We start from the raw sequence: 72,089 nt of genomic DNA, 5'->3' as shown, positions 1-72,089 counted from the left end.
AACAGCAAAAAATTCAACAAAAGTGACAGCCACAAAAGTCAACAAACCAAAACGTCAGAAATTGTACTTAAAATGTGAAAACATCCCCAATCGTATTTCTGTACCTCTCTCTCTTCAATGTATTCAGGCTAGATCGTTCATAAAAATAACATGTGTTTTTACTTAATAACAGGCGGTAGCTGGTTTTTCATTAGTTTCATGCGTGGAAGAGAATGATCCTAGATAAAAAGTATGTGTTTTATCTCGTCATGTATTATTGACGCACGGGTAAAGACTCGTGGACTCAAGTGTAGCATTTGATAGCCATTAAAAAATTAAAATTGACTTGTTTTAAGATTTTTTTAAGGTGTCGGTTTCTGAAATAATGAATTTATTCCATACTTTTGCATCATACCATACATTCCATACTTTTATATGCAGCCAAAAAGAAGAATAAAATAACTATATTTACCAGTCAGATTTTAATTATCGATAAAACTGTGCTTATAAAACTCATCACGTATTTCTAAATACTGGCTAAAGTTCTTTTAAAAATCAGTAGTATTTTTAAAGCTTTCATTTATGGAACTGTGATCATCAGCACAATTTTCCCAAAGACAGCGTCCTCGGTGAATTAAATCAGATATGCATATTATTAAGAAAACCATTTCAGAATCATCTAAATAACCATTAAATCATACTTCTCACAATCTCGCACACGCAGTCAAGTGAAGGAGAGAGACAGAAAGCGACTTCTCGGGCGAATATGAAGCCGCGGGGGGCCGGGGGGACAGAGGGAGTCCCACCTAATGAAGCGGACTCACCTTGCCTATAAATTACGAGCGACTCCATGCTATAACGGTCTGATATGGGCAAGATAAGCACCGGCAACGCGGCGGGGGGCTCTGCTCCCCGCTGGCCCCACGGTCGTACACTCTAATCAACTTTAAAACCGAATAAAATATATGCGGCCACGATGGGAAGAATATCACACAAAAATGTGACTGTTTAGAGGGGATGAAAGGTAATAGACTAATCCGGATGATTCTTTAACAGTTTTAATTTAAATGTGGTCCTTAACAGATGGGAGCAATAATACATTCTCACTCGCAAATCGATCTTATTATGCATAATTGCCATGGCATTAGATTGAAAAATAACAATTTGTTAAATTTGAGGAATTCGATGATTTTACATTCATACATATTGTTTATCATGACATATCCTCTATTTATGATCAAAAAAAAAATGGAAATTTTTGAATACCTTGATTTATACAAGATAAATATCCGCAACAGAGGGTGTCGTTGCAGATGCGGTCGTAGCATTTGCGATCACGGCTATTATCGTTGCATATGCGGTCATACAAAAATATGTTGATTTTATCGTTGCATGTGCGGTCATTGCCTAATAAACCAATAATATTTTTACCTTTTTCTACCACTATCACATGAATAATTCTATAACCAAATTTTTGTATGATTTAAATAATATTTATCACAGACGTTGATAAGAGGAGAAAATGCTTACTAATAATTTTATTACGGCAAAAAGTATTTTGATATAAAAAAACTTGCTTCTTTTGAGAGTTTAGTGAGATTATCTGCACTAATTAAAAAAAATGAAGATAGTTGATTTACTAAACCTTAGTGTCACATAAATAAAATATTAGCGAATTGTTGATTATTTCTATATAAATTGGCTTCCTTACTGTTTGTGTCAAATGTTAAAAAGTATTAAAAATTTAAAAATGGATATCCAGCGTGAAGAGCAGAAGGTTTTCCCTTGGTGGTTTCAATCACTTCAAAATTTTCAATTATTAAAAGTTGTTACTTACTGCAATAAACAATCTCTCAAACTAACAATATACAAATAATATGCATTTGTTTTTATATTTAGATTTTGGTAATTCTCCCCCAACCTTTATAATTAGGCAAATACAAACTTTCCAAAAATCCGTAATGAGGGGATTATTGTGGTTTAGTCATTACTGTTTTCATTACCTATTGTTCGAAATATAGATAAGCGGATTAAAATATTTCAATAGGGTCGACTTGGCCTGCTAATAACTCGGGTGGTTACTAATTTACGACCTTCTTACATTTCTAGCTTTTAAGTAAAATGTCTGATCGCAAGTGCAACGTTACCTGCCAAAATATTTTGGATTGACCGCTTTTGCAACGAAAATTACCTTGACCGCATATGCAACGACCGCATCTGGACCTATTTCGCAACAGAGTATGTATTTGTATGTATTTGATACGCAGAACAGTCCGTTAAGAACTAGAACATTTTTATGAAATTTAATCATAAAATTAACTAATTAAAATTATTTAAAAAAGAAACTTAAACTTAAGTATATACAAGATTCTTAACTACTCTCTCTATCTCAGTATTTTCTTTTCCCATCTTTCCAGATTATCATCTTACATCTTATTCAATGTCCATACCTGGCAAGTTGACAAGCATATGTAACTGTGGGTATTTACTGTTTTATATATTCAGAGTTTGCCTTGTCTAGAAATGTATTTTGAATTCATTAGGGCTGTTAAACTGTTACACTAAGTTATTTAAATTTATCCACCCTTCTAACACTATTTGTCCACTTACAGCCCTCTCTTCTTCTTAAAGTTCCATCTCCTATCGGAGGTTGGATATCATAATGGCTATGGTCACTTTGTTGGCTGCGGCTCTGAACAGTTGTAATGAACTACAATTCTCTAAGGTTCCTCAGCCAGGAGATGCGTCTTCTTCCTATGCTTCTTCTTCCTTGGATCCTTCCTTGCACTTGCATAACAATTCTCGGCAACTCATATTTTTCTCCTCTGGTAATGTGACCCAAATATTCCAGTTTTCTTGTTTTTATACTGTTCATAATTTCTAACTCCTTATTTAAACGTCGTATAGCACTACAGACCCCTCACTATGATCTATTTTTTCTTTTGTCCCTTCCATGATCATATATTATTTGGTTTTATCTTCATTAACCCTCAAACCGAATTTATGTGCTTCTTCATTAATTTTCTTCACCACTTTTCTTAATTATTTTGTAGTTCTTGATAAGATCGTTAGTTTATTAGCAAATTTCATGCAATGTCCCATTTTCATGATTGTTTCTTCCACATTTATGCTGCATTTTCTGATTAAAGTTCTTAACACTATAAGATTACAGTTTCTTTTCTACATGAAGGATCTCCCTTTCTCAAGCCTCGTGGTAGAGTTATTAATGCCCGGTTGCACCAACAGATCTTAAGCTTAAGTCGAGAATATCATAAGAATTAATATAATCCAATTATAATATATTACAATAAGAATACCATAATATAATAATAGATATAATTGATAATAAGGTAAGAATCTCAAATTATGGTACAACGTAAGTGATACTCACAGTGGCGTAACAAACTCCGTCGGGGCCCTCCCGCAGAATTTTAAATGGGGCCCCCTTTAAAAAATTACTACATGCGACTAGTGAAACACAAACTTATATAGCCCAGAATATGTACGTGAAATACGGCAATACCGTGTAATTTTCAGTGTCACCACGGAAGTGGTACAGTCAATACTTTTCGAGTTATTTAGGAGTGAAAATGTTTATTGTTAAAAAAACACGTTTTCAGGCGGTTTTTCACAAATAACTCAAAAAAAAGTATGTATTTGATCGCAAAAATTATTCTCGGCAAAATATTATTCTCAGTAAAAGCAAAGTTGTAGCTCATGAAAAATAATTACTTTTATTGGTCAAATTCCAAATCGAATATTTAACATGAAATAACCAAAAAATGAAGCATTTCTTGGGGAAAACTCATTAAAACTTTTTTAAAGTGTTTAAAAATACTCTGTTTTTTATAAAAGTTTCTAACATCAAAACTTAGCGAGCCATGCTCAAAATACCGTTAAAACCTTTTTGGTTGAAAAAAATTGTGAAAGTCTGTCTCTATTTAGCACCCGAAATGAAACTAATCAGTACCGCTTTACAAATTACCTCACTTTTTTAATATGACTAGTAAGTTTCACCAGTTCAAAGTGCTTATTTTTGAAAGGGCTTGAACGAGTCAGTAATCACGAGTGTATGCAAATTTTAAACAGCCACATCCTAACCAATTTTTGGCTTACAAAAAAACAAAATAAAACACAAAATATTTACAAAAGCAAAACCTACATTTCTTTACTGTTTGATTTTTTTCGTATCACTAATACTTTATAAGATATTTTGAAAAAATGGCATTTTCCAAAATAAAGAAATTTTTTTACTATAAAATCAAATTTTTTCAAAAATAAGAACTTCGAACAAAGTTATTGATCATATAAACAATACATATATAAAGTAAAGGGTGAAGCGGTAACGATTAATTTTATTTGGGGTGCTAAATAGGAGGAGATTTTGAACTTTAGGGCCAACTTTAGGGAACTTTAGGGAGAGGGCCAACTTTATTTTGAACGTAACTCGCCTAGTTTTGATGCTAAAAACTTTTATAAAAAATCAAAATAAAGCTCTTTATTAAACATTTAAAAAAATTTTAATGAATTTTCCCCAAAAGGTGCTTCAGTTTTTGGTTATTTCACGTTGAAACATTCGATTTGGAATTGGACGAATAAGAACAATTTTTCATGAGCTACAACTTTGCTTTTATTGTGTCTATATACTTCATTAATACACCATTTTTGTTTTGTTTTTTTTATAAGCTACAATTTTGCTAAACACTGCTTGAAAACGTGTTTTATTTGTTGAAAAATAAACATTTTCACTCTCAAATAACTTGAAAAGTATTGACTTATATAAACTCTATAGAACAAAAATTTATTAGAACTTGTCAATTTATCCATTTCCGGACATATTTTAAACGTATGTTTTTCACCCCCAAGAGTCGTTCCTTTCGCCCCTCAAGTAAAAACAACCAACGACACAAGTCCAAATTTGAAGTTGAAGTTAAAGTAGAACCTAAATCCAAATTGTCAAGCAAATCCGTCGTGACGCTGATAATTACACTCCAAAACGGCCATTTACTGGGCTACTGGTGTATATGACAACTTAGATTTTTCATATAAGCGTAAAATAATATAATAATAACACATTTTACATATATTAGACGACGAGATGGGGCCCCTGACATATTGGGTGGGGCCCCCCGCAAGATTCATGCTGCGGGGGCCTCTGTTACGCCCCTGGATACTCAAGGAGGCCCTATCTATAAGTAGAGCTTAGCTAAGCTGGAGCTTAAGATCTGTTGGTGCAACCAGGCATTAGTGTCATTAGTACTAGTCTGATTAAACTTTTTGGTGTACCCAAATGTTACATTGCTCGATACACTTTGACCCTATAGACTCAATGTTTGCTATATATGCATCTATGATCAAGACATGCAGAGCAACTTCACCTTCGTAAGTAGTTGTCTCTATCTGAGAAGATTTGGTCTATTTGATCTTGTAGGATTCTTTTCGTATAGAAATTTAGTCTATTTCTTTTCTTAATAATTGTCTTGCCAAAATTTTGTATACACTGTCTAGTAAGGCTATACCTCTAAATTTTTCCCACTTCAATTTGTCTTGTCACCTTTTTTATGCAACGGGCATATGCAGATCTCATACCCATGACCCATACCGATCAGTTGGAATTATTTCAGCTTCCCATACTTATAAATAGTTAGCCAATATTTTTATTGTGTTTTTTGGTGGATGCACCATATTTTAATTCTTGAACATACTTTTTCATATAAATTTATTATCTTTTATCTATATTAATATTTTACTTCCTTCTCTACATCCTTCAAAACAATGTTTCACGCATCTGGTGGAGCATAATAATTGAGCGTATATGTATATTGCAATATATGCTCAATTATTATGATTACTACGCGCAAATAATCAGATATAGTCTAAGAGCTCGTGAACCCTCCGACTAGCGGTCGTCCTGTAAGGCTAGAAATTTTTCTAGTGATAATTCATAGCACATCAAGGCTAAAAACCATGACCTGGCAGGCTTCAGCGGTGCACGTGTATCTACCAAGTGAATCGAAAAGTGCAAATTTAGGGGGTAAAATAAACTTTCTCCTGTAAGGTTTAAATTTAAGTATGTGTTTGAGTAAGTCATTTAGAAGAAATGTGTACAATGACAGGCGATTCTGAAGAGAATAAGACCTTGCCAGGCGAGGGGAAAGATTAGGGGTTTTTCCTAAAATTATTCTTTTTGCATCGAACAAATTTTTTTTAGGTTTTTTGAATAATTCCAAACAGAAAAGGTCTTTAGTGATTTTTCTCTTAAGTTAATAGTTTTTGTTATATAAGCGATTGAAAATTTTGAAAATTGCGAAATCGGCCATTTTTAACCCTAAATCGGATATTTATCTAAAAATTTCAAAGTTGCCAAGGTAGGTAGATATTCTTTAAACATTGATTGATGAAATCCCAAAGAGTTTTTTTTTAATACAATATCGGAAACGCCTTTGTTTTTTAATTGCTAATCAAGCGGGCGCGACACTGTGGTATAAGTGAGGACGTTTGAGTTGGCATAAATTCATTATCTCGAGAATGGGCAAATTTCAAGAGAAATCCTCAGACAGGTCGAATTTTATTTTTAAATTAGGACTTTTTGGCATATATGTAATACTAGTGACGTCATCCATCTGAGCGTGATGACGTAATCGATGATTTTTTTAAATGAGAGTAGTGGTTGTGTGATAGCTCATTTGAAAGGTTATGTAATTCTCTATTCACTAATATAAACATTAACATAATTATTTATACAGGGTGTACAATTTTTTTTTTATTAAATTACCTTTGATTAAATTTGACAAATAGAAGAAAAAATGTTTTTGTACACCCTGTATAAATAATTATGTTAATGTTTATATTACTGAATAGAGAATTAAATAACCTTTCAAATGAGCTATCACACAACCCCTACTCTTATTTAAAAAAATCATCGATTACGTCATCACGCCCAGATGGATGACGTCACTAGTATTATATATATGCCAAACCTAATTCAAAAATAAAAATCGACCTATCTGAGGATTTCTCTTGAAATTTGGCCATTCTCGAGATAATGAATTTATGCAAACTCAAACGTTCTCACTTATACTACAGTGACGCTCCCGCTTGATTAGCAATTAAAAAAAAACAAAAGGGTTTTCGATATTTGATTGCAAATAACTCTTCGGGATTTCATCAATCAATGTTTAAAGAATATCTACGTACCTTGGCAACATTGAAATTTTTAGACAAATGTCCGATTTAGGGTTAAAAATGGCCGATTTCGCAATTTTCAAAATTTTCAATCGCTTATATAACAAAAACTATTAACTTAAGAGAAAAATCAACAAAGACGTTTTCTGTTTGGAATGTATCAAAAAACCTAAAAAAAATTGTTCAATGCAAAAAGAATAATTTTAGGAAACACCCCTAATCTTTCCCCTCGCCTGGCAAGGTCTTATGCTCTTCAGAATCGCCTGTCATTGTACACATTTCTTCTAAATGACTTACTCAAACACATACTTAAATTTAAACCTTACAGGAGGAAGTTTATTTTACCCCCTAAATTTGCACTTTTCGATTCACCTGGTAGATACACGTGCACCGCTGAGGCCTGCCAGGTCATGGTTTTTAGCCTTGGTGTGCTATGAATTATCACTAGAAAAATTTCTAGCCTTTCTTCAAATAAACTTTTTTAACCGATGCCTAGATTTTGTGTCATTTTGGAACTACTAATGAAATAAAAAATTTTAGTAGTTCCAAAATGACACAAAATCTAGGCATCGGATAAAAAAGTGTATTTGAAGAAAGTGTATTTTTTTGTTCTTCTTAATGGCGATACAGGCTCGTTTTTTTAATATTGTATTTAATTACAGAGTAATTTCCACATATTAATATATTTTTCAAATTGGGCTCTGTACCGCCATTCTTTATTATATTACGAATAAGTGTGCCAAATATCTCGAAAAAATATTCAAAATTACTGTTGATCGCTACTGTTTCACCTTAAAATAAATAATTTTAATTTATTCGTACAAGAATTGCATCTCGAGAGTTCTAATTTCGCGTCTTTGCCAATAGGTCGTTGTTCGCGAACCCCTATATTTCTAAATAATTTCTTTATATGGTTCCCTCAGTCAAACCACATCCTTGTTTAGAAGTGATTTAGAAAGGAAACATACTGTTTCTACACGCCGTGGTATAGAGTAACAAACAACTGGTCACGCGAGGAATTCTAATACAGGATCATTTTTCTGTTTGAAATTAATATTACACGATTACTGATAGAGGTGAGGTACTTTGTTAATATGTCACTGTTACATCTCTGTTATCAATATGGATTAAAACTCAATGTACTTTTTCTTCTTCTTTTATGTAGGCAGTCGGGGAGGAGGGGGCTAGTTGTAACAATTTTCATAAAATCAAATATATCTTGACAACTATTTTTCCAATTATCACTAATTAAACACTAAACGCTAGTTTAACTCTTTCTGAATAAAATTGAACTGAAAAAAAAATTAAAAGGACTGGTATTCATTAATCAATTAACATTTTACCAAAAAAAGTGCAATGTTACAACTTACCCCGCGCTTGGGGCTAGTTGTAACATCTATTGGGGCAGGTTGTAACAGTAAGAAAATTAAGAATTTCCAAAACATTAAAATTTTATTTTCCAGTTTTTTAACAAAAATAAGTACACTATTCATGAAATATTTATTTTTATTAAAATGTCATGTCATATTTATGTAATACAAAATAAAAAAATAATTCACTTGCAAGAGCTATGAAGAACTCAACATCGGGGTTACAATTAATGCAAATAAAGGAAATTATATCTCCTGTCGCACATTTGACGTGTGCCCACAGCTTGAATACAGCACATTCAACCCATTCGCATTTAACTGATGCACTATATGGTTTAGTGCATACCAAACAATACCGTTCATCAGCCTCTGACTCAGATTCAGAACTAAAAACCCTTTTTTTCCACGTTTCCACGTTTTGAAATGCCTCAGTGATACTCATTCGTTGAAACAATAATATAGGGTCATCTGTACCACCCAGGAAGATTATGGTGTAATTTTCATAATAGTAAACAAACTAAATTTGCATAAAGTTTATTGTATATTGAAATGTTTATTAGTAGGTAGGTACCTACTTAGCAATAAACATTTTGCCTAGAAAGTTGGCTTTAATTATTATTTTCAAACCCTTCGGAGAAAAGAACAGGTAGGGTGATTAGTTTAGCCGACTTACCGATAGAACGTGTGTAATCTGATAAAACCCAGCTTTACAAATTAAATAAGACGCATAAATACGAAGAAGTAATTACCTATTATAAGTTAATACTTTGTCATATCAATTAACTATTTTTGTTGGAAATAAGCCGTAAAACTAAAGTAATAGTTCTTATTATTTTCGGTTTATATACACTATGTAAAGATTTTTTTGTTGGCACTCTAATATAATACAGCTTATACATTGCATCTCTCGATAGACCGCAAGCTGTATAGTAGAAATATTATTATATTGATAATATATTATATTATTATGTGTAATTAATATAAGTTAAGCTGACCGATAGAATATTACATACATATGTTTACTTGTATTACAGCTTCCTTCAGTGAGGTATATGTTACGGACAATGACGTAAATCCGGCCAATAACGTTATTGGCCGGTCAATATCGACAATGGCCGGTTGAATTGGTCATTGTCGACAATGGCCGGACATTAACGTTATTGTCCATAGAAACTGGACATTGATGATAATTTTAAATTCTTGATAACATTTCTATCATTGCCCGGCCAATGTCGACAATGCCCGTTGTTAATCGGTCAAGGTTGAAATTTTGACTAAAAGATAGGTTATGTGTAGGTTTACTATTGTTTACTTCATGTGTGTATATTGTGTATTGTTTTTGTGCTGAAATTACATACTCGTAAATTTATTTAATAAGTGTTATCATGGATATCAACGATGTGCGCATTCGTTTTAATAATTATATAAACTTAATACTCAAGTCAAAACGTGATGACAATAAATCATTTTTAAACTGTGACGAATACAATAGCCGAATAAGTGAAATTAAAGAAGCGAAAAATATTCTGAGATCACCGGGCTGTTATAAAAAAAACAACAAAGCACTATAGAATTAAATTCAGTGATCAAGCCAGCCACCTGCCTCTTGGAAGTTTAAACATTAGCGAAAAACCATTGTTTATTTGTGAAATAAATATTTTTTTCTGATTCATGATAGCAGTAAAATGTATTTTGAATTAAATAAATTACATACATTCTTCTTTTTTTTTTGTTAAATAATTTAATTAAAAAAAATTTTTTTGGACACCCTTTATAATTAATTATGTAAGTGTTTATGTTACTGAGTAGAGAATTGAATAATCTTTCAGATGAGGTAGCACACGACCCCTATTGTCATTTAAAAAATCATCGATTACGTCATCACATCCAGATGGATGATGTCACTAGTATGCCATATATGCCAAAATATCATAATTTAAAAATAAAAATAGACAGGTCTCGGGATTTTTCCTTAAAGTCGCCAGTTTACGAAATAAAGAATTTATTCCTTTCATTTGCACCATACTGTATATAAAAATATTATTATTTCCTTGTTTGTATTTATGAATATGTTACCCATATTGTGATAAATAAAGACGTTTTATTTGTTTTTAATAACTACTCTTATATTTCTGCAACTACTTTCAGAAACATCTTAGTATCTCATTTTAAACACTTATTGACATACACCGATTGGCTTCTAAGGCATCGATTTATCAACATTGGCCATTTGCTTCTGGCCACTGTCGTTATTGACCGGTTATTGATGAAAAATCAAATTTTACGTTAAGTTTTTACAACATTGGCCAATATTTAAGGTTATTGTCGTTAATGGCCGGCATTGCCGTTAATAACCAAGGAAAATGGACATTCACGACAATTCCCGGCCATTAACGTCAACGTTCAATTTACATCATTGACCGTAACATATATACGTGGTGAAATAATACATTATTATGCCGATTAGAACTTTTTCAACTCTTTGAATCGTTGTATCTCAAAAACGGTGGCTCTTAGGAAAAAAGTATTCAGATATTTTTTATGTATAATTATCTAATCTACATTTTTTGTTAGAACTAATTTTATGATAAAACTTGCCGTTTCGCTGAAAATCGCTAAAAACTATATTTGGTGACCTTTCACCCCGCGTAATTTTTTTAGCTCGGGTCGGACTTATGAGGACTTTTTAGATTTCATTTACGATGGTATTTTGAACAATCCTGCCAATTTTCAGCTTGATGGTAATTATTGTAACCTTACTCCTATTTTTGAGTCTAACTAGACCGGTCTAATAATAAATTTAGTAAGATTCGGGCCGAGGTTTTGTTACAACAAGCCCCATAGCACACTTTGGTATGTTTATCAAAATAACTGTAAAACTAACTTCCCAATCGTAAAATCGTTAAGCAACATCAAAGTACATATAATTAAATTTAGAAAAAAATGTACTGTTCTTACGATGTCAGTTGGACCAGTATAAAAACAAAATTCGACACCGATTGTCGGCACCGTTTGTAAAACATAGGCGGCGCAATAGAAATTAATGAGTAAACTTTTATTTTTAAATTATGGTTCAATATTTGTTAAACAGTAATAATGTTGTTAACTGTTCACATTTCTTTATGAAATTGACACCAAAGATAATTAAAAATACATAATACAAATGAAATTTAACGTGCTTATTAATTTAAGAACTAAAGAAATAAGACTAAAGTTTGAATATACACATAAAATACATGAAAACGAACAATTCCTCTTCCAGTCGAATTGTCTAATTCATGACTAGACTAATGAAGAGATCACTTTTACTACTGTATAGTATTTTTACTACAAAAGCGATATTACGTAGGTCAACATTTTTGACGTAAGAGAACTGTCAAAACATTAGAATGTGACTCTTCATTATATCCATGTTTATAATAAACATGGCAATAATGAAAATTCACATTCTAATGTTTTGACAGTTCTCTTACGTCAAAAATTTTGACCTACGTAATATCGCTTTTGTAGTAAAAATACTATATATATATGACATATTTTTGACAAGTTGAAATATATCACTATCCGTGTGTTAAGAACTTGATTCGACACTTGTCGTGTTTATAACTACCACACCAATATTGGAAAAGAAGTGAAAGGCGCAATTTACACAGCAGTTATCAGACCAATAATGACATAAATACGCGGCAGAAACACGACTTGATACAGAAAGGACAGAAAGAATGCTAGAAACAGCAGAGATGAAAATACTTTGAAAAATCGATGGGATATGGGAAGAGGTAGAAGTGCAGATATACGACAGATATGCAAGGTGGACAACATCAATAACTGGGTAAAAAGCAGAAGAGTATAATGGAACAACTACATGAGCCAAATGACAAAAAACAAAGTAGTAAGGACGGCGAGAGACGGTTCCCCAATAGGAAGACGATCAGTTAGGTCTGTATCCCGCGTATGAAAAAAAAGTTGATTAATAGTAAGCTGAAAATTTGTTAATAGCTTAAACGGTGTCTAGTCGGATAAACTGTGATATATGAGAACACTGTAACAGGGGCAGTTTTAATTGTGGTTAAAAATTTGGAACGGTCAGACTTAAACTCTCCGAACAGAGATTAAACTCTCATGCAAAAATCAGACTGCTATTTATCAGCTGTCATAATTCCTGTCATTTGACATATTCTACATGTTCCACTCATTAAAACGCCCATTTGGTGATAAATAGTAGGCTGATTTTTGCGTGAGAGTTTAATCTCTGTTCGGAGAGTTTAAGTCTGTTCTGTCGGACAAAATACATGTGCCGTTTTCGTGGTCTGGCCGTTCCAAATTTTTAACCTGTTCCACAATTAAAACTTCCCCTATTCCAGTGTTCCCATATATCAAAGTTTCTCCAACTACACACCCTTAAGCTATTAAAAAATTTTCAGCTTTCTATTAATCAACTTTTTTTTCATACGCGGGATCCAAAACTAAGTGGGAAGACCACGAAAACGATGGAATGACAACTTACTGGAGCCACATTGAAAAACAGACAGTCATGTCTACACAAGAAGAAGAAGAAGGAAAAGAAGAAGAAGACATTAATATTGGTGACAAAGCAAGATAATATTTTTATTTTACTTAAACTTGAGCTACACAATTTTTCCAAATGTCACTTTTGACTTGTAAGTACACCGAAAGTTTCATTTCCGTTAAAAACAATAGCGATAACCAAAATTGTATGAGTGTCAAATTTTATATTACCTCATCAAAATTAAACACCTTCACACAACCACTATTTTCAGCTATCTGCGAATGACTGACTAGACGGTGTCAATTGCAGGATGATAAGAGAATGAAATTGAGTCAGGTAAATTATTTAAAAACGGTCAAATAACCAATGAAAAAGCCCTGTTACTACTTACCCCTGTTACAACAAGCCCCTCCTTCCCCTACTGCCTGTTTTTCTTCAACGGTGCCTTTCATTCTGTCCATAAATTGTCATTCCATTTTTTCCTTGGATGTTCTATACTTCTTCTGCCTAACAGTGACTGGTCCCTGGCTATTCTTACTATCCTTGATTCAGATATCCTGCTTATGTGTTCATTCCACTCTTCTTTTCCGTTCTTTACCCAGGTATTTATATTGTCTACCCCACATATGCGTCTGATTTCCTCACTTCTTTCTATCCTGTACTATCCTAAACTTCTATCCAAGAAAAATTATTCAAGTAAAACTTCTCTAGTGCCATAACCTATGATATAGTAGGTTGATATACCCTACGCACGCCTCGAATTTGAATAGCAATAACGCCTTATCATATTTTAAGAGTGAATTTCAGGGCAAAGCAATGTCAATAACTAAAATAAATACCTACTAGTATTAGATAGCCACACACATAATCAACTCAAGTGCAGAATTTGGTTAACTTAGCTAAAGAAGTTGCAGAGAAAAATAATGAAGAGTTGGCATACCATCTTGTTTTTGCTCTCCTGAACAGTTTTCGATTTCCGTATTGACCTTCGCGTTTGAATAACATACTGCTATAAATACCATTCCAGTCTTATTGTATGGAGAAGAAGCGTGTACTATAAGTGATGCTATGCTTAAACGTTTCCAAGCCTTGGGAATGCGGGCATACAGATGACTACTAAAAATAAGCTGGGTCGATAGAGTTAGAAATAACAAACCCTAGAAGGCTGAACAAAACAACACAACTGGTCAATATAATAAAGAAACGCAAGCTGGAATACTTCTCAGTTCACATTACGAGACACACTAAAAAAATGATCTTTTACATCTGACCATCCAAAGAAAGATCCAAAGTAAACGTGATCTTGGTAGAAGAAGAACATCATGGCCGGAAAATCTAAGGCGATGGTAAGGGAAATCGACTACATCATCATTCAGAGCTACTATAAATAAAGTCGCTATAGCGAATATGATAGCCAACATGATATCCAACGATCAATAACGGTCCTGGAAATAGAAGAAGAAGACACTTCTACTTTGTCACTGTTACACCTCTGTTATAAAAGTATATTGATCAAGTTATGAGAAGTCATTGTTATCTGTCGTTTAATATAATATAATCGATTCATAAATCAGAGGAATAAAGAAATCAACATTCACGTACTCATTGATCTTGAAAAATGTAATAAATTTTGTTTAGAATATTAAGTATGTTTAACATTTTGTATATTAATAACCTCTATTTTAAATATTAAATATTGTTTGTTTATTAGTATGGTATAATTAGACCCAAACCCAGACATCCAAAGTGAAAGTTATCCTTCAACACCAAATTGTTCTATATGGTCCACATAATGTTCAGGAAAAAGTCACACCATTTCGAGCGTCGGGTTTGGGGAGGAGAGAGGGGAGAAATTGGTAAATTCGTAGATTTTTACTTTTTTCGTCAATATTTCTAAAACTATGCGGTTTAGCATGGACAACCTTCTATATGTTCTACATTAAATTTGAAATTAAAAGCATACCTATACATAATCCTTCTAAAATGAACGGTTTTAAAGTTACGGAAGTAATATAGTATAATTGATACAAAAAAAGGCCTAACCTCCGGTTTGGGGGGGATACGGGAGAGAAGTCGGTAAATTAGTAGCTTTTTTACGGTTTTCGTCAATATTTCTAAAACTATGCTTTAGCGACAACATATGTTCTATACAAAAATGTTCTGAATAAAATTTAAAATAAAAAAGGTCTTATACATAAGTGTTATAAAATCAACAGTTCTAGAGTTACGGAGGATGAAAAATGGAGGTTTTCGATACTTTTTATATTTTTTGGGCAATTTATAATATTATTACTGATGAAAGAAATTTTCAACAGGATTGTGTTTTGTAAATAAAATTTGCTATTTCAGTGGCCGATGGTATGTTAGTGATAAGCCCTTGAAGAAACGTCTCACCACCCAAAATAATCATCAATTGCCCAAAAAATATAAAAAGTATCGAAAACCTTCACTTTTACCCCCTGTAATTCTGGAACCGTTAATTTTATAACAATTATGTATAGGACCTTTTGTGTTTTTAATTTTATGTAGAACATTCTTGTATAAAACGTAGAAAAAGTACTGATTTACAGAATTTTCTCCCATCTCCCCCCCAAACCGGACGCTCAAAATGGTGTAACTTTTTACTGAAAAATATGTGGACCATATAGAACAATTTGGTGTTGGAGGAAAACTTTTACTTTGGATGTTTGGGTTAGGCCTTTTTTTTACCAACTATACTACCTCCGTAACTTTGGAATCGTTCATTTTAGAAGGATTATGCATAGGGCCTTTTTTATTTCAAATTTAATGTAGAACATTTTTGTATAGAAGGTTGTTCATGCTAAACCGCATAGTTTTAGAAATATTGACGAAAAACCTAAAAAATTACGAATTTACCGATTTCTCCCCCCTGTCCCCCCCCCCCCAAACCCGACGCACAAAATGGTGTGGATTTTTATCTGAACATTAGGTGGACCATATAGAACAATTTGGTGTTGGAGGATAACTTTCACTTTGGATGTCTGGGTTATGCCATCTTTTGGATCAATTATATCATACTAATATGTAATTGTAATTAAAACATAAACAGCAAATTAGAATAATAAACCACAATTTAACGAAGACACAATTACTTTTTAGAGACACGAAGACACTATTACGAGGGGAGGAAATGTTTGTGAAAACTTTGAAATAATCCAGGTACCTACGAAGTTTTTTAGTTGCGTATACAAATACAGTGATGAGTATACAGTGATAATATTCGGCAAATTAACGTAAAGGACGGAAACCATGTTAAATTCTGAGATAAAACTAGCAGAGTTGGGAAATTTGGCGATATAAACCTATAAATTTAGATTAAATATTAAGTATATTGATTGTTTCCCACCCTTAGACGTATCAGGCGAGTTTGGCAACTACCACTGTGACAGTGACTTCTCTGATACGTGTCTTCTACTTCAACTACTTAGAAATAACACTGACCGAAGATGGGAATGATGAAGATGACGTCTTGAAGAAAATACGTGGAAGCTGCTAACTTACAAGTAAATTATTTCATTATCCATGGAATGTAATTACATATAGCAGTATAAACAATGAAGCTATTACTACCTGAGCAGACAGAACAAATAGTTTTTTCGTCGGTTTCTTACTTATTCCTAGAAACTAAGAAACAAAGAATAAGTTTATTATCGATACTGATTGAAGATTTCAGAAACAAACCTGACACAACAATTGCATGAAATTGGCAATTTTTAAATTTAAAAAAACAATAAGTGGCTTCTGTTTAAGCGCAGCGATTGTTTCAGCGGTTTCTACGTGTTCGTTTAATTTAAAATGGAGATAAAACTGTACCTGGTTAATTACCGTTTTAACATATTTTAAGTCTAATTGCCAATGCGGTTATTAAAACTAATTAAACCTGAATATTACAAAGTTTATTTATGTAACACGTGAATTATTGTAATAAAGAACATAAAATATTAGATGTAAATATGGATTGAGAAAACACAAAAATATAAATCGTCTTTGGGTTAATCAGATAATATTTTAATATTGTCAGCTGATATCACTTTAGCACACTAAAATAGAAATAGGCGTGCCGCATGGAGTTATACTATCACCTTCATCCTCTTCTTCAAGTCCCTACTTTTCAAGTGCATCTAAGATTCATAATCATCATGGTTATGCGCAGTGGCGGTTCGTGATTTTTACCATAGGGGAGGCTATACCTAACTGTAAAATATCTAGACAAATTTGCACTAGCAAAAAAATCCGCCAAAAAAATCTAATTTAAGGCCCCATTTTTTTGACCATTTTTATTTGCATTTTATAATATCATTACAATTCATAATATCATATCATTTTAAAAATAGTTAGTCAATTTGTAAAAGTGTATTACCAAAGTTTGTGTCGTTTATTTGTTAACAATTCTATCTTTATAAGTAGATATTAAATATGCATATCAAAATAAATATAAATAATAATAAATAATAATTTATTCAACCACTTAGTTATTATACAATATACATATAGATTTGAACAATATAGATTTGAACTTTTGCAGTCCATACAGATTGAAGGCTCACATTTTTTAAGATACTCAACTGAATTTTTTTAATTCTAAAAGCGGCCTACTGCCAATCCAAAAACACTGTAAATTGCCGATATTTTGCTTTGCATTACAGATATAGGAAAAAGTTATTTAAACAAGTATTATGGCATTTTTCACTTTTTTTTTCAAATCAATGGAAAACAGGGAAACTTATGGTTTTTTTAGTACAAATATCTTCGAGATTATGGAAAAAGCTTTAAAATTACGTATTACAAAGTTTGATAGACTCATTTATTGTTAATATAATTGCGAAAAATATCGGAACTGCAAAAAAAAATATTTTCGCAATAACTGTTGTAAAAATTAGTGTACAGCTTTGAAATTTTCGTCAAATAAGGGTTCTTTGATGCTTAATATGTGATAAAAATTTCTAAGCGATTCATTCAATTGTTTAAATTTTATTCAAATTGTTTATCCCAGAGAGCATTTCTTTTGCAATAACATAAGTCAGAAGAAAATGACGTTAGAACCATTCCACAGGTGTTAAATGAAAGGGCATGAGCTATATTTTCAACTTGGTTTAAAAAAAGTGAATAAAAAATGCATTTATTAGTAATAAATAATTATGCAAAAGTATCGTAAATCTTTCCTTATAAACTTTTTATTTTGTTATATAAGAAATTATACATATTTATTACAATTTTTTATCAATTATGATATAGATAACATCACTTGATAGTTGTGCACTTAAAACAGGGTAAAAAATTTAATTCATTTGGAAAAAGTTATTCAAAAAGTTTATAAAGAAAAATTGACGATACATTTGCATAATTATTTATTACTAATAAATGCATTTTTTATTCACTTTTTTAAAACATGTTGAAAATGTAGCTCATGCTCTTTCATTTGACACCTGTGGAATGGTTCTAAGGTCATTCTTTTCTGACTTATGTTATTGCAAAAAAATGCTCTCTGGGAAAATCAATTTGAATAAAATTTAAATAATTGAATAAATCGCTGTGAAATTCTTATCACATATTAAGCACCAAAGAACCCTTATTTGACAAAAATTTCAAAGCGGTACACCAATTTTTACAACAGTTATTGAGAAAATATATTTTTTGCAATTCCGACCTTTTTTCGCAATTATATTAACAATAAATGAGTATATCAAACTTTGTAATACGTCATTTTAAAGCTTTTTCCATAGTCTCGAAGATACTTGTACTAAAAAAATCATAAGCTTCACTGTTTTCCGTTGATTTGAAGAAAAGGGAAAATGCCATTTTTTGACAGTTAATTGTTTATAAATAAGAATGGCCGCCAGATCCTACGCAGGAAATTGTTATAATTTATTCCTATAGGTATTACCTGTCGAAATAACGCTTCAGTACCCTGGCTGCTGAAGTGTCACGAACAGGGTATATTTTTGCTTATTACCCTGGCCTATATCAATGTTAGTGTTCCTGCACCAATGGCCAATACTTGTCAAGGTATTTTATGTAGGTAAATAAATAAATCACATAAAACTCACTAAATGCAAAACCCTAATTAAATATAAATAAATCACATGCGTATATATTGATATGTGTAATTTTTTCTAATAATTTACAATGTTTTAAAAATGTCGAATTTACCATGACACATTACAATTTTTTATATATATTTTTTATTATATTTAGATTAGGTAACACAAAAATTGATTTATACACGCTCTTAAAGACGTTTTAAAAAGAACTTTGTGTCTTTTCTGTCATAAAAACCTTAGAATCGCTTTTTTATGTGGAACAGTAAAAATTTTACTACATTTTTATAGACACTACCCATGTTGTAATAAAGAATGAATGCCATTCTTAAACAGATTATAATAAAACTTAGAAGTGGATTTGGAATCCACCTAAAACAATCAACTGTGACCTCACGTGTTTGTAATATTTGTTAATGTCATAATATCTTTAAGGAATACAACAAATTTGATCAAAAACTGCAATTCTTTGTAGTTGTATTACCTATATATCTACTTAATTCGACCTAGGTATTGTCAATACCTACCTAAAGATATTGGTAAGAAATTGTATATATTTACTAAAATACTGTAACAAATGGATTCTTTTTAAATATTATGTCTATATGAGATTAAGCCACAATTTATTGTAATGGTAGGAGAGCAAAGTATGCTAAATGTGCAGTCACTCGAGCGTTATGGGGACCTATTTAGTTTTGAAGAGTAGGTCATAAATCCAAAAAAAAGTTAAGTAAAGTTTTCCATTTTAGTGGGGACTTTCCATTTTTAATTTAATTTTCCAACAATGGTTTTTTTAGATTATAGCGCCATCTATCCATAGTTCGAAAACATGTCTCGAACAAAAGTTACGTAATGAATCCAAATCTGCAATAAAAATGGTTTAAGATTGTAAGGTAACCCCTAACAATACCTCCGTGGGGGCCGTGTTTGGTGCCATTCGATAGATTTTTCAAAAATATTGAATAAATGTATTTTTTAGTTTTTCGATCTGATGTTCATTTCGCGAAATATCGCGGGATTCGTATTTAAAATTTTAAATTTACCCTCCACCCCTCTCCGTGGGAAGTCGTGTTTAGTATCATTCGATAGATTTTTGAAAAATATTGAGCACGTATTTTCTAGTTTTTCGATCTGTCATTCATTTCGCGAAATATACACTGTTTTGCATGTACTTAACTTACCCTATCTTAATCCGACGATTTCGAGTTTTTCTAAGGATAGATTTTTTTCGGCCCCCCTTAACGAACTCCCCTGCATTAAGAGCCAATATATGGTAGAGGTACATTTTCAGGGTACAAGGTTTCTCCCCATGTAATAATCTGACACGCTCGAGTAACTGCAAAAATCGCCGCTTGGGCTCCCCTACCATAATAAAAATCAAAGTGCAAAACACAGAACCTAATTCTATCAAAAGGTCTAAATTATGATGTGATTCTATCATAAGTTCCTAAACGGGACATAATTAGTGTAGTTGAAAAATCTGTCAAGTACTACCAATACGGAAAAAAAAGAATAGAGAGTACTGTTCAAAAAGGAATTGGAGAATGTTAGTAAATAGGAACTCGAAGCTATCAAAGCTCTACAAGAAGATTAGTCCGTAACAATATTACTAGCTAACAAGGACAACGCAATTGTAATTATGGATAACTATCAATATCAGAGGAAAATTCCAGAATTGGTCACAAATATTCCCAAAAAAATTACCCCTCAAACCATTTCCAGCAGCATGGGTACTCCTTGCAACAGACTATCAAAGTTCCTCTTAGACATAAACAGTTCTTGTAAAAACTAGCAGAAATAGATTACAATTTCAACGATATCCTAGTCAATTTCGATATCACCAGCGATTTCATCCATGTGCCGTTGGGAAAAACTTTAAAAATAAAAGATAAAGAAGTTTGGTATATTGACAACAAAAAAGTAATTGAGTGTATCAGACATCATGGAGCTGCCAACAGTTTCCATAGGCAACACTTATTTTCTACTTTTTCTTCAGCCTGTTTGCATCCACTTCTGGCCTTTGTCTCCTATTTTCTACTAGATAATAATTTTTTTAGCAAGAAATAGCAAGGTCTGGTCTCATGAACATGCGTAACATGCTCTGTAACCCCAAGCTATGAGTCACAATAAAATTGAGAACACTATAGTATATTAAGTATGGAGAACGGTAAGGGTTTTATTTTATACCGATTTTATTCCGATAAGACAATTGTTTGGAGGAGCAGCGGAGCGACGACTCCAATTATTGTCTGAGATCGGTTACCCTTAACGTTCGACATACTTATAACGTTTTTTGCACGATTGATACCATTATAAATTATAAAATTAAACATTTTCGTCATACTGACTAGTTTCATTCATTTTATCAAGATAGATACTTTGGTTGTTAGGTAGTAACTAGGGTGCATAACAACAATGGAGAATTGAGTTTTTATTTAGTTGTCAATAATTTTAAGTACAATTTTGATTATTATAAATTAAAATATGAGCAAAAGTGAATTTGAAGAAATTGAACGGGCTTGGGAAGAAGGGTGTTCCGCAATTATTCCCGAAAAATCCAAAATCCGTTATCAAAATACCTACCAAAGTTTTAAAAAATGGGAGTTTCTGCAGGAGTTTCTGTTAAAAGTGAAACCACAGCCCAAACAAGTGAGATTTCATTAAATCATTTAACAAATTGTACCATAAGTTTCAATATTAATAAATAATTCGTTAGTTTTCTTTATTCTTTCAAAAAATAAATTAAAATTAAGAAATTTTTTAACTCGACGGTAAGTGAATTACTTACCGTCGAGTTGGAGTACTTACTGTCGAGTTGGATTACTTACCGTCGAGTTGCTAGTAAATGTCACCTACTGACGTAAAATCTGTCACGGTAAACAGTCAAAAATGATCAATCGTGCAAAAAAGTATTATGTGTGGTGTCTATTACTATATAGCTGGACATTAAAACAGTATGACGTCAACAAACTGAATTCATTCGAAATGTGGATGTACCGCAGAATGCTAAGAATAAACTGGACCAGCAGAACTACGAATGAAGAAGTACTGGAAATAAGGAACACACTTCTTTATCTGGTTAATATAATCAAAATTAGAAAGACGTCATATCTAGGACACATAATGCGCCATAGGGAATTTGAGCAGCTTCAAGTAATATTAGAAGGCAAAATCGAAGGTAAAAGGAGTATAGGAAGAAAGAAAAAATCCTGCCTCTGAAACATTACAGATTGGACCCACTCAACAGGAAATAACTTAATTCATCAAGCCCAGAATAGAAAGAAAGGACCCCGCACAAACCTTGTGGAAAATAGGTCCCAGTGGATTTCGTTCATACTTTGGGAAAATACTCTTTGAAGCATCCTGATAAAAAGTTCTCATGGGCACAACTCAATCGTATGAAGGATTTTCAAGATATAGAGGTCCAAATTCGGAAAATTATAAGATTTACGGGGTATTCCAATTCCGTGAGTTACTGGTTATTTGGCAACATGTAGAAGTTTGGATCAAGAAAAAGTACTAGTAGTCTAGGATTTTTTCCTGGCTATCCAATGGCGACCTTAACTTTGACCTTGACCTTCAACGGACGTCATCTTCTAGAGTTTCGAGGGTTTTAGGCATTAAATTGATATAAACAGATTACTCATGTGTTTTTGGGATCGCAAAACACGAATATGCCATCAGAATTGCCCTCCGGATGACGTGGTGGCCAGGGCCTCTGCAAGGGACGTCATCTTCTAGAGTTTCGATGGTTTTCGGCATTTAATTGATGCAAATGAATTACTGGTGGGTTTTTTGAGTTCGCTATACACGAATATGCCACCAGAACCAACTCCCGGAGCACCTGATTTCCAAGGGGCTCCTGGAGTTTCGAGGGTCTTTGGTACTACACTAATGCAAACGGATTAGTTATAGGTTTTTGGGGTTGCTGAACACGAATACGTGGTCAGCACAGACACAGGAGCACCTGGTGCCTAAGACTGGTTATCTTCTGGAGTTTCGGAGGAATCAAATGGATTACTCTTAGGTTTTTGGGGTTGCTGAACATGCATACACTATCAGATCCGACCCACGAATCACATTGTGCCTACGGCACAATGTGATCACGTATTCGTGTTCAGCAACCCCAAAAACCTATAATTAATCCGTTTGTATCAATGTAGTACCAAAGACCATCGAAACTCCAGGAGCCCCTTTCATTGACCTTGGAAACCAAGTGCTCCGGGAGTCGGTTCTGGTGGCATATTCGTGTTTAGCGACCTCAAAAAACCCTCCAGTAATTCGTTTGCATCAATTAAATGCCTAAAACCATCGAAACTCTAGAAGATGATGTCCCTTGCAGTGGCCCTGGCCACCACGTCATCCGGACTAATCCGGTTCTGATGGCATATTCGTGTTTTGCGATCCCAAAAACACATGAGTAATCTGTTTATATCAATTTAATGCCTAAATCCCTCGAAACTCTAGAAGATGACGTCCGTTGAAGGTCAAGGTCAAAGTTAAGGTCGCCATTGGATAGCCAGGAAAAAATCCTAGACTACTAGTACTTTTTCTTGATCCAAACTTCTACATGTTGCCAAATTGGAATACCCCGTAAATCTTATAATTTTCCGAATTTGGACCTCTATATCTTGAAAATCCTTCATACGATTGAGTTGTGCCCATGAGAACTTTTTATCAGGATGCTTCAAAGAGTATTTTCCCAAAGTATGAACAAAATCCACTGGGACCTATTTTCCATAAGGTTTGTGCGGGGTCCTTTGCCATTATGATGGCCAACCTCAATATAGAAGGAACTTAGAAGGAGGGACAAATGATTTTTTTAAACAAAATGGTGTTGAGGCTAGAATGTATGGAGACAAACCAAAGTTAGGCCTTAGTGAAAACCTAGGTAATCACTCAACTATCTTTCAGGTGGAAATGTATGCTATAGAGTTTTTCCTTCAGGAAATAATAACGAGTAACTATATGGAGACCGATCTCTAAAAATTATATCTGACAACCAGGTGGCATTAAAGGCACTGGAATCGAATCAAATTGACTCCAAGTTAGTTTCAAACTGTCTTCATAATCTGATTTGCATCACAAAAGGTACCAGAATAAGTTTATTTTGGGTCGCTGGATATACAGGTATTGAAGGCGACGAAAAAGCGGACCTACACTCCTAAGGAGAGGAAAAAGTGAAAAGGGGATTTTTATACACTAACCTTTGAAGAACAGATCCAAAAATTTACTAGAATGAAAAATCTACTATGAATATGAATGATCTACGAATTATTGTAGGTCTCCTAACAGAACGCTCTTAGCAGACTAGGGACACCTTCCCTAGTCTGCTAAGAGCGTTCCACCTCAATCCAAAAAAAGGTCTCCTAACAGAAGACTGTCTCCTTAAGTAGCACATAAACAAAATCGGACTGATGACGAGACTGAAAGGCAAGAGCTGAGCTCCTGAAAAAGATCTTGAGGGTGAAACAGCCTCATAAAGGTAAATGAAGTTCCCATTAACAATATTAGATATGCGGATGATACTGTCAGCAGAAAATATTGAGGATCTTTAGAGGCTGACGACCAGAATAGCAGAGTATGGACAAGAATACGGTATAACAATGAAAGTCAAGACGACAAAATTTATGAGAATACGAAAATTCAAACAAATAACGAGAATTTTTTCATAAAGGGAACCAATGTCGAACGAGTAGACCAAAATGCATATATTGGAACAATGTTCAACTCCACAAATGATTACTTCCAGGAAATAAAAATTAGAAGAGAAAAAAGGCTAGAGCAAATTTTAACAAAATGAGAAAAGTACTCCGCACAACAGAATTAAATTTATAAGAGTTAGGTTGGCTAGATGCTACATTTTCTCGAATATGTTTTATGGAATGGAAGCTTGGACCTTGAATGCGGCATCAATGAAAAAACTAGAATCATTTGAGTTGTGAATGTACAGAATTCAGAAAATATTCTAGACAGAACACGTCACAAGCAAAGAGGTTCTGAGAAAGATCAACAAAAGAAAATTAGAATATATCGGACATATTACACGTGGAGAGAGATAAAACGTGTTCCAATTGATTCATTGTCATCAGTGGCGTTACAGCTCTTTATGAGCCAAAGCCTTCTTCAGAACAATCCTCATTCTCCCCTGTGTCTGGCAACTCTTCTCTATGCTCTAGTTCCAATTGATTATGCAGGGAAAGATTCAAGGAAAAGTGTGTGGCTTGGTTCTAAAAGGGCCAATGTCAAATTTTTGTTTTTGAAGATATTCTTCTTTAGCGGCGATTCGATTGAGGGTAAAATTGTACATAAATCTGCGCGCCTGCGCACACATACAGCATGTAGTTCATTGCTAATATTTCAAGATAGGTATTTATGTATCTGCAACCGTGCAAGTAAGTCATTAAAAGAATATATTAGTGTTTTTAGTAAATGTATTATTTATTATAATTCTTGTGTTTTTGGATTTGTGATTCTCTGTAGTAAAATAATAAAAATATTATGTAGGCATAACATTTTTACACTATTTGTCGCCGTGTTGTGTTACCATTTGCTCCGAAACTTACAAGTCAATTACAAGGACCTCGCTGGAGTAGTTGGTAGGGCGTTAGCTCCGAGATTGGAAGGACGCGGGTTCGAATCCTGGGCGATTCATATTTTTTTATTTTTGGTTGTTTTAATAAAAATTTTTTTGAAAGTGGTAGATAAGAAAATTAGTTTAATTTTTAAATAAAATACAAATAACCTGTTAAGTATATTTACTTCGTTTACATTACCTATATAATAGAAGAATATCTTCTTACGTGCGTACAAAGTACATACACATTCTTTTTTTATACAGCTTTCTATTGAATTTAATATTGACCAAACAAAATGCAAAAAATTGAAATTGGCCATTTTAACACCAAGTCACATAATGTGGCTTAATGCTAAAAGGGCCAGTGTCAATTTTTTGCATTTTGTTTGGTTAATATTAAATTTAAAAAAAGCTGCACAAAAAAACAAAAATTTGACATTGGCCCTTTTAGAACCAAGCCACAGAATAGAGAGACGTAGAATATCGTGACTGCGCAACATGAGAGAATGGTATGGATGTATGGATATACTTTTCGGAACAGCCGTCTCTAAAGTACCAGTAGCTATGATGATTACTGACCTCCGTCGTAGAGATGGTACTTGAAGAAGGTAATCTCGTATTTTACACCATAACATATCTCCCTTGAAAGAGAAATTCACGTGGTTTTCGGAGAAAATATTTTTCATTGAAGATGTTTTAAGTGAACGGTTCTAACTGAGCCATCCTGTAAAAGTTTTTTAATATCAATATAACAGAAAAAAATTGAATTTAAATATTGTATGGCTAAAAGAAATGCCGAATCGAATATAGGCCCTTAAATACTTTTCCGCCACTCACGTATTTAAAATCTCACATACATTTAATTAAATTTTTCGTGGCTGTAGGCTTTTAAAATATAAGCCGCGAATCCGTCAATGTATAAAATCCATTACTAGTTTAGTGCCTAATTTAAAATACCTCAAGAGAAATCAAAATTCATTTAATTTAAAGTGCTTTATGTAGCTTTAATGATCTTAATGGAGTATATGCCATATTAAGCTGTTTTGATGTTTCGTGCTGTAGGTTCAGATCCGGGTTAAGCTTTCTGAGCTTTACTTTGATGTTCTACATTATGTATACACAAGAACGGCCGAATTGTTATACTGTCACACTGGAAATCATAAATTAAATTATGGGAAGTATACATCAAATTTAAGCAAATTTTAGTATGTATGATTGTTGAGTGCAACCGAAATACGTCAACAAAATAGTTTCTTGTACTTTTTTCTTTACATTTTTGAGTAAAGACTCTCTAAATAAAACAAAGATTTTGTTATTTTATCCAGATAGGGGATAAGCTAACTTACATATTGTTACTAATAAGATTTTGCTGAGAGTAAAATAAGTAACTTAATAAATAATGATAATTCAGAAATATGTTGTTTGTGCGACTGATCTGAACATCTTTAATTATTTTTATAATTATTTTCTCTTAATCTAATAATTAAATTCTCTAATTTTCTCGTAAAGGACTACTTACGTGACGTCATACTTTGGCGTCTACGGAATATACTTGTTGAATCGTTCCTTGACGTTTAATTCGTGTTCCGTGAGAGTTTGACGTTCTCCTCTTTGAAAGAGAGAGGAATGTTCGGCACTTGGCTATTGGCGGTCTCGACGAATGGCCGGTTGATAATTTCAACTAAATTACTTATATTTAACATCTCCAGTTTAATTTTAAAATGAAAAGTAGTTATTACTAATTGTTGTTTTGAAGGAGGGAGAGAAGTGTAAAACACAAGTGGGATCTGGATAAGAATCACCCGGTAAAATATTTATTTTTTCCTAATAATTTTTTTAGTTAGCCTCGTTTTTTGTTATGGAACATTTGATATATTACGTTCATTGTTAAATTTCTTAGTCAACTCATTATTTGGATTTTATGTAGATTATTACATGTTTATTGAATATTCACTCAAGGAAAATTATATATTAATGTGTTTTTTGGTTAGACATAACCAAACATATGCAATTCTCAATTAATATTGGAAATACTTATCATTTCTCTGTAGGTTTTAAATTTATTGAACATCCAATATTTTTATAAATTCAATATATTTTCACAAATATCATATTTTCTCAGATAAATCATATTCAAATTTCAAATTCAATGTCATTATTTGTACATATTATTATCTTCACACCCAAAATAGTTCAAGGTTACCTGAGATTAGTTTTTGCTCCATTTAATGGTCGTTTTTTCTGTATTATTTCTTCTAAATAGGTTTTTCTCATCTACTTATTTCTTCTTCTCTTTACTTTTTGCTCACCGGTTTATATGAGAAATAAAACGAAGGATATGTTTTTAGCCATTTGGAAGAAATATACGAATGCATACCCTTTAAACATCTCGAGAAGCCCTGAGACAGCCACAGCCAAGTCAATCAGGGAATATGTCAATTTGTCATCTTTCCACCTGCACCTATGGATAGGACAGGTTAGCACTCTCCGTGTGCTCATTTATTGGATTGCAGCATCGAACTTTATCTTAAAGTCGTTCGATGAAGGGATTTGTTTGGGAACTATATATCAGTTGGTAATATTAGTAACTATTGTGTCTTTATCTCATACGTTTTGGTTTAATGCACTGTTTATTAATTTTTTTTTTCAGATTTAGCTTACCTTTTTATATAACATATCTGTATATTATGGTATTAAGTTCCCAAACTTATATATAATTTTGTGGTACTGTGCGTTGAGCTCTGCGTATTTGCCCAAAAGGTATTACTTTTTATATTTTATTGTTTATTTAGGTCGATCTCATGTCATTATATAAATTTAGGTTGTATTAGTTGCTTGTTTCTCAAATATTTTGTGTTCATTAGCTTTTCTTTATTTGTTCGGTCAATTTGCGTCGTTTGTATATTATATTTCTTCGCTTCGAGTCGTTCAGTTATTAACTTTGCTTAATCCATTATAGTATTTTCTCGTAGTCAGGCTTATGCCTATTTATTTATATTATCTTCATATTTGTCGGTTTAAATTTAGTTGTACGTAGCAGGCGTACTATAACCATGTGGTAAAGGGACTCGTGTGAGTTGTACCCTATATATAAGTAAGAGGTATATCTTTTTGTACATACATACAACAGGGCTGTTGTTATATGATATATCATGTTTAGCATTAACTTTACTTTGTCATTTTAGAGTCACTTAATAATTCAATTGGGTTTAACTCAGAGATTGTCAAAAATCTAGTAGTTATTTTTAATAAATATTTACTTATTTTGTATATCATTTATTTTTATTATTCCTTTATATTCACATTTACTGATTAAATATACTGATTTACTGATTTAATATATTTAATACTTGACAGCAGTGTAAGATACCTGGGAGAATGATCGAAGATCATTTTCTTGGCGCGCATGATTTGTTTGATTTTTGTTTAATTTGTTCTTCTTTAGCAATTATTCACCTTTATTCCTTTTCAGTACATTTCATAAAAATGTAATTGCGATAACAATCTTTGTGATATTTGCAATGAACAGGCAGACTTATAGCCCAGTAAATGAACGGGAAATTCGGCGATACCGTGTAATTTTCAGGGGCAACTCCGAATTGCATGAAAATTTGGATTTAGGTTCTACTTACCATCCACTTCAAAGTTGAAATTGTGCCGTTGGTTGCTTTTACTTGGGGGGTGACAGTCACCCCTTCTCGGGGGTGAAAAAACATACGTTCAAGATAAGACCGGAAATGGATAAATTGACTGATTTTAAGCAACTTTTGTTCTATAGAGTTTTTTACGTAAGTCAATACTTTTCGAGTTATTTGCCATTGAAAATGTTGATTTTTCGACAAAAAAACTACGTTTTTACACGGTTTTTCGCAAATAACTCAAAAAGTAAATATTTTATCGAAAAAAATATTCTTAGCAAAAGTGTAGCTTATAAAAAACCCAAAAAAATGGTGTATCAGTAAAGTCTATCAATCAAATAAAAACAAAGTTGTAGCTCATGAAAAATACGTTCTTATTCGTCTAATTCCAAATCGATTATTTCAAGGTAAAATCACCGAAAAATTAAGCACTTTTCGGGAAAAACCCATTTAAACTTTTTTAAAGTGTTTATAAAAAGTTTTGTTTTAATTTTTTGCAAAAGTTTTAGCATTAAAAATAAGCGAGTTACGCTCAAAATAAAGTTGGCCCTCTTTTTTTTTTGTAAAAAATCATGAAAATCTTGCCGTGTTTAGCTCCCCAAATGAAATTAATCGCTACCGCTTTACAAACAATTTACTTACCTATCTATTTTTTATATGATCTGTCAGTCTCACCGGTTTAAAGTGTTTATTTTTGAAGGGGTTTTTAATTGAGAAAGCTTGAATGGGTCACTAATCACGAGTGTATGCAAATTTTGAACAGCCATATCTTAACCAATTTTTGTCTTACGGAGAAACAAAATGAAACTAGCATATTTATAATAGCAAAACCTACATTTTTTTACTCTTTAAGATTTTTCTTATCACTAATACTTTTTAAGTTACTTTGAAAAAATGAAATTTTTCAAAAATTTTTAGAAATTTTTTTTTTGCTATAAAACCAAATGTTTTCAAAAATAAGCACTTCAAACCAATAAAACTTACAGATCATATAAACAATACACATACAGTTAAAATAGATGGTAAAGCCAAACGATTAATTTCATTTAGGGTGCTAAATAGAGGAAGGTTTTCACGATTTTTTTTACCAAAAAAAAGGACCAACTTTTTTTTTCAGTGTAACTCGTTTATTTTTGATGCTGTAAACTTTTGTAAAAAACAAGTAATAAGCTTCTTTTCGATACTTTAAATTTAAAAATGTTAATAAGGTTTTCCCGAAAAACGCTTCTTTCTTCGGTGATTTCGCGTTGAATTATTCGATTTGGAATTAGACGAATAAGAACGTATTTTTCATGAGCTACAACTTTGCTTCTACTCAATTTGTAGACTTTATTGGTACACCATTTTGTTCGTTTTTTATAGGCTACACTTTTGCCTAAAAAATTTTTCGATAAAATATTTACTTTTTGAGTTATTTGGGAAAAACCGTCTGAAAACGTAGTTTTTTTGTCGAAAAATCAACATTTTAAATCGCGAATAACTCGAAAAGTATTGACTTACGTAAAAAACTTTATACAACAAAAGGTGCTTAAAATAAGTCAATTTATCCATTTCCGGCCTTATTTTAAACACGCGTTTTTCACCCCCCGAGAAGGGGTAAATGTCACCCCCCAAGTAAAAGCAACCAATGGCACAAATTCAACTTTGAAGTGGAGGGTAAGTAGAACCTAATCCAAATTTTCATGCAATTCGGAGTTGCCCCTGGAAATTACACTCCAAAACGGTCATTTATTGGGCTATTAGATCATATATTTTTTAATTCTGAGAAGTACACACATCAGTCGGACATTCTTACAAAAAAATTAAGAAGTTTAAACGTTTACGGTCCCTATAATGTTATGCATCTTTTGGCACTGAGTGATAAACGTATTTTTGATTTTATTTTGTTTTTCCTATATGACTGTAAAATTAAGTTATAGAATGACTAGATTAGGCTTGTAACCTTAAATGTCTTTCCTTTTGATTGCCTACATGCCTGCCTTACCATAATAAAAAATGCTAAATAAACCCCTTGGATGAGAAAAGTGTGACCCTTGTCCTTATCCCAAAATGTTTATTAAGATTAATTTAACAAAAATTCACTTTAAAAAAATGTGTATTATATCTATTCTTAACAAAAAGGTCGGTCAGACTTAGATAACCTTAACTTAGATTACTGATTAGATAATTTAGATAAGATATATTATGTTTATCTATGTACTACTTACATACTTTGTTTCTGGCTGCATGGTCTAATTCTAAAGCTAATAAAAAAATTACAATCAACTGTGGCTGATCCCATATAGGTATTCACAATATTTAACTTGTGGACATCTTACAAGAAAACAGATTGAGAATAAAATATTCATCTACTATATATTGTTATGATCTGCTTTCTCTTACTTTTATATTAATTAGTATTTATTTAATTAATTATTCAATTGTCGCAAATCATACATAAAAAAATTAAGAAAAATCTCAGGGTGCCTTTTTGTCATAAAAAAAATAACTAAATTATCTTAGGTTATACTTATCCTTTCTCGTGACTTCAGTATCTCTTAGTTGATCCTTATCGGGATAAATAGGAAAAGGAAATAAATAGAAATACCATAAATAAGCACATACAAATACCTTTATTTTCAAAAGCAATGCTCTGAAAATTTATCAATTAAATCCTGTGGGCATAACTGTCCAAATGAAACTTTTACCATATAAATTAATCTAATTCAAACAAATATTTATCGCTTTGTTCTTGATACCATTAATAAAACAAGCTAAACAAACAAATTTAGGTATTCGCAAAATTACTTATACATACTTCCTATTAAATTTTTGAAATGTTGGAATCTTAATTCATGTGCTTTTACGCAAAAAAAATTAACTTCTGATTATAAAGAAAATCTATCACATAAGTTATTGACTGACCTTTTTGATTCGGACACAATGATGTCTCCTCTTGACCCAAAGAGCTCTTCCTTGTTGATTATGTTAGGCTACCAATCAAAGCCCTCTCCGTTCTCAGCATCGATCCAGCAGCAGACCAGCAACTATTTCTGCACAACACGAGCCAGGCCCCTTTTGACCAGTACTCGTTCAATAAACTCCAAAACTCTCTCCCCTCTTTCTCACAATAATAATCTCCTGAGACCCAAGTATCTTTTTTACTTGGTGCCACAAATAATTTTAATAACTATAGTTCTTGTAACTTACTCTCTTGGACTTTACAGAATCAAAGAGGTATTTCTTCTCAATTTGATTTGTCTCTCGTTCCACTTTTCAGCTACTCTTCATCATAATAACATAATAATCGTCACGGTCACGGTCACGGTCACATAATAATATCCTTTTCCAAACTGTCTGAACATTCAAACTTCTCTCTCCCCATTCCAAATTGCCAAGCCAATCAGAAACATTTCTCTCTCCACATTTCTCTTTTTTCATTCGAAAAAACCCATGCATTCTTTCAACAAACACTTTTACTCATCATAATTACTTTTCGGAAATTCTACAAATATTCTTGGGCTTAAACAAAAGGACTTAAAATTCCAAATTTCTCTACCTTATTTTTCTAAAAACTAATAATTACAATTACCTGTGGATTTTGCCTTTGCCGTAACAAAACAATCTTTTTAAAATTATAATCCGAAATAAATTGTCTTTTCACTTCACTTATTTACAAATGTCTTTAATTCTTCAGGGAAAAACTCATTAAGGATAAACCCACTGCGTAAAAGCTGACTTCTAATAAATAGTTACAAATCAATATACAGGGTGTATCAAATTTATGTGCCCGCGTTATATTAAAAAAATAAAATTTTTATTCTATCTTTGATTGACAAAATGATACACAATAATATATATTCATGTATTTTCTAGTTTTTATTCTCTGGCCTTTGTCCTTTTTTACATATTACGTAATAAAACAAAAAAGTTAAAAACCCTCAAGTCGATTAGCAATACCTTATGCTACAAGTCGATTAGCTTTTACTTAAGGCACCCGTATTAGAAAAAAATCCCAAAGGATATCACCAATTTGCGGTGATGACAAGTCCAGTTGCCTTATACATAAAATTGGCCACAAAGTGCAGCGTGCAGTGACAGAAAGGCCGGTTAATGATACCTTTTTCTAAAATTATGGGCAATTTTGTTAGGGAAACGAATAATTAAATGAGTTATGGATACACATTATTTTAATTCGATAATTTCATTTTAAATTGACCACGATATAATAAAAAAAGATTGCAGGAAGAAACGAGTACAATAAGAAATATCGTGTGACAATTACAAGATTACGTTGTTGTTTTCGGCCATGCGTGAACTGTGTAAAAATTGAATTTGTGGTGCATGATTTCATAGAAAAAATTATTTTTAAATTAAATACATTTAAATTTTATAAAAGTAGCGGCATTAAAACAATTTTCGAATTATATACATGAGTATGTACCTAATAGCCCATACGTACATCTTCCACTTCTTCTTCTCCCAGTACCCTGCCCAGTGGCGTAGCTGACAGGCCGGCAGGGCCCGCAAGGCGGGGGGCCCGATGTTAGGAGGAGCCCCTTAAAGCCATCAAGTTTGACAATTAACCGCCACATTAAAATTTTTTGTTTGTGCCTTCAAGCTTCACGTTCTAAATCTCAATGTTAATGTAAATTATATTTAACTCACTGAGCGCCTGGGCCAAACAAGGCGTGAGTTAAATACAACTCATACAACTCACGTGGCGTTCAAGGTAGTTGAGATGAAAGTGAATCCCAAAAAGGTAATTTTTTGTCGGTGGTTCTTTTACTAGCTAAATATGATCTTGTTTTAGCTAAATTAATCGATAAAAACAATAACTTACAAAAAAACAGATTACTTGAGCTCCCAAATAAAAAACGAAGATATAAATTTGCTGGCTCAAGATACAGAAATCAAATTGATTAATTTAATTAAACAAAATTGTTTTTATTCAATAATTCTTGCTACCACTCAAGATATTTCGAAACACGATCAGCTTAATTTTATTTTCCAGTATGTAACTTGCGATGAAAATAATTTATCTTCTAAAGCAGAAGTTGTTGAAAGTTTTTTGGGATTTATTCGCATGTTAGACCAACACCAAAGTGCAGAAGGTCTTGTAAATGAAATTTTAAAATTTATACAATCAAAGCACCTTTCCGTACACAACTGCAGAGGAAAGGGGTATCGTGCGGCAAGGGTAATGAGTGGTGTATATTCAGGCGTACAAAGGCGTATAACTGACATTGAAAAAACAGCTTCCTATGTTCATTGCGGAATGGGATGTTTCATCGCCGCCGGTTCATCGCCGCCGTTTCGATGCCGCCGGTTCATCGCCAGTCCATTTCATCGCCGGCCGTTTCATCGCCGGCCGTTTCATCGCCAGTTAGTCAGTTGATCTTGTATTATGGGAGATGACACGACACGACGTTAAATTCAGTTCAAAACTTATGGCAAATAAATAGATAAAAAATATTATTATATTAATTTACTGTTCTATTTCTACTTCACCTAAATTTGATAGAATAGAATAGAATAGAAATATGCTTTATTGTCACTGAAAATTATACAATTTTATGGACAAAGCTTAACATAGATTCACGAAAAAGATATTACATAACAATAACAAATACAATTTTATAAAATTAGATAAATCGTCAATAAAAAAAATATAAACAATTTAAAAAGTGAAGTAAAAAAACAAAAACCAATATATTGCAAAATTACTATAAATTGCAAAATTTAACATACAACATAATATAATAAAACACAAACAAAGGAACTAATAAGTTTAAGCTGCTGTATGTGACACCCAAATATATATAAATACACTTTTGTTACTTGTACATTACTGTGATTTCTTAGTTAGTCATTAAGAAACTCTTCTACTGAATAATATGGTCTTTTAGATAAATGAGCTTTTGTCATTTTACGGAACTTGAGAAAGGATGTTGCAGATTTGAGTTGTAAAGGGAGATGGTTGTATAGTTTTTTTGCGGAATATAGTATAGATTTCTTTACTAACTCAGAAGACGGGATCGGTAAATAGACATCAAAAGTTGAATTTCTGGTGGAGTAGTCATGATGAGGCCTTGCTGGAAAGACATGCATGTGTTTACGAATTAAGCAAACAGTTTCTAAAATATACAAAGATGGAAGAGTTAAAATTTCGTGATCTTTAAAGTAACTTCTGCAATGGGTTGTTCTTCTGAGGCCAAACAGATATCTTATTGCTCTTTTTTGTAATTTGAAAATAACATCAAATTGGGCAGCTGTACTAGACCCCCAAAAAGGAAGACCATATCGAAGATGAGACTCGAATAAAGAAAAATATGTTATTTTAGAAGATGCTAAATTGAGTTCCTTCGAAACAGATCTTATGGCATAGCAGGTCGAGGCGAGTTTCTTACTTAACAAATCGATAGGAAGGGACCATTTGAGGTTGCTGTCTAAAAGAATACCAAGAAATTTTACAGAATCAACGGTAGAGATCTGGCTGCTATTCACAAGCAGGGGTTAAAGAGCACCTTTATATGATAATGCTACCGTTTTATCCACGTTAAAGGAGAGTAAATTAGAGTCAGACCAGGTTTTTATCGTAAGAAGATCAGAAGTTATAGTTGCATGAAGAGTTGCAATAGTTGAGTTGCTCCAAGTGATACTGGTATCATCAGCAAAAAGAAAAATTTTTCCATCGATTTTTAAATTAGTGATGTCATTTATAAAGATCAGGATACTAAACAGTATTAAATTTGTAGTGTTAAATTATATTTTATATTATAAAAGTTTAAAAGTCTATTAAAAGATTAAGTATGGCAACGGGAATGGTCATATCTCGCATTTCCTAGAATTCCTAATTAATACTAAAAATAAATAATAAATGTAACTGTCGAAAATTGGTCGAAAATTCGGAAATATATCAGTTAGCGATTAACTGACTGGCGATGAACCGGCGGCATCGAAACGGCCGACGATGAATCGGCCGGCGATGAACTGGCGGCATCGAAACGGCGGCGATGAACTGGCGGCGATGAAACGTCCTAGACCCGTTCATTGTGTATCCCATAATCTGAACCTAGTGTTGAATGATGCCGTTGTTGGTGTACAGGAGTTGGTTTTTTAGGATATAATTAAAAAGATTATGTTTTTTTAGTGCAAGTATTAAAAGATAGGATGTACTATGTACTATTATGACTTTGGATCCATCGCGTTTGCCAACACTTAAATAACACTAAAAGGTTATGGGAAACCCGGTGATCATCCAGACATGATGCTGTTATGGCTTTGCGTCGAGCTTTCCGACAAGTAATGAAATCTTTAACGAAAATTTCATTGCTATCTAAAAAACGATGAAAAATTATAAGTTAATGCATTATTAGAGCATATGAATAATTTTGAATTTGCCGTTAACATTACTATTCAACCTAAAATACTTAACTTTATTAATCTAACATCAACACTTTTGCAATATGAAACGGCAGAGTTAACGGTCGCCCTTCAACTTTTCGAAAAAACTCTTCTAGTGATAATCTTCTAGAAATGAGAAATTTGTTTTCCGAAACTTTAGCAAAAGCAGCAGAAATAGCAGAATAGTGGGGTATTACACCGGAATTTAAAAATAAACGGATAAAACGTATAAAAAAATTATAATATTTTAAAAAATAATTTAAAAAATAACTTTTAGCAAAAAAATTTTTGTAGTTAATGTTTTCAATGTAAATTTAGATATAATATTGCAAAAACTTACTAATAGGTTTTTCGGTGTAAGATAGATAGGTACATGTATAATGGGTTTTCATGTCTATTCATAAACTAATGAAAACTTATTAAAGAAATGCCAAATATTGCCATTTACACATATTTTAGTAATTATACTGTTATTAGTTGTCGTTATGTTTATAATACGGAGCTCACAAAAATTGTCGCGGGGGGCCCCGCAATCTTCAGCTACGCCACTGTGTTGCGGCTAGAATGTATGCAATGAAATATCCCCAAAGACGTCACCCCAGTAGTAGAGTTTTTCATATTTTGTTTTGATTTATTATATACGGTAACATCTGGAAAATATTTCTTTGTTTTTTTCCATAGCACACTACTTGCTTCTATATATTTCCACTTATATGACAGCAACAGTTAAGTTTAAAATTTACACGTTTCTTAAGATATTTCGAGACAGAAAAAAGGTATAGACATGCGGTTTTCGGTATTCTGTTTCTAATTTGGTCTAATTTTGTAATACAGGTAAAAAAAATACATACTTGTATTTAATATTTTCCAAAGAAAACTAGATTTCTAAAAAGAAAATATATAGCGCCTCCTAGCCGGCATATTACGTAATAGGCTGTTTCCAAATTATAACTATTACATTGACGAAAAAGAGCTGTTTTCAACAAGACCAAGTTTGCAAAAATCGATTAAGCAGAACCGGGCTTACAGCGATTTTTTTTATAACAAGATTCCCACTCACCCCCACCTCTTATTTGCATAGGTAGACTTAAACTTGTGAAATAAAATATGCGCAGAATTGTATGAAGAATACGATAATCGGATTTACAGTGCCCTTTCATTAGGCAAATTTTGTAAAATTTTGATTTTTTTAATTTCGGTTCCTGAGATATGGCCGAGCGCCATTCTTATTGGGACACCCGGTACATGATGCTTCATTACACTGATACTGCGATAAACGCTACATTGTTTAGCGTTTATTTTTTTCGGTTTTCGCCGAAGATAATGTTTACTTTTATTACCGAGTGGTTTGATTATTTCGCTGGGAATTTCATCTGGACCGATTGCTTCCAATTCTTTGATAGTTTTATAGCTTTTACTATTTAATCGAAGGTTATGTTTGAACCAATCGATATATTTCTGTTCCTTCTAATATCTCACTACTTTGTTCTAATTATGCCTCGGTCTTCTTCGTTTCCTTCTATGAATTGTCCCCACTTTGCACTTTGCGGTATGACTGCATTTGTGATAAGGTAGTTAGATTTGAGTGTTTTTGTCTTATTTTGTGTATTTAGTGACTTGTGTTTTGGTTATTATATGTCTGTAGTTGTTGTAGTTGGTTTGTTCTGTGTGTTTTGTCGGATCATGTATGTTTTGTGACTTAAGGCGACATGGTTTGTTCTGAGGTGTAGTAACTGTGATATTATCATTTCCGGTGTGGTATCTGAGGTGTTTCAGCAGGTATGTTGGGTTTATTTTGGACTTGGTGGTCAGTAGGGATGATTTTTAGGAGGAGTTGTCTCTGACTATCTGGGATAGGAATTTTAATCCCCGAAGATTTTGGTTTTTGAATAGGCTTCACCCAAAGTAGAATCCAGTTAAGTTTTATATTACTGGGCCTAGGTAGTTCAAATAGAAGAATTGTATCACACAACGATGAGCAATTTGTTTAGCAGCAATCACTATTGATTGCTGGCAATCAAATACTAAACAACGTGGTGTGTTCAGACGTGAAACACATGCTTTAGAAATAACGTGGTTAATACTCAAAATTAGAAAGATAAAATATACTATATCTTTGCAAAATAAAACATATTAATAAATATAAGAATTCAATGAGAAAAATAATTTGACAAAATAACACACAGTACTTTTACATATTGAAAATACATACAACAAAACAAGTCTTTATCCCACAAAGATCATTTAAAATAAACTAAGCCAAGAGCAAGTTTTATATTTAGCATTTTATTTTATTTTTCAAAGAAACGATCTGATCCTCATTTAGTTTTTCGTGGCTTTGATAGAAGCCGACTTGTGCAAACATGGCATAACGTTTCTACCTTAATGAGATTCACCAGTTTAGGTATGCACAGATTTTAGATTATTCAGCGACAAGTCTTGTTCTCTACTGCTTACAACTTTAGTATCGGATATATATCAGAGCGAGTTAAATAATTTTATATAGGTACATATTTAATTTGTTTGGTTTAGTTTTGAATCAGCCATAGGAAATTACAGTAGCACTCGGGTATTTGGAGAAAATTTAGTAGGTACCAGAGATATATTTTCTTATTTTCATAAAGAATTGGTTTACGCCAAACATATTCTTTATTTTTAACACATATTAAAAACGCGACTGGTTAAAAAAGGCGCCGCCCTTAAATCTAAACGGAAAGCACTAGACACCCTCTCTCTCTTAAGCTTTTTAAAGCAAACTTTTTTGAAATCAATATAAGTGTTTCCAACCACTTCTACATACGAATCTACTCGTTTAAAAAATTTGAGAAAAACGAGGTAGACAATTTGATCTGTGCGTGACCATGGTGGGGATACACGAAACTATACCTGCGTCCGTAGCGGCGAAATATGACAATTTTGGCGAATTTTTGTAATTTCAGTGTCATTATGTTCGTTTGCGGTCTTATTTAGTCTACGACAAGGCATGGCCACTTTAATACCATATTAAATTTATACACACGGGAAGTTATAAGCATAGGCGTAACCAGGGGGGTTTTGGGGGTTGTAACCCCCCCCATTGGGATGTACTTTGAGCTCTCTACGCTTAACACCATAGCCCTCAGAGACCTTCCAGTAGTTGTAGCCCCCCCCTTTCAGGTAGTTGTAACCCCCCCTTAGGATCATCCTGGTTACGCCTATGGTTATAAGCAGAGGAGAAAAATCAATAATCGATTATGTAATAGTGGAAAAAGACTATGGGCCAAACATTACCGACACCAAAGTACGAAGATGTGCAGAAATCCATAGTGATCACTATCTAGTGGTAACAAAAATTAAACACCAAATTATGAAGAAAGAGGAGCAGAAAATAAATGAAGAAAGAAAAGTAGAATTTGAATCAATAAGATCTTACAAGTTGACAGAAGAAAATGTGAGAACTAAATATGAAGAAATATTAAATCGAGAAATTGAAAAAAGGCAATTAATAATGAGAGATGCAGATGTGGATCAGTTATGGAATAGTATAAAAGAAATTATTATTGAGGCATCCAAGGAGGCTTGTGGCGTAAGTAGAACAACTAGCAACAGGAAACAGACATCATGGTGGAATGAACAAATTAAATCAGAAACAAAGGAAAAGAAAAGAAGATGGAAAATATACCTATCAAAAAAAAACAACTGAAACGTATGAAAAATATAAAGAACAACGAAAAATAGTCAAAAATATGATAAAAGATGCAAAAGAAGAAAGTTGCAAACAATTCGGGGAAAAACTAGAATCAGATAGTAGAAGTAACCAAAAGCTGTTTTATAAGACCATGAAAACGTTAAGAAGGGGAAAAATACAGTTCAATTGACAATTAGAGACGAAACAGGAAACATTTTGACACAAGAAGAAGAAATAATGGAAAGATGGAAAAGGTATTTTCAAGAACTATTATCAACCGAAAACGAAACACCACAGTATATCATTAACAGGACAAATACCGGAGAAACCATAGAAGAAAGGCAAGACACTGCAATAACATGGGAAGAATTTACACAAGGACTGGCAAAAATGGAAAGTCACCAGGGCATCATAAAATAACAACGGAGATGCTCAAATATATGGGAGTACAAGGACAACACATATTATTAAAATTAATAAACAAGATATGGAAAGCTGAAAGAATACCAGAAGAATGGAAGATCTTGTTGATACTAACCATATTTAAATCTGGAGATAAAAAGGAATGCAAAAACTATAGAGGCATAATGCTCTTGTGCTCGGCGATGAAACTGTACGAACCAATATTACAAGAAAAGCTGACAAAGATAATCGATACAACATTAGCAGAATCTCAAAGTGGCTTTAGAAAAGGAAGAAGTGTGCAAGATCACATCTTTACTATTAAACAGATCATTGAGAAAACGAAACTCAGAAGAGGAACAGCATATTTTACGTTTATCGACTTACAAAAAGCGTTTGATCTTGTTCCTCGGCAAAAAGTATGGTCGCCCCTGGAACAAAGAGGAATAACAACCAAACTAAGGAAGAATATTGAATGTGTATATAAAAATACGACGAATTGTGTTATAACTAGGAACCTCACGTCAGAAAATTTTATAACAAAAGATGGGCTAAGACAGGGAGGAGGACTAAGTCCAACATTGTTTACGCTGTTTATGGACGAAATAATTAAAAAATGTAGTCAGAGAACAAAACACCTATTTGTAGGATACAAAAATTTGCAACCGATCGAAATATCAGAATCTGCTTTTGCAGATGACATCGTTATAATGGCAGCAAAAGAAAAGAACCTACAAGAAAACTTACAAACGTGGAATGAAATATTAGAAGAAAATGGTATGCAACTAAACTTAACAAAAACAAAAGTAATGGTAGTAGCAGAAACTAAAGAAAACGTGAGTATTCAGATCAATGGTATACATATACAACAAGTTGAATGCTTCGAATACCTGGGTGTAAAAATTGAAAATTCAGGTCAACAAGGTTTAGAAATCGATAAACGTATAGAGAAAGCAATAAATTCATATTATGCAATGAACACAACTTTTATAGGAAAAAAGGAAATAGCGCAAAGTACAAAAATGAAAGTATTTAAGGCAATATATAGACCCATACTCACCTTCGGTTGCGAATCGTGGACATTAACAGAGAGGCAGAAGAGCAGAAAACAAGCGACGGAAATGAAGTACCTAAGAAGAGCGAGAGGAGTCACAAGACCTGACATGGTAAGAAATGAGCAGATAAGAGAGGATCTGGAGGTGGAATCAATCATAGAATTCATAGAAAAAAGACAAATCAGCTGGTGGGGACATTTGCAAAGACTAGACGATAGAAAACCGGTAAAAATGATTTGGGAAACGAGAGTAAATATCAAGAGGAAGAGAGGAAGACCAAGAGAAACATGGGACCAAGCTATTGGAAAAGTTCTACAAAAGAGAGGCAAATTTTTTATTGTTATCCCGACACCAATATGGTAAAAGGGAATTTGATTATATATATTAAATTTATAATGTATTATCGTTTATTGACAAATATACCAGTATATTAATAATTAATAATATTAATTATTAGTAAATATACCTTATATATTTATCTATCAACGGTATTATTTATATTATTTTAAAGTGCGCATGCTCCACTTGTCGTGAACTAGTCCCTGACTGTCTCCGCGAACACATTTATTGTTTGTATAACAAATTTGATCAAAAATGGTACATAAATATTACATATTAACGTCAAATATGTCATACGTGTATCATATGTTTAACGTCAAATTGTGGTCGCCAAAAATTTCAGGTGACTACGCTAGGTGTCGCGTCAGTCATGCAAGGAAGAAAATGAACTTCCATAAAAATGTTTTTAAAAATGAGAGTACTTTATGATTCTATATTGCATCTACTCGGGAATGGAGATGGAACCAGAAAGAAGAAAAGGTAATGGAAATAGCGACTCCAAAAAACTAACACAGTCACACGGAAGAAACGACGTAGGGATCATGCGAGGAACAGGGAGAGAAGATATCAGTGGCGGCTCGTCAGAGGAGGCAAGGGAGGCTTAGCCTCCCCATAAATTTTTTACACACGCTACACTGTTTTGTTTATCATGAATCGCGAAACAACAAGCATTCTCACTATTATACAACGTGTAAATTCCATATTATCACTAAATATCCATACGCACGGAGCATTAGCATTAGAACGCATGGTCGCGTCTCAGTTTTATTATTATTATAGGCAGGACCCTGGGTTATCCCGAGATGCATGAACGGAGCCGAGAAGCGAAGCAGCCTCCGTAGCTGATGCACAGCGCAGCGCATTTAAGAAGACCCGGTCTCGGAGGTCCGTGGTATATCGCGGAGATATACCAAGGAAGGCAAAGTACCTTCTCGGCTTCGTTGCGTGGTTGCGTGCATCTCTAGACAACGAATTTTAGGGTCCTGACTAAAAATAATGAAAAATCTAGAAGTGCGAATTTTGTTATGAAATTTGGTATGTGGGGTTAGAATAATATTTGGAACAACTTGTTCAAATAACTTTTTCCGATATCTGTAATGCAAAGCAAAATATCGGTAATTTATCATGTTTTTGAATTCGCAGTAGGCCGCGTTTAGAATTAAAAAAATTCAGTTGAGTATCTTAAAAAATGTGAAGCTTCATCCTGTATGTACTGCAAATCTTCAAATCTGTATTTATTTTGATATGCATAGGTATCTATTTACAGAGATGGAATTGTTAACAAATAAATGACACAAACTTTGGTATTAAACTTTTACAATTAGACTAACTATTTTTAAAATGATATGATATCATGAAATTATAAATTATGATGATATTATGAAATGTAAATAAAAAATGGTCAAAAAATGGGACCTTAAATTAAATTTTTTGGCGTATTTTTTTGCTAGTGCAAATTTGTCTACATATTTTACAGTTAGGTATAGCCTCCCCTATTGTAAAAATCACGAGCCGCCACTGGATGATATTGCAAGTGAACAGGACACTAACAAAAAATGTATAGATTTAAGTAGTGATAAGTTTATAAATAGGAAAATAAATATTAATTATTATAATTGTAATATGATTGGTGCTGGGAATAATAATGGTAGGAATAGTATTAAAAATCAAAACAAAAAGAAACAAAAAAGAAAACAGAAAATAATGAAAATATGCACCTGGGATATAAGAACAATGTTAACTGCAGGAAAAATGAAAGAGATAGCAGGAGAACTGAAAAATACGGTATAAACGTAGCTGCCATACAAGAGACCAGATGAAAAGGAAGCGGCGAATTAGAAAACAAAAACCTCAGCCTCAAATATTCAGGGAGCGAAAGACAAGGGCAATACGGAGTAGCATTTATGAGACTCGGAGATGTAAGGCAAAAAATACTACAATTTAGACCGATAAGTAACAGACTTGCATACTTGCGCATAGAAGCAAAGCCAAGTAATTTGTCACTACTAAACGTATATGCGCCTACAGAAAATGCGAACAGAGAAGAAAAAGAAAAATGGAACGATGATATAGAGGAAGAAATAGAAAAGATACGCAAAGAAGACACGATCATGGTACTGGGAGACTTCAATGCCCGAATAGGAAAAGAACAATACACAGAAATTGTAGCAGGAAGATACACAATACATGAAAGGAAAAATGACAATGGACAACGATTATGCAACCTAGCAACAAGAACAGGCATGGTCATAAGCAGTACAAAGTTCCCGCATCCTGACAAACACAAAATAACATGGATATCACCAAATCAGCAAACTAAATCTCAGATAGACCATATTTTGATAAACAGGCGGAGACAATCTTCAATTAAGGACGTAAGATCCTACAGAGGAGCCTGTGCTGACTCAGATTATTTCATGGTAACAGCAAAAATAAAACAAAAAACATGCAGGAGTAAAAATAAAAGCAAACACACGAAATGGGACACTGAAGAACTAAAAGAAGAGCAATAAAAAAGGAGATATCAGGAAGAACTGGAAAAATATCTAATAATGAATGACAATCAAGAATGTGTTGATGTGAAACGGGAGTGGAGCTGCATAAAAGACGCCATACAGGAAGCAGCAGAAAAAACAATTGGCAAAAGAAGAGGGAGAAGAAAAAAGAATGGTACAACATCGAATGTCAAAAAATTATGGAAAAAAAGTGGAAGCGAGATTAAAATGGATAAGAACGAACACGGCAGAAGACAGAGAAAACTACGAATTACTGAGAAATGAGCGCAAAAAAATTAACAGAAAAGAAAAACGACAATGGATAGATCTAAAGTTTCAGGAAATAGAGAACGAAAAATATAACAGAAATTTAAAAAAATTCTATAATAAAATAAAAGAAAACAATAGAACATTCAAAGGTAAATTAAAAGGAATAAAAAACAAACAAGGTAAAATTGTAGAGGAACAGAAAGAGTATAAAGAAATATGGACAAGTCACTTTAATTTAAGGAATTACCAAGTGAACCAGTTATAAATGATGAAATAGAAGACGAGCACGAAGAAGAAACGAACACACAGGAACCAACATTAAAAGAAGTAAAAAACATTATAATGAAAGGTAATAATGGAAAGGCACCTGGGAAGGACGGAATAACTCTAGAACTAATAAAATACGGAGGGGACATATTGCATGATAAAATACATGAATTGATTAAGAAAATATGGAAATAGGAGACAATGCCGAACGAGAGGGAAATTGGACAGATTATAACGATCCATAAAAAAGGCGACCAGCATGAGTGTAAGAGGCACAGAGGTATTACACTATTAAACGTTGCGTATAAAATATTATCGTCAATAATTCAAAAAAGGTTAACAGATAAAACAAAAAATATCATATAGGACAATACCAATGCGGTTTCGTAAAAGGCAGATCAACAACAGATGCAATACATACCATTAAACAAATCATGGAAAAAGCACACGAACATCAACATGAAATAGAAATATTATTTATAGACTTTGAACAAGCCTTGAAAAACTAATGCCTAGTTGCACCAACAGATCTTAAGTTGCAGATTAGCTAAGCTCTACTTATAAATAGGGCCTCCTTGAGTATCACTTGAGTTGCACCATAATTTTAGATTCTTACCTTATTATCAATTATATCTCTTATTATATTAGGGTATTCTTATCGTAATATATTATAACTATATTATATTAATTCTTATGATATTCTCGACTTAAGCTTAAGATCTGTTGGTGCAACCGGGCATAAGAAACCTAATAAAAATTTCTATGAACAAATCAAAAATAAGTATCCTAACACAAAAAGGGGAAACAGAAGAATTCGAAATAAATAAAGGAGTGAGACAAGGTGACTCACTGTCAGCAACACTACTTAACCTGACAGTAGATTTTGTGATAAGAAAGATCCACAAGGGAAACCTAAGAGCATCAGGGTACCAACTAATCGCCTATTCAGATGATATAGCGATAGAAACAAAAACACGAAAAATCATGAAAAAATTATTAATGGAGATAGAAGAAGAGGGAAAGAAGATGGGACTAAGAATTAATGAAAAGAAAACAAAATGAATGAGACTCGGAAGAGCAGAACAAAACAGAGAGATAAGGATAGGAAATAAAAAATTCGAGGAAGTACAGAAATTTAAATACCTGGGCGTTATGATAAACAACAAAGGGGAAAGAAAACCGGAGATCGAAGAAAGAATAACTGCGACAAACCGGGTATACCAAGCAAATAGAAAACTACTAAAGAGTAAAATATTGACCAAACAAACAAAAATGAATATATATATATATATATATATATATATATATATATATATATATATATATAACAGGCATATAATATTTGCTGAACAGTTAGGAAAAAAGGCTGAAATATTGGGGTAGCAGCAATCTCAAAGAAAACTCTTTATAATAGTTCCAAGCTTTCGAAAATGTTTATTTTCATCATCAGGGAAACTACAATCATAAATAGACAGTATTTAACAAATAGGCTAACTGAAATCAATAATAATTGCTATCTTTGTGTTACCAAAAATCCAGAACACCATAGTTTCCTCTCACTAAACCAGGTGTCGAGGATCCCCAAAAACACAAAAACAACAAAAAATTGTTTTGAGAAATGCAGTGTCAATACTTTCACTAAAAACACTGCACATCACAAAACAATCTTACTAAAGAGTTACTTATATGTTTGTACTTACATTATTTGAGGATGTTGAGCCTAGTTGTTAAACACTGACATATAAAACGAAATTTTGTCCTGGTACAAATCGTATATAAAAATTAAAATTAAAAACTATATATAAAAAATTGTTCTAAAAATCGAGTATAAATTGAAAAATGGTAAAATATTTTAAAAAATGATGTATGTCAAAAGGCATTTTTGAAAATGTCTAACAAATGTTATATCGATTTTTATTAAATTTTGTTTGAATTCATACGGAAACGTCACTACCACTGAACCAATTATAATTATTTAATAAATGTTTTTTAAATTTTGAAATAGGAAAATTCCGAAATGAGAATAAAACAGTTTTAATCAATGCAAAGTTTTTTTTAAAAGTAGATGTCTTTTTTATTATGTGATTTATATTGAAAAAATCTATAAATTATATATTAAATGAAAGAAGAATTTGAATTATTAAATTTAAATTGGTTATTTTTATCTAAGGTGAGTAAATAAGAATAAATTTCACTGAGATGTCTTACATCTGATTTTTTGTTTATTGAATTTTCTTCTTGAAAGATAAAAGCCATTTCCAAAAAGAGTCTCTTGTTATATGAGTTCTCAGAAGCTAGTACTTTAGTATATTGATAATCCATTGTATGACCCTCTTTGGAAACGTGTTCTGCTAAAGCACAACGTTCAGGATGTAGTCTAGAATCACTTTTATGTGATATTATTCGAGATGATAAAGTTCTCGAGGTGATACCTATATAGTTCATATTACAACTATGACAAGGTATACTATAAACTACATTGGAACAAGATAATGCAGGAGTTTTATCTTTCAGTCTAGTAAAAATTGAGTTTATAGATAATGTGATACTATTAGCTATTTTTATGCCACTAATTTGATTAAAGATTCTGCATAGCTTTGGTGTGATGTTTTTAATGTAAGGGAGTGAAAAATATTTAAAGTTAATGGGTTCCTGGTTTTCTGTAACATTAGGAAGATTATTTAAATTTTGGTTGTTAATACTATTATTATTTGTGTATGAGATGTCAGATGTGTTAAAAAGTAATTTCTTTATAAGGGTTTTTGGATAAGAATTGTCAGTGAATATATTAAATAATATTTTTAGATTTGTATTATGAAATGAGCTGTCTGATATTTTTAAAACCCTTGATTTCATTTGTTTTATTAAATTAACTTTTTGAGAAAATTTATGGTATGACCAATAATTCATATACCTACCTGAGCTTATTGGTTTTTGGTACCAGTCAATCATTAAGGTGTTTGTAGTAGTATTACGAATAAATTTAGTATCTAAGAAGGGTAGAGTACCATTTTCATCTTCTCTTTCTAAGGTAAATTGAATGTAAGGATCATAACTGTTGAAGATGAATAAGATTTCATCCAAGGCATTGAAAGGTAGGCTAAGTATTATGTCATCAACATATTTCTTAATAAAACAAAGGTCAAAAGGTAGTACTGGTATTACTACGTCTAACAAATCGTCCATCACATAACATGCAATAATAGGTGAAATTGTCGCTCCCATAGGAGTACCAAATTTTTGTGAATAATATTGATTATTAAAAGAAAAATATGTGTTATTAAATAAAAAGCTAATTAAATTTAAGAAGGTGTCTTTCTCAATGTTACAGAAGTTACGAATAGAAGACCATTTTTTTATTAATAGCTCTTAGAGCTGCATCTAAGTAAACATTACTAAAAAGGGACACGACATCTAAGCTTGCAATAACATAATTAGGTGGAAGTTTAAAGTTATTGAATTTGTTAGTAATTTCAAAAGAATCTTTTACGTAGTAATCATTATTAGTGTCATAAGCTTTAGTCAATATATCAGTTAAAAAAGAAGCCAAAAACTGTGTAGGAGCATTAATACAAGCTACTATAGGACGTACTGATAGTGTAGGTTTATGTATTTTAGGGAGAGCATAAAATTTTGGTGAAATACCACTATAACACATAAGTTTCTTTTTTGTATTAGGATCTATTTGGTTTGTATCTACTAGTGATTTTATTAATTTATTACATTTCTGTTGAATAGAAGAAGTTGGGTCCTTTGGTAAAATAGAATAGGCCTCTCTATTATTTAGTATATTTGAAGATAATTCTAAATATTGTTCTTTATATAAAATTACTGTTACATTACCTTTATCAGATTTTGTAACAACAATATTAGGATTATTTTTTAGAAAAGATTTAGTTTTAACTAGTAGTTTATGGTAAAAGACAGATGTGTTACTTTGGTACCTCCCATAATTGTGAATTTGATTAGTAATAATATTTGTAGATTTAGCTATCAGTACATTCCTTACAAGTGTATCAGATATAGACGAGGTTATGTTGTCGATACAAGATAACATATTTTTAATAGGAATGTGTATTCCTAGTATAGGTTCAATACTAAATTTGGGGCCAAGAGCCAAAAAACGAAAAATATCATCTGGTATCACAACCTCTGTTAGATTTTTTATCCAGTTTGGTTTAATATTTAACAAAATATCAACATTATCTTTATACAGCTTATCAAATTTCTTTAAGTTATTATTCTTAATTATGTGAAATTTACGGTTATATACTCGTTGTTGTTTTGATTGGAAATTTAAAAAAATTAATTCTGAATTTAAGTTAATAATGTCTATTTTAAATTTTGTTAAATCTGATTCTAATTTATTAATAAGTTTATGGTTAGATGTAATTTCAATATTTAGAACTTTAGATCCCATTTTATCACATAATCTTATAGATTCTTCAGTGTAGGTATTTTGTTTATGGATCAGTGATAGGATCGGTTTCGTACTATGTATAATGTGTGGTGGAAGTGTGCCCGTTTTTCGGCATTTTAAAAGGAAACATCTTCTGTTGTATTCATTTGCCAATTTCATTTTACTCTTTGACCAAGACTTCAATTTCTGGACTGCAATGTCACATTGATGAAATTGGCAAATGAATACAACAGAAGATGTTTCCTTTTAAAATGCCGAAAAACGGGCACACTTCCACCACACATTATACATAGTACGAAACCGATCCTATCACTGATCCATAAACAAAATACCTACACTGAAGAATCTATAAGATTATGTGATAAAATGGGATCTAAAGTTCTAAATATTGAAATTACATCTAACCATAAACTTATTAATAAATTAGAATCAGATTTAACAAAATTTAAAATAGACATTATTTACTTAACATCAGAATTAATTTTTTTAAATTTCCAATCAAAACAACAACGAGTATATAACCGTAAATTTCACATAATTAAGAATAATAACTTAAAGAAATTTGATAAGCTGTATAAAGATAATGTTGATATTTTGTTAAATATTAAACCAAACTGGATAAAAAATCTAACAGAGGTTGTGATACCAGATGATATTTTTCGTTTTTTGGCTCTTGGCCCCAAATTTAGTATTGAACCTATACTAGGAATACACATTCCTATTAAAAATATGTTATCTTGTATCGACAACATAACCTCGTCTATATCTGATACACTTGTAAGGAATGTACTGATAGCTAAATCTACAAATATTATTACTAATCAAATTCACAATTATGGGAGGTACCAAAGTAACACATCTGTCTTTTACCATAAACTACTAGTTAAAACTAAATCTTTTCTAAAAAATAATCCTGATATTGTTGTTACAAAATCTGATAAAGGTAATGTAACAGTAATTTTATATAAAGAACAATATTTAGAATTATCTTCAAATATACTAAATAATAGAGAGGCCTATTCTATTTTACCAAAGGACCCAACTTCTTCTATTCAACAGAAATGTAATAAATTAATAAAATCACTAGTAGATACAAACCAAATAGATCCTAATACAAAAAAGAAACTTATGTGTTATAGTGGTATTTCACCAAAATTTTATGCTCTCCCTAAAATACATAAACCTACACTATCAGTACGTCCTATAGTAGCTTGTATTAATGCTCCTACACAGTTTTTGGCTTCTTTTTTAACTGATATATTGACTAAAGCTTATGACACTAATAATGATTACTACGTAAAAGATTCTTTTGAAATTACTAACAAATTCAATAACTTTAAACTTCCACCTAATTATGTTATTGCAAGCTTAGATGTCGTGTCCCTTTTTAGTAATGTTTACTTAGATGCAGCTCTAAGAGCTATTAATAAAAAATGGTCTTCTATTCGTAACTTCTGTAACATTGAGAAAGACACCTTCTTAAATTTAATTAGCTTTTTATTTAATAACACATATTTTTCTTTTAATAATCAATATTATTCACAAAAATTTGGTACTCCTATGGGAGCGACAATTTCACCTATTATTGCATGTTATGTGATGGACGATTTGTTAGACGTAGTAATACCAGTACTACCTTTTGACCTTTGTTTTATTAAGAAATATGTTGATGACATAATACTTAGCCTACCTTCCAATGCCTTGGATGAAATCTTATTCATCTTCAACAGTTATGATCCTTACATTCAATTTACCTTAGAAAGAGAAGATGAAAATGGTACTCTACCCTTCTTAGATACTAAATTTATTCGTAATACTACTACAAACACCTTAATGATTGACTGGTACCAAAAACCAATAAGCTCAGGTAGGTATATGAATTATTGGTCATACCATAAATTTTCTCAAAAAGTTAATTTAATAAAACAAATGAAATCAAGGGTTTTAAAAATATCAGACAGCTCATTTCATAATACAAATCTAAAAATATTATTTAATATATTCACTGACAATTCCTATCCAAAAACCCTTATAAAGAAATTACTTTTTAACACATCTGACATCTCATACACAAATAATAATAGTATTAACAACCAAAATTTAAATAATCTTCCTAATGTTACAGAAAACCAGGAACCCATTAACTTTAAATATTTTTCACTCCCTTACATTAAAAACATCACACCAAAGCTATGCAGAATCTTTAATCAAATTAGTGGCATAAAAATAGCTAATAGTATCACATTATCTATAAACTCAATTTTTACTAGACTGAAAGATAAAACTCCTGCATTATCTTGTTCCAATGTAGTTTATAGTATACCTTGTCATAGTTGTAATATGAACTATATAGGTATCACCTCGAGAACTTTATCATCTCGAATAATATCACATAAAAGTGATTCTAGACTACATCCTGAACGTTGTGCTTTAGCAGAACACGTTTCCAAAGAGGGTCATACAATGGATTATCAATATACTAAAGTACTAGCTTCTGAGAACTCATATAACAAGAGACTCTTTTTGGAAATGGCTTTTATCTTTCAAGAAGAAAATTCAATAAACAAAAAATCAGATGTAAGACATCTCAGTGAAATTTATTCTTATTTACTCACCTTAGATAAAAATAACCAATTTAAATTTAATAATTCAAATTCTTCTTTCATTTAATATATAATTTATAGATTTTTTCAATATAAATCACATAATAAAAAAGACATCTACTTTTAAAAAAAACTTTGCATTGATTAAAACTGTTTTATTCTCATTTCGGAATTTTCCTATTTCAAAATTTAAAAAACATTTATTAAATAATTATAATTGGTTCAGTGGTAGTGACGTTTCCGTATGAATTCAAACAAAATTTAATAAAAATCGATATAACATTTGTTAGACATTTTCAAAAATGTCTTTTGACATACATCATTTTTTAAAATATTTTACCATTTTTCAATTTATACTCGATTTTTAGAACAATTTTTTATATATAGTTTTTAATTTTAATTTTTATATACGATTTGTACCAGGACAAAATTTCGTTTTATATGTCAGTGTTTAACAACTAGGCTCAACATCCTCAAATAATGTAAGTACAAACATATAAGTAACTCTTTAGTAAGATTGTTTTGTGATGTGCAGTGTTTTTAGTGAAAGTATTGACTCTGCATTTCTCAAAACAATTTTTTGTTGTTTTTGTGTTTTTGGGGATCCTCGACACCTGGTTTAGTGAGAGGAAACTATGGTGTTCTGGATTTTTGGTAACACAAAGATAGCAATTATTATTGATTTCAGTTAGCCTATTTGTTAAATACTGTCTATTTATGATTGTAGTTTCCCTGATGATGAAAATAAACATTTTCGAAAGCTTGGAACTATTATAAAGAGTTTTCTTTGAGATTGCTGCTACCCCAATATTTCAGCCTTTTTTTCTTTTTTTTTTTTTTTATATATATATATATATATATATATATATATATATATATATATATATATATATATATATATATATATATAACAATAATAAGACCAATATCGATGTATGCAGCAGAAACCATGACTATGACAAAAAAAGAAGAAGAGAAATTAAGGATAAATGAACGAAAGATAATAAGGACAATACTGGGTCCAGTGAGAATCGAAGAACAAGACTATAGAAGGAGAACGAATAAAGAAATTTTAGAAGAATTAAATGGTGAAGATATAGTAAAGAAAATAAAAGCACAAAGAACCAAATGGCTAGGTCACATATGGATACAAGGACCAGAATCAGTATCAAAAGCTATGATATTTTGGCAACTAGGAGGAAAAGGAGACGTGGTCGACTCAGATCGAAATGGTTAACTGAAGTAGAAGAGGACCAAAGAGGAGAAGGAATTACAAAATGGAAAGAGAGGGCAATAGACCGGAAGAAATGGAGACATATTAGTGAACAAATACAATGATCATGGGGACTGATCCACCCCGTAAAATGGATCTAGAAAGCGAAAGCGGCGAAATTCCACATGGGGTGTTAAGCCATATACTATACTATAATATTGCATCTACTCCTCAAAAAAATCTGAAATAAAATCATGTTATTATTATCATTATTAAAATAAACATTATAGAAGTTTTCAGTGGCTTTCGGCCTTCGGTAATAACGTAATCTTTCATTCTGCGTTTAAATTTTTCAAAAACACTTATATGTTTTCTCAGGATTCGAAAAAAATTAATCCCATTTAAATAGCATTGAAGCCGAAGGTTCATAACCATCCCCTTAAATTATTGATAATATCCCTAACATATAAATGATAGACTATATTATGATATCTTCTGCTATGATAAATATAATATTATAATACTCTAAAATACTCTATCAATACAAAAAACATTATGGACAGCCTTCTGATTGATGCAAAGTTAATTTAAAAACCTTCTCATACAACGCATCAGATAAGGTCCATTCGTAAAGAACGCTACATACCCTATCAAAACAGTATATCAAATATCAAAATAAAATATTCGAACCAACCGACTGGACGTAATCCAAACAATTCCGTGAAATCAAGTCTTCTTTGATTTATCTCCAAAAAGCGAGTTTCGATCTCCGAGATACCGGTAAGACACCCAAAACAAAACAAAAAGAAGAAACAAGAGAACATCAGCATGATATCCGTGATACAAAATCTCAGCAGGTGCGACCAGAGTTGAGTCGATCAATTTAACATCTACGAGAGTAGTAGTCTGTGAATCATGTCGTGAGATCATCAAAGACGGCCGTGGATGCCCAAAATGTTCGAGAATTTCATTCGTGTATATTTTTTGTTTATTATTTTTTTTTGTTTTTGATTTTTTCGATGTCTCGTCTGTCTCAGCGGATTATCTCTTAGTAAGATTTAAATTTATGTAGATTTATTTCTCAAATTTATTCCCATTTGAATCAAATATCTGAAGATAAATTATAGACGAAATTGAAGACAAATAAAAATTACTATACCGAACTAAAATCTTCACCTCATTTTTGATCTCAAATTGTAATCCATTTCGATTCTCTCAAACATTGTCTTTTACATACTTTTCCTCATATTTTTCTTAGATAGTGTAATGTGCAGTGTGTGTGTGTTGAGTAAATGTCTGATTACTTAGTAAAGTCGACTTCATTATCCTTACAAAGAGACACTAATTGTATCTAAACGTCTGTTATCCTCCGGTGAGTACCGATCGAATTAAATATCTGAAGATAAATATGATGGACAAAATTGAAGATAAATAAAAATTACCATACCGAATTAAAATCTTCACGTTTTTGATCTCAAGTGTTCATCCACTTCTACACTCATAAAGATGGTGTTTTATTTACACTTCTTTTTCTCATATCATTCTTATTTTATAATACAACTGTGTCATATATTATTACAATCTATTTCTTGGTATGTAGTGGTAAATGTTAATTAATTTTATTTAAATCTGTTTATTAAGTCTGTAGGCTTAAAACGCTTTAGTCGACGCACTTCATCGTTGACATTAAACAGTTCGCGCACTAAGTGATTAGAGTGAGCACTAATTTTGTTTTTGTATTTTTCACTGTACTTTGTGACTTCAGATTTTATGGATTGAACTTGGAGGTCTTTTTCTATTATGTTGTTTGAAACATACCACGGAGCATTGGTTATAATTCGAAGAACTCTGTTCTGGAATCTTTGTAGGATTTCTAGGTTTGAATTGCTAGCAGAACCCCATAATTGAATTCCATACGTCCATATTGGTTTCAGCACGGCTTTTTATATTAAGAGCTTATTTGTGATTTCCTGCCAATAAGCCAGTAAACTTGTCTTAGTTTGAGACCCAATTGTTTTCGTTTTGTAAATATATGTGTTCTCCATGTTAATTTTCTGTCAAGATGTAAACCTAAATATTTGACTTCATAAATACTTCTTTTCTTTTTCTATTTTCTATTTCTTTTACCTAAACTAGCTTATATTACCTTGTAAACTAGAAATTCTTCATCCGGTGCTTCCATCAGAAATTTTTCAAATTGCTCCTGTGTAAAAAATGCTCGCTTTCTTAGACCTATAGCCAACATTTTTTCTCTTCAAATACGCGATCAAAGTTGAAAACTTGGAAATATCAATGTCATCATAAAGAAAAACGGTGGATTTAATCATTGAATATTCTGCCCAGAGGCTTCCAGGAGCTTTTAACTGCATATGTCTTTGAACGAAATATGCCAATAGAGTCTTTTCTTCGATTCTTAAATTCTTGCCTTCGCACCATTTTTTAAAACTTTGGTAGGTATTTTGATAACGGATTTTGGATTTTTCGGGAATAATTGCGGAACACCCTTCTTCCCAAGCCCGTTCAATTTCTTCAAATTCACTTTCGCTCATATTTTAATTTATAATAATCAAAATTGTACTTAAAATTATTGACAACTAAATAAAAACTCAATTCTCCATTGTTGTTATGCACCCTAGTTACTACCTAACAACCAAAGTATCTATCTTGATAAAATGAATGAAAATAGTCAATATGACGAAAATGCTTATTTTTATAATTTATAATGGTATCAATCGTGCAAAAAACGTTATAAGCATGTCGAACGTTAATACTCTGGGCTAATTAGCAAAATACAAGGAAAAGTTATTTACCAGCAATTTTATTACTGGAATCGAATCTTATTATTGTATATATTAATAATATAGGTATGCAAAGTCCGCAGATAGTGTGCTACTTTTTTTATAAACAAAATGGCGCCCGAAAATCGTGTTTTTTCAATTTTTGCTCTATAACTCCAAAGATTTTAACTTGAAACAACCAAAAATGAAGCACATTTCGGGAAAAACTCATTACAACTTATTTAAAGTGTTTAAAAAAAGCTTCATTTTTGTTTTATAACAAAAATTTCTAGCATCAAAATTAAACAAGTTACGCTGAAGATAAAGTTAGTCACTTTTTTTTTGGTAAAAAAATCGGGAAAATCACCCCCTAATTAGTATCTCATACGAACTTAATCGTTACGACTTCACAAGTTTCTTGACTCGTGTATGTATTGATTATATGATCTGTAAGTTTCATCGGTTCAAAGTCCTTATTTTTGAAAGGACTGTAGTTAAAAGGGGTTGAACGAGTCACTGATCACGAATGTATGCAAATTTAGAAACACCAAATCTTAATCAATTTTTGTCTAACGGAAAAACAAAAAAATACATGATATTCAGAAAAGTAATGCTGACTTTTTTGGTTTTCGAGAATCTCTAACAATTTTTAAGTTATTTTGAAAAAAAGCATATTTTTCAAAATTAAAATTTTTAAAAATTTTATTTTAAAACCAAATTTTTTCAAAAATAAGCATTTTAAATCGATGAAACTTACAGATTATATGAACACAACATAAGCAAAATAATTTGTGGAGCGGTAATGATTAATTTCATTTAAGTTGCTAATTAGGGGGTAGTTTTCCGATTATTTTTTTGCCAAAACAAAAGGGACCAACTTTATTTTAAGCGTAACTTGCTTAAATTTAATGCTAGAAACTTTTTATAAAAACAGAAATAAAGCTTTTTTTAAACACTTTAAAAAAATTATAATGGGTTTTCCCCAAAAAGTGCTTAATTTTTTGGATATTTCACTTCGAATTGTTCTATTTGAAATTTGGTGAATATGAATCTATATTTCATTGGCTATAACTCTGGTTCTACGAGGTCCAGAGACCAAACGCGTACACCATTTTTTAAACTTTTTACAGGCTATATTTTTGCTAAGAACGTTTTTTTCGACAAAATACTTATTTTTTGAGTTATTTGCGAAAAACCGTCTAAAAATGTAGTTATTTTGTTGAAAAATCAAGATATTCACTCGCAAATAACTCGAATAGTGTTGACTTGGCGAAAAAGCTCTATAGAACAAAAGTTACTTAAAATTAGTCAGTTTGTCCATTTCACCTCCAAGAGGGGGTGAAAGTCACCTTCAGGGCAAAAGCACACATCGGCACAATATCACTTTTTTCTTTGACATGTAAGCTATGCGTTTGCCAAATTTCATGTCAATCCAAGCGGTTCTTTAAAATTCAGAACAAAAACCGTGAAAGAATGTACTAGAAACAGTAAAAAAAATTCCGGCAGCAGATTGTGTGTTTACCTTGTGTGTTATCCTTCTTACATCTTTCTAAATAGTCTCATAAAATCGTTCTCGTTCATTATAATGATTATTGCCAAGCTCTTCAGAGAAACTTACATATTCCGGGTATGTCGCAACATCTTCAAATTACTTTTTTCCACTAGTTACGGGACATTCTGTCCGTTATTCTTTAATTTTTTTAGTTTAAGGTTATCCGAATCTAATGACAGGTTGACGAACTCTTCTCTGTGATGAAAAATACTTAGAAAAGTTAATTATGAATATAATTTAAGCTGTCCGTATTTCGGATTGTCTGTTTCTAGATAGAATGTGACAGGATCCGAAACGAAGAAGGTAAAAAGCTCTCGGATGCTGATAGCACAGTCATCATCATCACAATTTTTGGAAATATATCCAACTTGTCTAAGCATTTATATACTTATATTTTTTGCTATCGCAATAATAGGTTGGAACTATATATGGAAAATAATTTCTTTCTTGGAGTGTCCTTTCCTCTCTAGTGTAGGCGCCAAATAGAGATCACCTTTCAATTCTAATGGACTAACTCAACGGTTTCTTATGGATTTTTGGCTGCTGATTACAAATTTCGAGGGTGGATTTCGATCCGAGTGGTCAAAAAATTGTTATAAACAGTTTAATTGTTTATAAGGCTCAGGCTCATAAACTAAAAGAGATAAAAAAATGTTTAAAATAAAATTTGTTTCTTAATAAAAAACGAAGAAAAAACCGTTTACCTACTAAACTTAAATCCAACAATTAGAACTCAAGATATTGTAAAACTAGTGCACAATGCAAATTGCAAATTGCAAAATAAGTATTTTTCGAAGCTTTATCGATCGTAACTCGGCTTCTACGCATGCAAATGAGAATTAGAAGGTCCTATTTTAAAACGTAGTTAATAGGTTTTCAACCAAATTTTGTTAAATACCTTATCTTCATTTGTTTTAAAGTTATACCCGTTTGAAGTTATAATTTTCTTAAAACTATTGTACATTAATTTGTTTATAAGGGTTTCAAGCAAATTTGAGCTATAAACATTTATACTTTAATTAACAATAATGATAGAAAAACTAAAAAGGAACATTTTGAGCTTACGAAAATGTTCGTAAGGTACGGTGTATGTTGCAGTTAGGTACCTAGTGTCATGTGTAGTGTGTGTGTTGAGTAAGTGTCTTGTTACTTTGCAAAGTCGACGTCATTGTCTTTGCAACGAGACGCTAATTGTATCCGAACGTCTACGGTCCCTCCGGTGAGTACCGATCCCACAAGGACAGAAACTATTTTCATTTATTAATTTATAATAAACTAAAAATTCCTGACCCTGGTGAGATTCGAACTCACGACCATTCGGACCTTTCGATCCAAAGGTAGGCGCTCTTACCACTGAGCCACAGAGGGGGTTGTCTTCGTAAGTTTATTTTTGGCCTTCGAACTTCGTAAGACATCGATATTTTAATAGCTTAATAGCTCGCAATGAGTAGCAAGATCGGCTCACAGCGTAAATCTCTATCGATATTTTGGCCAAAAATAAACCTACGAACACTTGCCTAAGCTCAAACTATTCCTTTTAGGTTCTTCTATTATTAATATTAATTTGTTTTTAAAATGTTTGTTGTAAAATATTTATAGCTCAAATTTACTAAAAACCCTTATAAACAAATTAATGTACAATTTTTTTAAGAAAATTATAACTTTAAACGACTATAACTTCAAAACAAATGAAGACAAAGTAATTTGACAAACTTTGTTTGGAAGTCCATTAATTAGACTTTAAAATCAGACCTTTAAATTTGAAAAGGACATTTGCATACGTAGAAGCCAAGTTACGATCGATAAAGCTTCGAAAAATACTTACTTGACTGTGAGCCCATCTTTAGCCTCATAGCGACCATTAAAATATCTATATCTTGGCCAAAAATAAACTTACGAACATTTTTGTAAGCTCAAATTGTTCCTTTTGAGTCCTTCTATCATTATTATTAATTAAATATAAATGTTTATAGCTCAAATTTGATTGAAACCCTTATAAACAAATTAATGTACAATTTTTTTAAGAAAATTTTGACTTCAAACGGGTATAACTCAGTGTTGCCAATCGGCGGATAATTATCCGATTTGCGTACCTTTTTGAGAGTTGTCGTACCTTCTTCGTATCTTTAAATAAATCGGATATTTGCGGATATTTTTCAGTGTATCTACCATCGACTAAATCTTTCTGATCCAGATATTCCCAACACCAACAGCACATTCATTTTGTTTGGTTCCACCCAAATTTTTATACTGGATGAATGTTAGTGACATCCGATACTTTTCATCTGTTGACAAAAGGGACATGTGCCAATTCTTTTGTTTAGAATTTAAATGCACAAGTGCGTCCACTTAAGGCATACTAATCCAATTCAAATTTCAAAAACCGTCTGCAGTCCAATGTTATTTATGAGTTTTTAGTTTTTAGTCTTTAAACTTATGAAAGCTAATTCACGCACGATTTAGTTTTATTTTCATTTTATGTAGTGCAGTGCAGTGCTTAAGTAAACGTCTGTTGAAATAAGTTTTGGTTTGTGAAAATACTTCTTTGTAATGGATAAATGGGTAATAAAAAATGTTAAGGTGGGTAAAAATTTTTACCAACATGTGGATATTGAAATATAATATTGAATTTGTTTTAGATCAAATCAAATAATGAAAAAAATATAATGCACTGCCTTAATAATTGTAGTTATATACATTGTAACATTGGAGCAATTTTGAATAAAAATTCTAGGAGAGTTGGTCACGGATTTCCACCATACTTCATTCGACGTATCTTGCTGAGATTGCTAAATCCTTATTGGGTTATTGATAATAATTATAAAATGTTTATTAAGAATAAAATTGTAAAATAAAACAGTTAATAATTTAATAAATAATAAATAATTTAATTACTATTCAATAATTAAGACTAATATAACCTGTCTTACAGGTTATATATTTTTCTACACTTTAACCACAGATGTACACAGAATATATAACGTTACTCAGAATAAGGTAGTCATTTGTAGAATACCAAATGTAAAGTTTAAAAATAATGTGTTAAAATAGCGAATTTTTCAGATTTCTCGGACATGAGATGTAGTTAAATCGGTTCATTTTTTTGTAAAGTTCTGTTAAATCTAATATCTTAAACAAAACCGTTTCATCAAAACATGTTAGGGACTATAGGGACCGTTCAAGTATTACGTAACGCAGGTAGGGGGGTCAAAAATCTTCAAAAATTGCGTTACGCAATAGTTAAACTCCCATAAGAGTGCGTTACGTAGGGGGGGGGGGTTAAAAATTTTCAAAAATCGCGTTACGTAATACTTAAACGCTCCCTTATACCTAATTATATTTATGATATTTTTGAGAAATGTAATGGTACTATGCAGAAAAGAACTTTCCGGCACAGAAACGTCACATTTCTGCACACTACTGTCAGTTATTCTGTGAGAAAAAGTTAAGTTTATTAACATAAAATTGTGCAGAAAAATGCATTTGGAATAGTGGTTGTAGAAAAATCTACTTATTTGAAACTATTAATATCTAGATATCTACTAATTAACTAAAAAATTCTTTAAATTTTTTGCCTATAAAAATTATTTAGTCGGGCATTAAACGTTGAAGGCACCACGGGTATTATGGATAATAACCTTGATATCTTAATAACTACAAGACTGTCAAATACATTTCTATTGTTTTAGTTGTAGTAAATCTTTAGTTGTTAAAAGAGCGTAGGCGCAAAATTTCGGACCAATAATCTTTAATCTTTAAAACTAAAAATCATTTTTTTCGAATCCTGAGAAAACTAATAAATATTTTTGAAAAATTTGAACGCAGAATGAAAGATTACATTATTACCGAGGGCCTAAAGTCCCTTAGAATAAACAAAATGTTTCTTTTGAATGAGATATTTGAAATTAAAAATCACACTCAATATTCTCTTTTCCTTTCACCCCTGTAACTTATTAGAATAAAAATTATGGAAGTCTTCAGGGACTTTCGGCCTCGGTAATAATGTAATATTTCATTCTGCGTTTAAATTTTTAAATAATACTTATTAGCTTTCTCAGGACTCGAAAAAATAATGCATTTTAAAAGTATTGACCAGAAATTTTGCGCCTATGCTATTAATGTAGCTGTATTTTTTTGTATTGATTTATTTATTATTTATTTTTATTATTATTATTTATCACGATAATACAAAATACGAATAATATAATAATAGTAAGTAAATAGTATTTACATACATGAATTAGGTAATAATCAGCTAGGATACGAGATTTTCATCTATAAACAAACATTTATAAATTGTGAAACAGAGAATCCAGTAGATTAAGGGGCCGGTTGTTCGACCGCTAATCAGAAATGGAATCAACTGATCATTATCAAATATTTAATTACTGTCAATGTCAACTTGGATTGGGTTGCTGAAAACATAATTGATTACAATTATGAGATTAATTGATTAATTAATTAATTATGTTAATAATTGTTACGTTAATTGACAATTAATAATTAATTAATCAATTAATTATGTTAATTATTATAATGACAATTGATTACAATCAACTGATTGGCGTAAGAACAACGGATTTTGTTATTTGATGGTTGTTAAGGGGACTAAAAGAATAACATTGGCAACATTGATTTTGATAACAGAATAATTTTTGACCTAGCGTACCTTTTCGTGACAAATCGGATATTTTTCGAGCGATCATCGGATAATCTAGGGAAATGCGATTGGCAACACTGGTATAACTTTAAAACAAATGAAGATAAGGTAATTTAGCAAACTTTGTTCGAAAGCCTATTAATTAAGTTTTAAAATAAGACCTAAGGCTCATTTATATGCGTAAAAGCCGAGTTACAATCGATAAAGATTCGAAAAATACTTATTTTGCAATTTGCAATTTGCACTGTGCACTAATTTTACAATATCTTAAGTTATAATTGTTAGATTTAAGTTTAGTAAACGGTTTTTTCTTCGTTTTTTATTAGGGAATAAATTTTATTTGAAACATTTTTTTATCTCTTTTAGTTTATGAGCCAGAGCCTTACAAACAATTAAATTGTTTATAACAATTTTTTGACCACTCGGATCGAAATCCAGCCTCGTAATTCGTAATCAGCAGCCAAAGATCCATAAGAAAACGTTGAGTTTCTCTATCAGAATTGAAAAGGACACGGTGACCCCTCTGGCGCCTAGACTACTCCGAATATTTCGGTATTTCATCAATGGACTCTATTCCTTGCACTACAAAATAGTGGTGTCGCCGTTCTTTTTCTTCTTCTGGAACTTTTCTTTTACAAAACCAAATAACTGTTTTATTTTAAGATAATAGGAGCAAAATTTAGAGCCAATGCTTTTTAAATGCATTCATTGTTTTCGAATCCTCCTTCTTGAGAGTGGGTAGAATGAGAACCTACACTGATCTATCGGAATGGGCTCAACTGGTTCACAAATGGGTCTAGAATGGACGAGCGGGCAGGTGCTGGAGTGTATGGTGGTGGAATCGAATTTGAGTCTAGCCAGGCTCTCAGCTCTCATGCATCAGTCTTTCAGGCCGAGATCATTGCGATCCTGGTATGTGCTCAAGAGATTACAGACAAGGCTTGTTCAGGCAGGACCATCTCTACCTGCTCTGACAGCCAGGCAGCAATAAGGGCTGCTTTGGAGGCGCCCAAGATCAGCTCTAAGCTGGTTCTTGAGTGCAGGAGATCACTGGATGATGTTGCTCTGACCAACAGGGTTAGGTTGGTATGGGTACCGGGACATACAGGTCTGGAAGGCAACGAAAGCACTGAGGCCCTGGCAAGACGGGGTCATCACTTGACCCCGTCTTGGACTGGCGGATGACTCACGGTACCGTCTATGTAATGAGGAGGAGGAAACCTCCTCACATGTCCTCTGGGAATGCCCGGCATTGGCCTATCAGAGGTGGCAGATCCTGGGATCGGCATATATGCAGCCAAGCCAGGTGAGGGAGTTGCCTTTTAAAAGACTTGTGGCTTTCTGTGAGGCCAAAAGGTTTCTGTGGGATTAGACATTCGGGGTGGCATCAGCAGAAGGAGTTCAGATTTGCAACTGGTGCAGCCTGGGCCCCAGAACGCCGAAGACCAGTTTCTTATGGACTTGGTCCGTAAGAAAGGGGTGATACAATGGACCCGCCGTAGGAGGTCTAGGTGTCTGAAGGGCTCACGAGTGAGCCCTGTCCCGTTTTACCATAACCATAACCATAACCATTTTAAATCCTGAGAAAACTAATAAGATTTTTTGAAAAATTTAAACGTAGAACGAAGGATTGCATTATTACCGAGGGCCGAAACTCCCTAAAACTTATATAATGTTACGTTTAATAACTTACTTTAGTTTAATAAGTTTAATAAGTTTTAATAAGTAGTTTAATAGTTAGTGTGATTTTTAATTTCAAATATCTTATTCAAAAGAAATTTTTGGTTCAGTTTAAGGGACTTTCGGCCCTCGGTAATAATGTAATCTTTCATTCTGCGATTAAATTTTTCAAAAATACTTATTAGTTTTCTTAGGATTCGAAAAAAATGAATGCATTTAAAAAGCATTGGTCCGAAATTTTGCGCTTACGCTCTTAAACAGAAAAATCCTACGTCTCACTGAAAATTTCAATTTCAATAAATGTTGCCTGGACTATAAGTTAAAAATCCGTGTACTTAATTACCTTAGTGTATAATTGTCCCGAAGACATTACATTTATAATTAAATCTGAAAGCATAAGGAAAAGCACAAAAAATGCTTGAAACTCGAGAATGTCTTACGTATATTTCCGTCTCTGAAATGTTTTAGAAGACGGGTTATACAATTAATATGAGGTAATAAGATGAATGCGTTTTAGTTTTGTCCTGTCTTCCACAGTGTCAGCCATCAAGTTGTACCAAATGTTAAACTGTATGTAAATGTAAAAGGAGATAACATATTTAAAAATGAAATGTTTTGTATTAAAAAAATTCGTGTTGTAATACTGGTTAATTTCAAATTGTATCATTGATAAAATATGGTATACCACATGGAAATAGTTCTCAATTTTGTAATGTGTTGTATGCAACAATATCAGTTACAATCATATTTAACCAATCAGGAAAAAAATATCTTGGAATCATATTAAACCATCAAATCTCGAAATTTACAATACTTTGGACACATTATGCGAAATTAATCCAGATATGCCCCGTACAAGCCATTCTCAAAAGAAAAATATTTAGAAATTGAGGTCCAGATTTCTGATAGTTCCCTTTTGTTGGCATACTTTTTAGGGGAGCGATAATAAATTGTTATTGTGCAAAATCAGAATGAAAACATATAAATACCTATGTGATAACTAGACTTGGGCAAAGATGCAAATTGCATATTTTGCATAAAAAATGCAAAAATTTCCAATTTTGCATATTTTTATATAAGTGTGCATAAAGTGCATATAATTTTAAAGTTTGGTTGTAACTATACATATATTTTTATATTACTGTAACAAGTAGCTTGGAAATCTCAATATTTCAATTTGTTTTATAATCTCTTGGCACATAAATTTGGGTACCTGAATGTAGTAACTAATAAAAGAGCGGCTTATTATATTATGTACACAGTTTTGTCACGTTTTGGTTACAAAGGTTCCAAAATCAGCCAGTTTATATCTCTAAGTGAAAATTTTTATTTTGACGGCCCATTTCGATTTTCGTTGTAAAATAAGCCGTGAACACGTGTCTTCGTAATTGTGAATAATTATTGTGCTTTGAAATGCCGCAAATAGACAGTGTCGTGGGGTCATTCATAAAATCAAACTATAGTTTTGTTCAGAAAACTATTACTCAATTAGAATCCTCCAAATAATTATCATTGTTAGGGTAAGAACAGAACAAGTGGGTCGCGGTGGAGGTGGAAGTGGAGGTCGCGGTCTATATCCATGTAAAACAAACCCATTGTAGAAAATGGAAGAGAACAGAGCAGGTAAGTCGCGGTGGAGGTTTAGCGCGATGCCATCCAGGAGGTTTACATCGATGCTTTTGAAAATAAAATGAGTTTGTTTTACATAGATGTCTACTGCGTGGCCTACAAGGATGCTTCCCTGTGATTGGTACGTTCGAAGCCAAGTTGTCATTCTGCGCTACCTGAGTTGATACTTTTTATATAATCCTTTTTTTGTATTGTTTATTTTTGAATTTCTAAAGTAATTAAATTCAGTAAGTTTTTGAAATATGAAGGAGGATCTGATTATTTACAGCTGACATTTCATCACTATCATCACTTGACTGACACAACATCGCAAAAGCACAGTCTTTTTGTCATTCAAATTTCATTAAACTACTTCACTTGATAGTGATTCTAGCTCGATTGACAGCGCAGGTGACCTCCTTGCTATGTGCTGTCGATATCGACCGCGACTTAACTAGTAGCATCCACCGCGACCTACACCTCCACCTCGACCCACTTGTTCTGTGCTTACCCTTAGACAGTACATTTTAAGGGTCTCGGTGAATTCGTAACTATTTTAATCCCCCATCCTAATTACAGGCCAACTCGTAACTCTGGCGCGCAGGTAATTCTTCGATAACCCACTAACTACCGGTGAATTAGTAACTTTCATTTTAAAGTAATATTGATAATTTAATACCGGTATTCCAGGTATGTACCTGTAAAAATTACTCTCTTTGAAGGTGGTGTAAAAGGTATTCATCATTTATGTATTGTCTCTTGGAAGAGTTACTAGAGAAAATCCAAATAAATTTTGTGAAAATGACTGAAATTCTTGTAACAGATAACAGATTTCGTAATGAGTGCACGTGGGTGTAAGTTATTGGTGGTAAATAATTTTAAATTTCAAATAAAGAAAGTGCTAAAAAGTGGAAAACATTTATGGTACTGTTCTGCATCTGGTTGCAAGGCAACCTGTTATACCGACGGAATCATACGGCCTGCTATCACACGGCCCCTATTCTCATTTAAAAAAATCATCGATTACGTCATCACGCCCAGATGGATGACGTCACTAGTATATGGATACCAAAAAATTAGAATTTAAAAATAAAAATCGACCTATTCGGGATTTATCTCCAGAGACGCCTATTCTCGAGAAAATGAATTTATTCCTACTCAAACGTCCTCACTGTATTTGTTTATAAGCCAAAAAATTGTTTATAACTTTAAAACAGTGCTGAGGCCGCTTAGATAATCCGATTTTAATTCTGTAAAGTGTATTAGACAGGTAGAGAGCCTCTTTATATGTGAAAAAATTAGCAAACTTCTAAATGGTCTACTTTCTGTTCAGAAAGTTTTTAAAAAATTTGAACTTTTTTAAAAAACTTTAGATTGCAAAATTATTATGCAAAATCTATCAGGTCGATTTTAATGAAATTTGGTGGACGATTTAAGTATGTTATAAGGATTTTCTATGCGAATTACGAAGGTTCTAAGTGCAACTAAAGTTGTTGAAAAACACTGAAAAAAAGATGATTATTTCGCCCCCTTATTTTGTATTTATTGCTATTTTGCAGAAAGGGTAATAATTGAGGACATTTTTAACTAGTCGTATATCATAACAAATTCAATTATCTTTATTTTAATTACCTACGACTTTGCTCCAAAATAAATCGTTTTAAAGTTATAAGCAAAGAATGTAAAAAAAAATTATTGTTTTTCGAAATTTTCAAATATTTTAATTTTTTTATTAATGTTCCGGGCATATTTGAGAAGGAGCATAAGTGAATTATTATTATTGAAGTTGTCACCTAACTTTATCTGCAAAAATCCGAATGCCACCTCGCACATCCACAAATAGACGTTTTTTTACAGATCCGCCCTGGTCTACACATATAATATTGTTTCAATCAAAAGAGATTTCAATTTTTGTTATTTTTTTATAGGTACATATATGTAATACACAACATGTTTTTAAGCAAACCAAGAACCATTCGCTTACATAATAATATGCTATATTATGCTCCGTGTTGGCTTAATCCGTTACTGTTCAAATGTATTTCTTACCTTTTAACCTTTAAGTATTAGAATTAAACAATGGTTTCGAATTCACCAGTATAAAGTTGCGAGTTGGCCAGGTAGTAGAAAAGTTACGAATTGGCCGGTGTACATTTTGATTTAAAAATGTTTGTCATTAAGAGTTACGAGTTGGCGCGTGTCCCATTTTAAATAAAAGAATTTGAATCATTGTTTCAAAACGTTAAAAGTAATACATATTGGTTAGGAAATTTTCAAAAATTTAAAGCAACCATGAAAAAAAACAGTGGTTATTACCAGATTCTTTCTCAAGTGGTTAAAGTCTAGCTGGGACATTTTTCGAATCACTTAATTTAGAACTAGAACTAACTATTATCGTAAATTTGAACAATTCCCCAATTACATCAGTTAATATCGAAAGAAGTTTTTCTATGTAATCAGATAGAAGCCATAAGTAGTTGTTAGAAAATTTTGAACAGCATTTGATAATTATTTGTTGTTACCACAATTCGAAATAATATCAATTATTTATTTGTGAAAATACTTTAATACTTAAATTAAGTCTAATGTAGCTGGGCAAAAATTAAGTCTAATATCTTAGCCTCAGCCAAGGAAGTTTTTGGTGAAAGAAATATTAATAAAAAAATAAGTCTCTCCCAAGGCGAAGAACTCCATTGTTTTGTACAGAAGTGAAGGAAAAATGTAAAGAATAGAAAAAGCTTACTTAAAATACACGTCAACCAAGACACAAGAGGCATACGATAATTACAAGAAAATAAGAATCGATATACATGCACTTGTGAGAAGAATAAAAAAATATCACTGGTAAAGTGTTGCCAATCGGCGGATAATTATCCGATTTGCGTACCTTTTTGAGAGTTGTCGTATCTTCTTCGTACCTTTAAATAAATCGGATATTTGCGGATATTTTGCATATATTCCCAACACCAAAAACACATTCATTTTGTTTGGATCCACCCAAATTTTTATAAATAGCCTATACTGGATGAATGTTAGTGACATCCGATACTTTTCATCTTTTTGACAAAAGGGACATGTGCCGATTCTTTTGTTTATAATTTAAATGCACAAGTGCATCCACTTAAGGCATGCTAATCCAATTCAAATTTCAAAAACCGTTATACAGTGTGAAAGGCACTTATGGAATAAAATTATTTGCGTCCTTGTTTTAAAGAAATATAAAAAGCGCTGGGACCCGTCGGTTTTAATATATAGGTGCATTTATATATATTTATAGGTGTTATAAATGTGCATTTTTTAAATATTAATTTAAATCTACAGGGTGATTGACGCAAGCCTGGCAGAGTCCATATGTTTTATTTTTATTGGAACACCCTACATATTTTTATATTTTTAAAAGCTGCTTAACAACCAATTTTAACGAAATATAACTAACAATAATACAGGGTGAAATTTTGAAATTAGAAAGTATGGAAACTACTTATGGAATAAAATTGTTTGTGTACTTATTTTAGAAAATTATTAAAAAATTCTGTGACCCGTTAACTTTTAAATTCAAATGGGCGCTTTATAAACATATATTTAAATATACAGGGTCCGTCACGAAAGTCTAGCATAGTCCATGATCTTTAGTTTTAATGAATCACCCAGTATACTTTTGTCTTATTAGAAGCTAATATTATACCTAATTAGATTTATGATTTTTTTGAGGAATGTAATGGTACTATGCAGAAAAGAACTTTCCGGCACAGAAACGTCACTTTTCTGCACACTACTGTCAGTTATTCTGTGAGAAAATATTAAGTATGTTAACATAAAATTGTGCAGAAAAATGAATTTGGAATAGTGGTTGTAGAAAAATCTACTTATTTGAAACTAGTAATATCTAGATACATATCTACTAATTAACTCAAAAATCCTTCAAATTTTTTGCCTATAAAAATTATTTAGTCGGGCATTAACGTTGAACGCACCCATAGGCGTAACCAGGGGGTGGTTTTGGGGGTTATAACCCCCCTTTTGGATGTACTTTGAGCTCTATAAGCTTAACACCATTATTATTCCATACCCCCAGAGACCTTGAAGTTGAAGTAGATGTACCCCCTCCCCTTAGGATCATTCTGGTTACACCTCTGAACGCACCACGGGTATTATGGATAATAACTTTGATACCTTAATAATAAGACTGTCAAATACATTTCTATTGCTTTAGTTGTAATAAATCTTTAGTTTTTAAAAGAGCGTAGGCGCAAAATTTCGGACCAATAATCTTTAAATTTATTCATTTTTTCGAATCCTGAGAAAACTAATCAATATTTTTGAAAAATTTGAACGCAGAATGAATGATTACATTATTATCGAGGGCTGAAAGTCCCTTAGAATAAACAAAATGTTTCTTTTGAATGAGATATTTGAAATTAATAATCACACTCAATATTCTCTTTTCCTTTTACCCCTGTAACATATTAGAATAAAAATTATAGAAGTTTTCAGAGACTTTCGGCCCTCGGTAATAATGTAATCTTTCATTCTGCGTTTAAATTTTTAAATAATACTTATTAGCTGTCTCAGGACTCGAAAAAATAATGCATTTTAAAAGCATTGACCAGAAATTTTGCGCCTATGCTATTAATGTAGCTGTAGTTTATTTTGTATTGATTTATTTATTATTTATTTTTCCAGTACCTAGTTTTAGAGGAAGTTATTACGTTTTAATAAAATAATATTTAAAAGTGTTCTTTTTACTTAAGTAATTATAATAAATTAATATAACGATCCAAATAATGAAATATTTAGATTTATTTATTTATTTAGAATTTAACCCTTACGATAATACAAAATACGAATAATAAAATAATAGTAAGTAAATAGTATTTACATACATGAATTAGGTAATAATCAGCTAGGATACGAGATTTTCATCTATAAACGAAAATTTTTAAACTTTGAAATAGAGAATCCAGTAGATTAAAGGGCCGGTTGCGGTTGTTCGAACGCTAATCAGAAATGGAATCAACTGATCATTATCAAATATTTATGTCAATGTCAACTTTGATTGTGTTGCTGAAAACATAATTGATCAATTATCTTAATAATTGTTACGGTAATTGATAATTAATAATTAATTAATCAATCAATTATGGTAATTATGATAATGATAATTGATTACAATCAACTGATTGGCGTACGAACAACGGATTTTGTTATTTGATGGTTGTTAAGGGGACTAAAAGAATAACATTGGCAACATTGATTTTAATAACAGAATAATTTTTGACCTAGCGTACCTTTTCGTGACAAATCGGATATTTTTCGAGCGATTATCGGATAATCTAGAGAAATGCGATTGGCAACACTGCTGGTAAATGTTTTTAGAAAGAAATGAAACCCTGAGTTTTATGGTTTGCAAAAGGAAATACATATAGCGCTTTATAAGAGGTCATGTAAAGGAACTAATAGAACCAAAACACATAGAAAAATGTACATGGATTGACTATCTAAAAAGCTCTATGGAGAGTAAGAATAAATGACAGTAGATCCACAGACGCCAGAAATTACCACAACTGAAGAAGTTAGTATAAGTACACAGGAAGCTCGAGAACAGTTGAAAAGATGAAGAACAGAAAATCTGCAGGCAAAGAGGAAATACCAAAGGAAGTACTGCATCAAGCAAATTAATGAGAAATAACTAGAGTATAATAGATCAGCATTTCTATGTCTGATTGAGATAAAGAAAGATTCGACAGAGTAAGGCTCTTACTATATATTGAAAACGTCTCTATCAAAACAACAAAATTGAAGTCAGGATAGATAGACCAATTACAGAACCTATAGCCATAGACGGCGGTATAAGACAGGAAGACTCATTAACCCTATGCTCCTCAATTGAATCATGTATGAAATAATCATCAAAAGCGTCAACAAACGAAGAGGATACGGAATGGAGGGAAAGAGACCGCTTGGAAAGCCAAGAAAGCGCTGCGAAGACACAGTAAACAGCGACGCACAAGCCCTTTTAGGAGTCCGTATATGGAGAAGAGCAGCCACAGACAAGCAAGGGTGAAGGCAAAAAATAAAGGAGACCAAGGCTCAATTTGGGCTGTAGTGCCGTAGAAGAAGAAGAAGTCAAGAAACGAAGAGGATACTGAATGGGAAACAAAGAAGTAACATTACTCTGCTATGCAGACGACGCAATACAGACAGCCCAAGATGAAGATAGTCTGCTAAGATTAGTCCACAGTTTTAACATAAGAGCAAAAAATTCAATATGACAATTTCATCTCCGAAAACTAAAATAATAATAATCAGTAAAGAGCCAATCAGATGTAAAATAGAAATTGAGGGCATCGGTATTAAAGATGTAATGGAAAAGAAAA

Source organism: Diabrotica virgifera, chromosome 6 (assembly GCF_917563875.1).
Source record: "Diabrotica virgifera virgifera chromosome 6, PGI_DIABVI_V3a".
Classification (NCBI taxonomy): domain Eukaryota; kingdom Metazoa; phylum Arthropoda; class Insecta; order Coleoptera; family Chrysomelidae; genus Diabrotica; species Diabrotica virgifera.
The sequence above is the reverse complement of the archived record's forward strand: the minus strand, read 5'-3'. Positions refer to the sequence as shown.